Source organism: Camelina sativa, chromosome 8, assembly GCF_000633955.1.
Source record: "Camelina sativa cultivar DH55 chromosome 8, Cs, whole genome shotgun sequence".
Lineage (NCBI taxonomy): Eukaryota > Viridiplantae > Streptophyta > Magnoliopsida > Brassicales > Brassicaceae > Camelina > Camelina sativa.
The window spans coordinates 16,337,188-16,404,606 of NC_025692.1; the positions used below are offsets into that span (position 1 = coordinate 16,337,188).

The 67,419-nt window shown below is 35.7% G+C and overlaps 10 protein-coding genes and 1 long non-coding RNA gene across 18 annotated transcripts in view; 5 read left to right on the top strand and 6 right to left on the bottom strand.

The window, feature by feature from the left end:
• Positions 3,224-5,097, top strand: LOC109126014. The gene is made up of 2 exons (XR_002033078.1): positions 3,224-3,310; positions 4,611-5,097. It is a non-coding gene; the product is annotated as an uncharacterized LOC109126014 (long non-coding RNA).
• Positions 11,050-12,339, bottom strand: LOC104707287 (glucuronoxylan 4-O-methyltransferase 2). Of its 2 annotated transcripts, none has more exons than XM_010423609.2 (2): positions 11,768-12,339; positions 11,050-11,672 (listed from the first exon to the last, which is right to left on the bottom strand). In XM_010423609.2, the coding sequence occupies exons 1-2, from the start codon at positions 12,132-12,134 to the stop codon at positions 11,182-11,184; spliced, it is 858 nt and encodes a 285-aa protein (XP_010421911.1). In that variant the 5' UTR covers positions 12,135-12,339; the 3' UTR covers positions 11,050-11,181. The 2 variants fall into 2 exon arrangements, with proteins under 2 accessions (XP_010421911.1, XP_010421910.1); XM_010423608.2 differs by having other exon boundaries at positions 11,050-11,687.
• LOC104707288 lies at positions 12,426-16,801 on the bottom strand. Of its 4 annotated transcripts, none has more exons than XM_019228501.1 (11): positions 16,016-16,801; positions 15,785-15,823; positions 14,505-14,631; positions 14,359-14,420; positions 14,217-14,284; positions 14,057-14,106; positions 13,902-13,971; positions 13,609-13,732; positions 12,995-13,111; positions 12,771-12,888; positions 12,426-12,667 (listed from the first exon to the last, which is right to left on the bottom strand). In XM_019228501.1, exons 1-10 carry the CDS (start codon positions 16,247-16,249, stop codon positions 12,796-12,798), a joined length of 984 nt encoding a protein of 327 aa, XP_019084046.1. In that variant the 5' UTR covers positions 16,250-16,801; the 3' UTR covers positions 12,426-12,667; positions 12,771-12,795. The 4 variants fall into 4 exon arrangements, with proteins under 4 accessions (XP_019084046.1, XP_019084045.1, XP_010421913.1 ...); XM_019228500.1 differs by having other exon boundaries at positions 12,426-12,670; XM_010423611.2 differs by lacking the exon at positions 12,426-12,667 and having other exon boundaries at positions 12,683-12,888; positions 16,016-16,408; positions 16,479-16,800.
• On the bottom strand, positions 17,083-20,378 carry LOC104707291 (probable serine/threonine-protein kinase At1g09600). Its single transcript, XM_010423617.1, has 7 exons — positions 19,353-20,378; positions 18,949-19,233; positions 18,550-18,867; positions 18,233-18,460; positions 18,046-18,146; positions 17,574-17,949; positions 17,083-17,484 (listed from the first exon to the last, which is right to left on the bottom strand). The coding sequence occupies exons 1-7, from the start codon at positions 19,839-19,841 to the stop codon at positions 17,311-17,313; spliced, it is 1,971 nt and encodes a 656-aa protein (XP_010421919.1). The 5' UTR covers positions 19,842-20,378; the 3' UTR covers positions 17,083-17,310.
• On the top strand, positions 23,905-24,616 carry LOC109125948 (11-beta-hydroxysteroid dehydrogenase-like 5). Its single transcript, XM_019228763.1, has 2 exons — positions 23,905-24,222; positions 24,452-24,616. Exons 1-2 carry the CDS (start codon positions 24,034-24,036, stop codon positions 24,614-24,616), a joined length of 354 nt encoding a protein of 117 aa, XP_019084308.1. The 5' UTR covers positions 23,905-24,033.
• On the top strand, positions 26,543-28,637 carry LOC104707290 (11-beta-hydroxysteroid dehydrogenase-like 5). The gene is made up of 7 exons (XM_010423616.2): positions 26,543-26,860; positions 27,090-27,282; positions 27,406-27,491; positions 27,575-27,706; positions 27,786-27,950; positions 28,024-28,216; positions 28,301-28,637. Exons 1-7 carry the CDS (start codon positions 26,672-26,674, stop codon positions 28,474-28,476), a joined length of 1,134 nt encoding a protein of 377 aa, XP_010421918.1. The 5' UTR covers positions 26,543-26,671; the 3' UTR covers positions 28,477-28,637.
• LOC104707289 (putative esterase/lipase HI_0193) lies at positions 28,609-31,803 on the bottom strand. The gene is made up of 13 exons (XM_010423614.2): positions 31,405-31,803; positions 31,173-31,307; positions 31,054-31,080; positions 30,760-30,850; positions 30,553-30,596; positions 30,345-30,443; positions 30,196-30,253; positions 30,053-30,105; positions 29,868-29,969; positions 29,426-29,491; positions 29,228-29,340; positions 28,951-29,122; positions 28,609-28,841 (listed from the first exon to the last, which is right to left on the bottom strand). Exons 1-13 carry the CDS (start codon positions 31,516-31,518, stop codon positions 28,773-28,775), a joined length of 1,143 nt encoding a protein of 380 aa, XP_010421916.1. The 5' UTR covers positions 31,519-31,803; the 3' UTR covers positions 28,609-28,772.
• On the top strand, positions 40,346-41,971 carry LOC104707292 (cytochrome c-2). Its single transcript, XM_010423618.2, has 3 exons — positions 40,346-40,632; positions 40,857-40,990; positions 41,618-41,971. Exons 1-3 carry the CDS (start codon positions 40,521-40,523, stop codon positions 41,708-41,710), a joined length of 339 nt encoding a protein of 112 aa, XP_010421920.1. The 5' UTR covers positions 40,346-40,520; the 3' UTR covers positions 41,711-41,971.
• LOC104707293 (probable protein phosphatase methylesterase 1) lies at positions 54,248-57,272 on the bottom strand. 2 transcript variants are annotated; one of them, XR_754609.2, is made up of 13 exons: positions 57,038-57,272; positions 56,877-56,961; positions 56,708-56,778; positions 56,469-56,583; positions 56,287-56,366; positions 55,845-55,929; positions 55,677-55,757; positions 55,295-55,389; positions 55,157-55,207; positions 54,874-54,965; positions 54,698-54,770; positions 54,546-54,623; positions 54,248-54,453 (listed from the first exon to the last, which is right to left on the bottom strand). XR_754609.2 is itself a non-coding variant. In XM_010423619.2 (13 exons), exons 1-13 carry the CDS (start codon positions 57,160-57,162, stop codon positions 54,412-54,414), a joined length of 1,062 nt encoding a protein of 353 aa, XP_010421921.1. In that variant the 5' UTR covers positions 57,163-57,272; the 3' UTR covers positions 54,248-54,411. The 2 variants fall into 2 exon arrangements, 1 of the variants encoding a protein (XP_010421921.1); XM_010423619.2 differs by having other exon boundaries at positions 54,874-54,954.
• LOC104707295 (non-lysosomal glucosylceramidase) lies at positions 59,117-66,620 on the top strand. Of its 3 annotated transcripts, none has more exons than XM_010423620.2 (21): positions 59,117-59,213; positions 59,565-59,620; positions 61,141-61,245; positions 61,359-61,415; positions 61,498-61,568; positions 61,645-61,744; positions 61,822-61,892; positions 61,975-62,078; positions 62,187-62,287; positions 62,379-62,432; positions 62,518-62,573; positions 62,668-62,706; positions 62,816-62,963; positions 63,049-63,224; positions 63,311-63,378; positions 63,467-63,539; positions 63,606-63,667; positions 63,743-64,114; positions 65,187-65,664; positions 65,751-66,041; positions 66,140-66,620. In XM_010423620.2, exons 2-21 carry the CDS (start codon positions 59,579-59,581, stop codon positions 66,432-66,434), a joined length of 2,763 nt encoding a protein of 920 aa, XP_010421922.1. In that variant the 5' UTR covers positions 59,117-59,213; positions 59,565-59,578; the 3' UTR covers positions 66,435-66,620. The 3 variants fall into 3 exon arrangements, with proteins under 3 accessions (XP_010421922.1, XP_019084047.1, XP_019084048.1); XM_019228502.1 differs by having other exon boundaries at positions 63,743-63,926; positions 64,999-65,664; XM_019228503.1 differs by lacking the exons at positions 59,117-59,213; positions 59,565-59,620 and adding an exon at positions 60,953-61,056 and having other exon boundaries at positions 63,743-63,926; positions 64,999-65,664.
• The window catches only part of LOC104709593 (far upstream element-binding protein 2), a 5,921-nt gene continuing 5,135 nt past the window's right edge, over positions 66,634-67,419 (bottom strand). Inside the window, exon 8 of the mRNA XM_010426176.2 lies at positions 66,634-67,417. Within this exon, the coding sequence (XP_010424478.1) occupies positions 66,831-67,417 (587 nt within the window). The 3' untranslated portion in view covers positions 66,634-66,830. The remainder of the gene's footprint in view (positions 67,418-67,419) is intronic.

The following is a 67,419-nucleotide window of genomic DNA, read 5'->3' on the forward strand; positions in this document are numbered from 1 at the left end:
CTCCAACGAGAGTTGGGTAGGGGAGTGATCAAGGTTGATTGTTTCTATCACGAGAGTGTTTTAACAAGATTTTAGAGATTCATTGTCTAGGGAATATTTGCTTGAGGCATGTAGGACATCCATACTGGTCAGGAAAACTTAGGAGTCGATTACCCCATCATTAAGAGCTTCACATCTTGATTGTTTATGTTTTTATTCATAACTCGACCCTATACCCGAACTGGTACTCGATCACCAGCTTCGTGTACACCTTTGAGCTGTTCATACTCTTCTTGTTTACCCGATCACTCCACCCGATCCTGTACTCGAATGCTTGCATCGAGTACTTAGGTCGTGTGGTTCTTGTTTATTTATTTTCTTTTAATTATTTTAGGATTGTTAGATCAAACCCATTTATTGCTTGGCTTGACTTGCATAGTTCTGATCATATCTCATCTGCTAGCATAACAACCATTTGGATTGATAACCCTTTGTACTACAACTGCATAGGGAATTGATACCCTGGGTGAAAATCCTTTTATCAAGGAGGTAGTTTGATGAATTGGTTTCATACTTTCATCTCGAGACGAAGAGAAATTTGAACTGCAACTGATTCAATCTATTGGTTTATGGAATTTGAGATGTCTCTTTCCTCTTCTAAAGACACTAGTTTGAATTTTATTCAACCTATGAGTTTTGTGAATGATGTAACTTTTTTTTTCTTACAAGTTGATATCTCCTATAACAGTTGAAAAGAAATTGCTGACAATTGTAACACCTTTAGCAGAATCTATTAAACGGTGTTGGTTAACCTGGTTTTAAGTCTTGCTATTTTTTGCTTTTATGCCTTCAATGATGTGTGGATTCTTTTGTTTGTGTAGTATACAGAGGCTGAATGTAACACCCATGAACCCAAAATCCCGGTTTGGGATGTGTATCGATCGATGCAGGTTTTGAATCGGTCGATGCAACCGATGTTTTTGCAGGACGACATAAGTGAAACGCTCGTTTGGTTGCGTTTTGGGTTTAAGAAACCCTAGGAGTCTAGTATAAAAGAATACTTTGATGTCCTTGGCCGAGTTTTGGTCATTCGTTCTTCTGTAGAGAGAGAAAAACTTCTAAAAATTCATGAAAGTGTTCTTGGTGAGCCATTTTTGGAGAGATCTATCCCGGTGAGTGGAGATATGAGGCTGAGGACGTGAGAGGAGCTTGATAGGAGGCTAATTTCGTTTGTTTATGGGTGTTGTTTGCTTATTTTCTCGTAGGTGAATGTTTGTTGTGAGTTTTATGGTCTTTGGATTCGGCTTTTGGCATCATGGAGCCGAGGAGAGTCGAAGGAAATTTTGTTTGGTGTTGTGTTGCGCGACTGCATCGATCGATGCAAGGAGTGCATTGGTCAATGATGTTAGGGATTTGACGGTGATGCAAGTGGCGTTGCATTGGTCGATGCAAGGAGAGTATCGGTCGATGCATCTATGGATTTGGAGGAATTGCAACGGTCGATGCAAGGAGTGCATCAATCAATGCAAGGATGTTACATCGGTCGTAGCAAAGATGTTGCATCGATCAACGCAAGTGCGTAGAGTCGACACACGTGTTCAGAGTTGTCTTGTTTGCTTGTTTATTTGTGTACTGCTTCTGTTTGTCTTTTCGCTTGTCTGTAGAGCCCATTAGATGGGAGGATCGCCTCACAGAGTATTTATGATAATACTCACGCATCTTATTTGTGTTTGTGATGCAAGTAAAGGCAAAGTGTGATCGTGGAATCAATGCGATGAAGAGGGGGATGTTCTAGCGGCTTGTTGATGTGTTGTCTGGCTTATGTTAGGTTGCTAGAGTCGAGTTGTTATCATGTTGCTAGAGTGTTGGTTTAATGATTTATGACTCTCTTGGATGATTTATTACTGTTTGTGAAGAATTTCGAAGTGCGATGTCTGCCAGCTAGTGAAGGCTAAGCATCAGGTTCCGGGCAGTTTGTTGCAGAGTTTGCCCATTCCAGAGTGGACTTCGTGGTAGGATTGCTAGTGTCTCGGAACTTTGATATGATTTGGGTTATTGTGGACCAGTTGACTAAGTTGGAACATTTTCTGGCCATTAAGAAGATCGATGGAGTAGGGGTTTTGGCTACAAAACATGTGAAGGAGATAGTCAGATTGCACGTGTAACGCCCCGACCGCCACCTCTCTGTGGGCCCCATGTCCACTCCCTGTCCATAGGCCCACCTTCCTTAATGGGCCACATGTCCTCTGACTAGGCCCGTGATCCTATCAATATCCAACAGCCGGTTTGCTACATCGGGGAGGTTTTAAAGACTTATTACCATCCCTACAAATCACCACATGATCTTTTCCTTTATTTTGTCCTCACTCGCACAGTTCCGACAATCACTTCCCAGAAGGTCACCCATCCTGAGACTACTTCAGCTTAAGCACGCTTAACTGTGGAGTTCTCTCAGAACCCTTGACCGAAGAGAAAAGTGCATTTTGGTGGCATAGTTGGCCAAATAGATAGGAGGATCGCCTTATAGAGTATTTATGATAATACTCATGTATCTCATGCAGGTAAAAGCAAAGTGTGATCTTGGAATCAAGGCTATAAAGAGGAGGATGTTCTAGTGGCTCAGTTGTTTGCTATGTGTCTTTGATATGGTGTTAAAGTGAAATTTAGTTGTCTAGAACGGATGTTAGGATTGCTGGTTCTATGACTTGTTATGTTTTGGATTGTTGTTGGAATTAGTTTAAGTAATTTATTATTCATTATTGGTTTATTGAATTGGTTATGTATTATCTGCTATTTGTTATTGACTGGGGTAGGTTGCTAGTAAGTATGACATTAATAGATATTAGATCATATAAAAAAACAGATCGAATTGTTTCAGCTTCTAATTAAGGCTCACGCATATTGGAAGATCAAAAAACTAGAACCAATGAAAAACCATATCTTTAGGCCATAATACTTGCTATGTATCAAAAATAGACACATGTAACTTAATTCGCCATCCATATCTTTAGGCTTGTTTTGGATTCACTCTTTGTTTCCTTTTTTTCATAATTCTCTTGGTTGATTCACCGTTGAAAAACAATTGTGTGGTGTAGTTAATTGCAATAGTTGTGTGGTTGTAATTAATACTCACACATATTCGTAGATCAAAAAACTAGAACCAATGGAAAACCATATCTTTAGGCCCAAAGTTTTCTCTATATATACTTGTAAACTTTTTTTTATTTTTAATTACTTGTAAAGTTAATCAATTCATTCGTAGCATATGAGATGAGTAAACCCAATAAAGTCTCGGCCACCACACTAACAATCTTCACCCTTCTTGCTATAGGTTTGTATTTACATATTACTACTATTTAAGTAATTTATATATTACCATACAAAAATAACTTAATTGGCAAGAAATGTTACTTCTTTTCGACAAAATAAATTCAACTATTTTACCAAAATAAATACAACTATCTGATTACAAACAATAATAGCTTTCGATATGTACCAACAAGCTAACAACTTTTTTATAGTATTTTTGAAGTTTGTACATGAGTTCGAGCATTTTTATTTTTTCACTAGATTATTAGTCGCTTATTCCTAATTCTCATAATTTATTTTAGAGTGAGTCCAAATATTATGTTTCTTACTTAACAGTAGGTCATTTGTAATTCAATTTCAGTAAAGAACGACAATTATTTCATTATTAAAAATAAATATTAATTATATTATTGTTATTAATTATATATCTATATATGGTCATGTTCATATAGTTTATTTTATTTCATTTTATTTTGCTTATTAGAGTAGCCAATCGCTTAATCTTGTTTCTTAAAAATCAAGTTTACAGTAAAAAAAATACTACTTTGAAGGATATAGCTTATTTTATTTATTCAATTTTAATAAGTTTCCAGAAAGTTATTATACTATTGAGTCCGACAAGTTTTTTTCTCTCTAGAATATATATATACTAGGTATTATCTTGCGGAAAACAACGGGCTGAATTTTTTTGATGAAAATTTGTAATAATTTATGTTGTTATTATGTTATTTATAATAGTATGTGATTAAAAATTTGTTGCTTATATTATAATTTTTATATTTTAAAAATATTTATTGATAACCTGTCAATAAAACATTGGCATTTAATGAATAAAAATGTTTAAACTTTTGTCAATTAAATGAAATCCTTGTTATAGTTGTGAAGTAACTAAAACGATATAACTAACATTTAAAAAAGATCAACAATTCTTATCTGTTTATTTTTTTAGTACGAATTATTTTTGATTCTACAATATCCCGTGCTTAAAGCAAGGGTCAACATTAGTTTTGATCCGCAGAATAGTAGGATATATATTTTCTACAATGTTTTACTCTCTTCATTAAGTAAAATAGATGTTTAAAAACTATATTTCTATTTGTTTCACAAATAATTATATTTTATACTTTTATATTTGCATTTATATCATAGTTATAGAATATATGACTATTTTATATTATTGTTGCACAATCAACTATATCATATAATTTATTAATATGTGAAAATTTGTTAATTATTAGTATTCTAGAAACATGGAATTAATATATGTATATATATATATTTTTTAAGAACTGATTTTTATGTCTTAATATTTTCTATACTAGGGGTGATGGTAAAAGAAACACACGGAAAAAACTTGTGTCTTGATGTTATAAAAGGTAATATACATTGTGTACCACAAGATTGTGACTTAAGAAAAAAAAAATGAAAAAATTGACAATTGTAGTTGCGAATCCTCCTCATCATGCATCATTGAAGGGTGTAAAACTCAATGTAAGAGGAAACATTCCAGTGGCGTTGGTACTTGCAAGAAAATACCGAATCATTTATACAGACGCGAAGAATGCCACTGCGTTTATTATTGTTGATAAAACCATATTAGATGGATCGAATCTTCATATTTATCAGATCATCAGATAACCAAGTTTAAATTTTTGGTACGGAAGTCAAAGAAATTTTTTATTTTCTTTAATAACAAGTTGTAGACCATGACATAGTCATAAGAGCTTTTATTTGGGCATGGTTTGTACTTTTTTGTTAATTAAACTAGCACAATGTAGATTTAAAATAAAAGTAAATAAGTTTTTTATTGATCACAATAAATATTTTAGGTATTTCCTATAAAATTAAATTAATTTCCTATTAAAATGATAAACATTTATTTTAATATTTTACACTGAAACAATCTATCTGTCTTTTTAATAATAATAATTAAATATTTCATAATATTTAATTAAATCCAGACAATAAATCAGCAACAAACCATCATGCATCTCCGAAAAAATACCAAACCAACTCTAAATTATTATAAATACAATAACCATTATAACCAATAAAAACCATACTCTTCCTCATTGCCGTGAATAAGTATTACAAGAATTACTCAGTGAGATCATTCCATCTATGGCTATATTGTACCACCCCGACCATCAACTCTCTAAGTAAGCCTTATGTCCACACGGTAGCCCTGAGACGGAGCCGGATATCCGGCGTTTTTGAGGGTATCCGGATCCAGATCCGTCTCCGGCGGATTTGCAATTTTAACATCCAAATCCGGATCCAGTCAGTCCAGATATCCGCAAAAATACTCGGACATCCGTGGATATCCGGATCCGGTCAATTTTTTTTCAATTCTTAGTTTTCTCATTCTCTTCATAGATCTAAATAATTGAGACACCAAATATGGGCGAACATTAATTTGAACCGTTGTGAAAAGGCATGTCGAAGATCAATAAAGATGAGAAACCACCACGAAGGGAGATAATGATTTTGGTAAAGCAAGAAAATGATGTAGGTCAAGGATGAGGATGATTTAATGGTGGAGATAGTCGTTTTTAGTTGCAAAAGAGAAGACTATGGTGGAAAACAAGGATGATTTGGTGCTTTGGTGATGGAGAAGGTCGCTTAGGTGGCGGCTGGAGATGTGAAAGGCGAAGTTTACGGCAAGGTGAAGAGAAGCAAATAATGAAGTGTTGAAAGATATTAGGGTTATTAGATATTAGGTTTGGTTAGTGGGCTTATTTTATATTCAAGCCCAAAAAAGATGCAAACTTTTTCAGAAAAAAAAATGAAATAAACATATGTGGGCTTGGATTGGCGTTGTATAGACCGGATCCGGATATCCTGCACAAAAAATTTAGGTATCCGGATCTGGATTCGTATCCGGCCCGATCTATCATTTCACTCTCCGAATCCAGATCCGCCCAGACTGGATATCCGATTTTCTGATCGGATAACGGATTCAGATCCGGGTTTTCGGAAGATCCGGATTTTTAGTCCGAGGGCTACCACACGGGCCCATGGGTCCACCTGTTAATGAGTTTTACATCCACTCTTGGCCTGTGGGCCCACCCATATCCGACGATCAGGTTGCTATGTCCCAAAAGCTTTAAAAACTTGTTTATCTACCCTACTAATCACCACATCCTGGAAAGTCACCCATCTTGAAACTATTCCAGCATAAGCACGCTTAACTGTAGCATTCTCTCAGTATATTTGATCGAAAAGTAAGTGCATGTTGGTGAAAGTGGTCAAATCAATTGTTTTAAACCTGTTTGAATGCACCACCATATTTTCTTAAACCGAGGTGTCAAATATACATACAAGAAATCGAGATAACAACCACAAATAAAAATAACAACCTAGCCACTAAGCAGAACATCCAATAACACATTCATCACCCCTACACATCATCACGAAAACCAGTCATACATAAGCTCACGGTCACAGACTCACCTCAAACAAGGTAATTTAGAACAACAAACACAACCAGGACACTGTCCACCTTCAACAACTCAACCACGCCCTACAACAAGCCACCAAACCAAAAACAACTTTGAAACAAGCTGAACATAAACAACCGAAAAGTATAGCCTCAAAGACGTAGCCCTAAATCGGAAACTAACATTTAACTTTCCATCTCCACCGATGAAAAGCAATCCCTAGGCGTCATATATCTTCCCACAAAACTTTATGTCGATCAGGTAACAACCGACGAACACACTTCCAAACTCCGTTGGTCCCAGTTTCGTCTGGAGAAAAATGTCCCACAAAGCTGCAGATATCTCCCAAAATGGAGAATCACGACATAAGAGTTAGGTAAAACACTACCAAATGTCATTACCTTTTGGTATGTTTTGATACGTTGACACTCTTTTCATCCAAACTCTGTCGATTCTGCTTCCTCCTTATTCTCCTTCACACCAACGCCTAGCTTCTTTCATTCTCTCTTTCTCTCAACACTAGTAATGAGGAACATCAACGACAATAGAGAGAAGAGGCGTTGAAAGCTAAATACATACTAATAATGTAGGATCCAAATATCCAATTTTTTACTAGAGAATCTGAAATTTCTAATTTTTATTCGAAATTCTGGGTATTTATCCAAAAATTCGGGTATTTAACCAAAAACCCGAAAAACTTTGGGTATTCAATAAAATTTTGGGGTTTTATGTACTCGAAAATAATTGGATTTTTAGCGGTTCTGAAAATTACTAGAACCACTGTATCAAAGCTAACCACTTTATTCGAGTCGACCCAAACCTGAAAGGACCCGAACCAAAACCGAACATAATTTTTACATTTACCCTATTGGATCCTAAACTCCTCTACCCAAAAGATCCGAACTCGAACGGTTCCTATCCAAACCCGACCCAAGTATCTGAATGCCCAGGCCTACTTCGTGGCATTGGTTTAGGTCTATGGTTCTTAAAGACTCAAAACACATCTTTTGGTTTTATCAAGGGATATATGTTAGAGGCTCGCCGCAAATTTCGGGTTTGGAGGCATGGTGAGAGGTCTCTTGACTGTCAGACGGAGGTTGGTTGGGAGCGGGCGGTACAGGTCTAGGCCTTGGCTGGCTTCTCCTCAGGCATAAAAATTATTTGGCTCGCGCGTCGGTTTAGGTTTATTCAATTTCGAGGCGAATCTTGTCTCATATAATTTTCCATCTATATATACATTTTTTATGTACATTTTGGATTCTACCCTTTTATTTGTACTTATTTACAAAGTTAATCCCTAAAAAATTTCCAAAAATAGCATTACTTCAGATTTTGTTTCCTAAATATTTTACATACCATTCCAACTAAAAAAAAAATATAGCAGAATCAATATGGAAATAGAAACCATGATATATTTAACAACACCTTCTATTGTGTATTGAAGATATTATATCTATGAATCCTTTGCAAACAAAGAAAACAACAATTTGATTCCTATTTTGTTTTCCAAAACCAGTAAGCTTTGAATTTGATTCTTAACGTAAGAAGAACTTCGATTCATATTTATTTAAATATTATAATTAATATATATAAACTTAATTAAATTTTAAAATATTATGAATATGTAAAATTAAAAAAATTAAAATAGTATATAATATGGTTACATAGTAGATATGTTATAAAGAGGACATGTTGGAATTAATAAAATCCCCTATATAATAAAACGGAAGTACACAACATTGTTTTGCAGACTATATAATTTTAATAAGTTGGTTACAAATAAGTTATACATTAATGATAGATTAATTAGTTACAAATAGGTTATACATTAATGATAGATTAATGATAGAATATTCTAAAGAATCATATCATCTAACTTACCATATTAATTTCCTTTATTAAATTATTCATCGAATAAATTTTTTTGATATCTAACTTAACATATTAATTTGTTAACTATCATTATACTTCATCTTTTATTTTTATATATGAGTCTATTTTGTGAAACAAATAAATTATCATATTATTTCTTTATTTATTATTTTTTTTTGTGCAAAATTATCATATTATTTATAATAATTAAAAATAGTTTTATTTCCGGATATATCATAAGTTAAATTTTAAAAACAAATATAAATTCTTCAATCTATAAAATATTCAAGCTTTAGTAATATTATTCTTTAAATAGAAAATCAATTGAATTAAAAATTCTACTGAGTAACGGGTCAAAATTTGAATATTTAAATTCAAATTTACAAAATTATGGTTTATAATGACATTCAAGTCATGATGTAGAATATACATTGTTGAAATAACTTCACATATATAACCTAGTACAACATATTAAATTTTTATTTTAAAATATAAAATATACAAAATTTCGTAGAAAATAAAATTTAACCAGTATTATAGCACGAGTAATTATCTAAAATCATTAACAATATAAAACTTACAAAATAAGTGTCTTTTTTCACGCCATCATATTTAGCATATGATTTTATTGCATAATGTTTTATCCAAAAAAACTTTTAAAAACAATCACATAAATTATATTTTATATAAAAATTATAATATAAATAAAATGAATTTCAACCCATGCTCTAGCACGGGTCTTAATCTAGTATCATTAAATTAGTGTTAACATGGATTAAATCTTCATTTTATTATTTGTCAACACTATTAATATTAGAATATTTGACATATAAAAATTAAGTTGATTTTCCTAAGATTGTGTAAAATAATTAAATCATTAGGAACAATGTGACTTAATCATAGCGTATAAATGACTTATTATGTATTTAGATCCCTTATTTTTTGTTATAATAATTAAAAATCAAAATAGATTCTCAAAAATAAACAAAACAAACTAAATAGAGCAAACAAATGGTCATGAGGTATATTACGGGTTAAAAAATTAATATAAACATTTAGCCGCACAAACGGTCAGGAAATTTAGTTATCCCTCTATCTGGAAAGCATCCAATATTTAACAAACAAATACAATATAAAATATAAATAATAATAAAAATTATATACATGCGGTATACCGCGGATTAAAATCTAGTACAGTTTAATAATGCTTCATTTGGCGCTCGGGAATATCTTGGGTGCGAGGCTAAAATGCCACAAACTGATAAAAATTAATCTGGCATGCCAGTTTTTAATCTGAATGTCATAAAAATTGTGAGATTACAAAATTACCTTTAATGAAATTAAAGACGAATAGTACAACTAAAAGAGAATAATACAACTAGAACAACTGAGAGAAAAATTGACAACTGGTACAATAGAACAACTAAGACAATTGGTACAACTGAGATATAATATTATAACGAGTACAACTGATAATGAATACGACAATTAGTACAACTAGTACAAATGATATATACAACAGGTACAACTGATAAAGAATACGAAAACTAGTACAACTAATATATAAAATTACAACTAGTACAAATGATATATACAACGGGTACAACTGTCACTAAACCCACTTATAATTCTAAACCCTAGCGCCGTCGTCGCCGATTCTGCACCATCAACCTTCCATTACTTCTCTCCATCGCTTCTCTGCCGTCGACCCCAGATTTTAACCTCTCCACGGTTTCCTATGGCATTGTTTTACGTTTCCGATGGCAAAAAAACAACATGTAAGCCCGATCTTCATCGGATTTGAAACAAACACAGATACATCGGTTCCATTTGCGCAGATTCAACACAATCAACGACTAAGATCTCAAAAGTTTTCTTCACTCTTTTGTCTGATTCTAGATCCATCTCTTTCTCTCAATTTCGTCTGTTTTTTTTTTCTAGATCTGAAATTTTGTTTCACGTTAATAACGAAAGGATAGAATATTAGGTATAATGTTAGATGGGTTTTTGGTCTTTTCAATAAATTTTAATTAAAAGAACATAGAAAATAACTAAAAAATATTACTAGAATATGGCATAAAATGCATTCTAGCATTTTTCTCTCGAGAATATGGCATTCTGGACATTGTTCCTCGACAATATGGCATTTCTGGACATTGTTCCGAATATCTCCAACTGATATGTCAAACTTCTAATGGCACGAAACTGGCTTGAATACTTATTTTCATTCCTTTTTGTTCTTTATTTCCTAAACGCGCATTCATTAAGTTTTTTTTTTTTTTTTTTTTTTTTTTTGTAGCATTCATTATGTTGTTACGTAACTTTCTCAAAGAAGCATGTCATTCAGGATTTGCGTTGTTTGGTATAGAAGAACTTTTTGGTGTTGAGTATAAAGTAATTAGAATTATCAAGTGATATGGAGGATGCACAATATTATGCAAAACCTCAATAGAGAATGGACCAGTATATATATATATTTATCAATTTATATGGTATTGAATTATCTCATAGCTCATTTCATATCCTCGAATTCTCTCATTTCTTGTTAATGTTCTTTGCACTTTTCTCTCATCGGACAATATCAAAAGCGGCGACTGATATCCACCGGACAAAACGGTGTACCTACGCGAGCTCGATGGTTAGGGATGGTAAAATGCCTAAGCCTCCCTTGCTGCTCCTTCATGTACCCTCGACACAAGAAGGCCACTGAGAACTCGTCCTCCACCAGCCGGTTAACATCGTGAACGAAAACATCAGTCTCGTCGCTGTCATAACGGTTACGAGCCAACAAACCCGCCGTGTAAATAGCGCTCATCCTCCCCGGAGCTTCCTCGTGGTAACCCGTGGGAGCATCGACCATTATCACATCCCATTGCGTCTCATACACGTCAGCTGGAAACCCCTTCAGCGACAGAGCACATTTCGAATCTCGCGGATCAGACACGGCTTTGCAACCCTCTGTTCTCTCTAGCTCCATAAGCTTGTTCGAATCTTTCACTTTCGTGTCGTATACGACATGGTATGATTCCAAGTTAGGGAATTTCTTAGTCACTGTCTCGATCCAAGCTTTATCTTCCTCGAGGAACACTAGCAATGTAAGAAATAACTTTATAAAGAAACCAGAGATTTGATTAAACTTTAAAGATATGTTGTTATGAGAAGCTTACAAGTCCGTCCACCATGATTAAGAGATGCCCACATCAAGCTGTCGTGTCCTAAGCGAAAGACGAGGAAGTTACAAGGAGAATTCTTGTCCAAGACTCTCTTTGAGACTGAGATTTCATCAAACGTTTGTTGTGGTGTGATCTCCGTGGTGACGTAATGAACCAACGCATCCGATAGAGAAATGGGCAGTTTGGTGCATTGTTGTTTGGTTGATGGGCATTTAGGTTTCTGGTGATATTCCTCTCGTGTGTTCGAGTTTGAAGAGGAAGAGATGCTTTCTCTTTTTAAGAAGAGAATGAACAAGACCAAGACTGAGCAACAAATGAATATGAGCTTTGAGCTGATGAAAGATTGGGTTTTATTCCTCATCTCTCTCGGTGATAATGGGTTTCAAAGTATGGAGAGCTAGAGAGAGAGAGAGAGAGAGAGAGATGTGTTGACGATGGTGAAAAATGTGAAAGATAGAGAGCTATGTGGTTGAATTGATGTAACCTTAAAGAGAGAATGATTGGGGAAGTTGAGGATGACATGATGGCTACTAAGGTTGCTATTGAACCAGAAGTTTGGTGGGGATCTGTTGAATATTATTATTATGTTCTGTATAATGTGATTGGAAAGATGTGAAACGTAGTGGGGGGAAGGCTTGTGTTATCAAACTGATGCTTGAAAAACAAGAATTGGATGCCAAAACACAAGACAATACAGGTGTTTAGTCTAATTATATATACATCAAAAGTTTTTAAGTTACTTAAAATAAGAAAAGGGCCTCTTTGTGTAAAACTATGCATCCTGATCCTGCAAACTATGCATCCTGATCCGGCATTGTGTAAAGTCTAATTTACAAAACTTCTATCTAAAGATCCACGAACATGCCACTAATTTGAGTGACTTTGAGATACCACCTACTGATCATTAGATATTCAAAAGCTCGGAGTAATTGATGTACTTTCATGTAAAATAGTGTTCTCAGTATTTGTTAAAACATGTGGAGTCAAAAGCTTATACCTTGTGAATAGGTCAGACTAAACACTTATGCTGAAGAATAAGTCTTGAAGAGGTAAGCCAGAATCTTTTGGTAATCACCTAATTGGACACCAGTGTTTGGATCAACCAAGAATGGAACCTGTAAATTGTATTAAGCAACAACAGTTACAGCCGTTTCTTATAAGTTATTGGTAAGAGTGTAAGTAGATTCTTGTATAGACAGAGAGAGGTAAAAAAAAATAGACCTTATTTGATCCTGAAGCATTTACAAGTGATTTCATCCGTGTGGACCCTTCTCCAATGTTGTGTAATACGTAGGGGAGCTCCAGCTCACACAGTGCTTCACGCACCAACCGTGAATACTTGGAGGGGAAAAAAAATGAGGAATCAAAACCCTTGGTCACCAACGTTTTCTCCAGCATATGAAAGATGATATGAGCACTAAGACTGAATTATTACACCATAATAATATACTGCATAGACTTAAAATTCTTGATGAGAAGGTTTCTATATCATAGATAGGATTTAAGCTCTAAATTATGAAGAAATCCTATTTATTATATTTGAATCAAGGACTACATTCTATATTTGAATCAAGGACTACATTCTAGAACCCTTAGTATCTAGGAGATTTGTAGTAGAGACCTATTAACTTTCCCAAAGCCAAAAGGATCTCAAACAACCAACTGGTCAAAGACCCTTCATCTGTTTCCCACCTTACTGATTTATACAATTCTGGTGCCTATCGTATTAACAGGAAATATTGGCGAAAATCTATTAGAGCAATGTGCGGATCTAACGACCAATCATGAGAAGAGTCTTCTTGCATACAAGAAAGGAAAAGGCAAAAGCATAGTACCGGGTTGTTCTCGTAAGAGAAGAGCTCGAGCATTTTAGGTGGCAGATCTGTTGAAGCCTTTTCCCACAATGACATTCCTCTACCTGCCCGGAGAAGTGTTGGCATCCATCCAGTGAACAAGGTGCTGGAAAATTCTAAAGAACTCAGCTATACTATTAAAAGTTATAGTTACAGGAAAGAGAAACTAGCCTACATGAATACTCCAATTTATTCACGCTAAGATGGAGCTAGAGACTACAGAACACAAACCAGATAGTTTGACCCCAAGTATTGCAGATTTTGAAGATGCTCACCTTTCCAGAAGTCCTGTGGAAGGGTCTCTTCCATTTCCATATTGTTTAAATAGGTACTTCACGATGTCACCTAAAGTAGAAAGGAGATGAGAACCAATGTAAACATATCTAAAGAACACGAAAATAGGCTATTAATGTTGGAACTTGTGACTCACCACTCTCATACATTAAAGTTTCAGTATTCGGGTCGACGAGGAATGGAAACCTGCAAAATTTCATACAGAATTTTAACGAAACACCATTAGAAGGGAAAACAAAAACTGCTATGGAATGATGAAAACAAAACAAATTGACAGAACAAGAACGTAAAATTACATCTCTTTTCCGCCAGATCTTCTAACCAGTTCTCTGTGTCTCACAGATCCTTTAGGACAAGGATAAACCTGAACTAACAAAATATTATCAGGATAAACTTTGGTTTATTGCTTAATGAGCCATCTTTGGTTTCAGTTCTTACTTCTACAGAGAGGTCTAGCTCAGTCAAGGCTTCCCGCACCCTCCGACAAAAGGGACATGCCTCTATTATCCCAAAAAAAATCTCAAAAATGTAAAAATGGTTTTCCATTAATGCACTTTGTTATATTGAAATTAACAAGAACATACCAAATTCAAAAAGCTGCAAACGCAAAGGAGGATGAAAAGAAACAACATCTTGGTTATCTATGCCCTCAGATGATACTCGAGATCCCCATGGAAGTCTGGCAACAGATGCTAATGAAGAAGTTGCAACCTGTATTCATGCCAACCATAAGGAAAGAAGACAAAATACTCAGTGGTTTGTCGTGACATAATCAATGCTAAAATCTCAGCAAAACACAGTTCCTTATTTCCTTGTAACAAACCAGAAAAAACAGGACTCTCTTACCCCTCTGTAAGAAATTTCAGAAACCTACATCCTCCCTCACAAATTGATAAGATCATAACCGAACCAAACCAGAGAAGATGCTTAGTGGTTTCCTTAGTTTTAGGATATCAAGTCCACGATTCCATATTCCCATTTTATTAATCATGTTCCTTGTTTGTAGGGTTGGTTATCAATCTGTTTTGTTTCGTTTGTGTATTTAAAGACTTCAATGTCACATTAATGGAATAGACTTGAAATTTGACAAAACAGAGTTTATCTCTTTGGTTACTTGTTCATGTGTTAGACATAACACATCTCTTTGGCTTTGAAGAGGGACCATTCTATCAGTGGTATCAGAGCAGTTACTCTTGGCTTTGAAGAGGGACCATTCTATCAGTGGTATCAGAGCAGTTACTCTTGCTTTGAAGAGGGACCAAAATTAGCATTACTGCTAACATTTGGTATCAAAGCATTTCTATCCATCTTGTTGACGGCATTCTCCCAGAATCAACGTTCAACAAAACCCCTTCGAATTTCTATTTCACTATCCAAAAAAAAAAAAGAAAGAATCCATGGAGCTTTACAATGAGATCTATGGAGCCCCTATCTTCGATGTTTATGACGATGAAGAGAAAATTGCAGTAACTTGTTCTAAAGTCTTTGAGAACCAAAGTGTTCTTCTCCTTTGTTCTTGATAACATTGATTGTCCTAAATTGGGACCTATCATTTGGTATCAGAGCAGTTACTCTTGGCTTTGAAGAGGGACCATTCTATCACAAACCCTTCTGCTAAAGTCAAAGGGACCATGAAATGGTTTACAGTGCGTGATATTAATATAGTTCTTAGATCTAAAAAGGCTATAATAGTATCAGTAAACTGAAACCTAAACACTTGCACAACACCAAACTTAATCAGGCTCAAATGTCAGATCTAATTCATTGGTTTTGAGAGGCTACGGACTTAAAAACAGAAGTGTTGCAAAACATAAAACATTATTATTTGACTAAAAAAACTCCATAAATTAAAAACATGACTAACCTCCAGAGCATGATTCCGCTGTTGAGAAGGATCACCTCCCTAGAAACAAGAGCTGAGAAATATTAGATTGAACCAATCACTCTCAGTAAGCAATTTCGAGACATAACACTAACACCCAACAACCTAGAAAACAAACACACTTGAGACTTGCGATGACAACAAAACAGCAGAGAAAGTGTCAAGTCACTCACAAGAGCCAGATTAGAGTGAGTAAAAGAGAGAAAGACTCACAGAGAAAACTTTAAGCAATGGACATAGAAAAGACAAGAAGCTCGATGACTTGCTGCTCGTAGTCGACGCTTCATCCGTTTTCGCCTCTGATTTCACATAAAGTCTTCCCCTTTCACAAACCCATTTCCCGTTTCTTGAAATTCTCTTCGAGAATCGTTGAGAATGAAACGTGGATGATGGAAACGACGCAATCGGAAAACAGAGAGTGCTGTTAGCCACCGATGATGTTAGCATTGGATTACGCAGAAAACCTAATTCGATAGTGAAGAAAGGAGAACGATCGATTCACAGAGACACAAAAGTTTGGCGCTTAGTTTTGACTGGTAACAACAACACTGTCGACGACGACGACGACGACGACGATGACTCTTGGGGAAAATGTTAACCTTGGTTCTGAAATTTACATATTTACCCTCAGATATTATAAAAGTGCCTTGAACTTAAAGGGCAAACAAGTAAATACCACTTTCATCTTCTCTCTCACACAGAGTCACAGTCACAGAGCACATCGGTTTGTTTCACATACATACACTGTCGAACAAGGCGACGGCGACCCGAGAAATCGAGTTTCCTGGGAACAAGGGCAGTCATCTCAGGCACAAATTTGGGGTCACCTTGTTCTATTGAAGAAGAGATGCAGCTTTAGTGGTTAAAAAAAAACCTTTGATGGATTGGGGTTGCATCTCGTATGTATGTGTGAGAGGTGTTGCTTTTGGTTGATCACTTAGCAATTGAGGAATAAAGCAAGACGATTTATCAAAATTGGACCCAAGTGGCTCTTAAAAATTGAGTCTTTATTGTGTGTTTTTCTTGTCATGAGAATCTGATTTTTATAGGTCAATTGTTTAAAGCTATGGTGGTACAGTTTTGAATTAATGTATACCATAAGCTATATAGCTTACGTAGTTGGCTTGTTTGTATATGACAACAATGATGCACCATCTCTTTGCATTTTGACTGGACAAAGCTTCTATCTTCATATTAACTTGCACAACTAAACACGATTGCTAAATATGCACACTTGTTTGCATCCACAAACCACAAATAATGTGTGTGTGAGACAGAGAAAACAGGACTTGTCATGTACAAGGACCACACTACATATAGTAACAGATCATACTACCATAAGCATAGCTGTGGCATTGCCTTGCTAATATATCTGTAAGAGTATTGTCTATTGCAGCGCTGAATTGAATAGTAGAGCCGATGATTATCATGGTCGATCTTCGTTCTTCCAGTTCAGGTAATGCTCTTTTCTTGTTTTGGTGTTAGCAAAGTTGCATCCATGTCTTCTTCTACTTTGCACCTGTTCTGTTGTTATTTTTCTTTGTTGCTGATTTCTCAAGTCGTGATTTCCTTACAGCTTCTTGGATTTGCCTCTCATGGTCTTTCAGAATGTCCTCAATGTTTCCACCGGGAGGCATTAGTGGACCTGAACAGTGCATTCTGTTCTTCTTGCGTACGTATGTCTGAAACCACAGGTGAAAACATCTTAGGGTTCGTAATCTAATACTATAACCAATATGTTGAAACTATCATGTTCCAAGTGATTTGTTACCGTTGTGGGTTCTAAGGATACATCCTCTTTATGTGAAGGAGACAAGTATCTCCCAGCCATGGGCACGTTGCTAGATCGGGTAGCCTTCAGCTCAACAACGTTGTGCCTAGAGCTATCATTTTTACTCCATGTTGCTGCTATGTTTGGATGAATCATTGAATTGGTATGAGAAAAGCCTTTGTCTCTGTCGCCTCTTCCCATCTCTCCCCTCAAGCCGGTTCTACTGTCTTCCTGAGGATTATACCTCCGGTTGGTGATTGTATCTTTTGCCTGCCCTGAAGCAACGAACTCCGGTGTTGTAGCGGTACTCTTGAAGTCTCTCGAACCTCGTCTCACAGATTCAGGTCCACGACCCTTCACAGTTTCAGCCTTTTTCCTGAATTTATATAGAGAGTATGTTTAGGAATTCACATGAATCATTTTGTGGTTATCTAGTGCAAGAATACTTATTTAAGGAGCCTTTCTCACACACCTTCTTGCTTCTTCATCACGGACCTTTGCATCAAGTTCCTTGCTTGGAGGATACTTGGGCAAACTTGATACATCACAAGGGAGTGGTTCCGTTGTGAAGAACTAGAGAAAAAAAAAACGAAGAAAGAATTCAGTTTGCATTGAGGAGGCAAATGAAGAACTGCTAGATAAAGGAAATACAAAGCTACCTTGCTACTTAGTGTCGAAGAAGCTGTGCCCCGCATCTCTGGTTCCAAGGATAGAAGCTTGTCAACAAGAGCTAAAGCTGACGGTGGTAAATTCTTGAAAGTCTCTAGAAGGACACGCTTATAAGGTTGTTGTGGCTTGAAACTTGTGGCAAGTGGTAGCTTTGTCTTTTGCCAGTAATCATTGCATGGTGAACCACACAACTTGAAGATCTTATGCATTTGCTCCACCTAAGAGACATTGTCAAAGATATATTGCTTGAATCAATAAAGTATGCTGAATGGTCATGGATTCAAAGAACTGTACAGAGGTAATTTACCTCTGTTCTTCCCGGCATGATAGGTTTCCCTAAAAACAGTTCTGTAAGAATGCAACCAACACTCCACAGATCTATCCCGGGTCCATATTCTGTAGCTCCCAGTAGAAGCTCAGGGGCCCTGTACCACAAGGTTACTACACGGCTCGTTAAGGGTTGATCTTGTTCTGGATGATAGAAGTTCGCCAGACCTAAATCTCCAATCTTGAGAACTCCATCATTGTTTACCAAGAGATTTGAACCTTTAATGTCGCGGTGGAGGATTCCACGGCTGTGGCAGTGTTCAAGCCCACTAAGCAGTTGTTTCATGTAACATTTGATCTGCAAGAAGTAACAAGAAATAAGTTTTGTCTCCATGATTCTTTGGTTACCTTTTTGTTATAATCAAATCCTTGAACGTACTTGGGATTCAGTGAATTTTACACCGGGTCTAAGAGCGAGTCCCGAGAGGTCATGCTCCATGTACTCAAACACAAGGTACAAGCTACCAGAAAGTTTTGAGGTCACAAGACACTCAAGCTTCATAACGTTTGGATGGTCAAGTTTGCGCAAGATGTGGATTTCTCTGGCCATGAATCTCACGCTTTCCGGATCCATATTAACGAACCTGACCTTCTTCATGGCTACCATTTTACCAGTCTCAAGGTCCCGGGCTCTGTACACACTGCTGTAAGTCCCTTGTCCAATCTGCAAAAAGACAGTGTTCACATAATGATCAGCCCAAGGAGCCAACACAACAGAAACATACATATATCAATCAAGAAACTGCAAATTATATGGAAACAGAGAGAGAAAAGGGAACTAACTTTGTCCAGCTTCTCAAAAGACTCTGCACCTCGTGGAACCCAACCCTTGATGGCTTCACCTGCAACAGAGGTTAACCAAGAAGGCCATCCAGCTGCAATGAGCTCTGCCTCGGGGCTCTGTGGAACAACTGTGGAGATACTAAACGGTTGAAACATATTGAATCCTCCTCCTCCTCCTCCTCTTCCAATATCTGCAGTTGAAGATCTCCTGTGACACCTCGTAGGTCTCTCAACAATTACAGTTTTACCATCACTGTCGTCTACAGGAACAATCAATCCGCTGGCTCTACCGGATGGTTTATGCGCCAACCCTTCATTTTTGCGTCTACCAGAGCTTTCGTCCCCCGATTTAAGTGAAAACTCATCTTTGTTGGAAGTTACAGGTGCGGTCAACTGAACTGAGGACGTTTTGTCCCAATTCTCTTTAGGTTTCTCATATTGGTCATTAACTTCTTCTTCTGCAGTTCCTTTAGAGCAAATGCATCCCATAATACTTCAGGCTGATTCTTCACCTATCCGCATCAAGAACAAATATATCATGAATGGTCCCCAAGCCCCAAAATCCCAGGAACCTCAGGTTTTATCAAAATGAAGATGATCGATGATCAAAATGTTTAGTAGCCTAAATTATGCAATTGTACATCTCTTCAACCCACCAGAGATCTTTTGATCTTATATGATCCCAAATGAATGAGAAGGATCTTATACAAAACCTTTAAAGTATGTAAATTCAGAAAAGAAAATCACAGAAAAGAAGTCTTGTGAATCAAGAAACAAGAGAGATTGATGATGTTTTGGTTTATTTTTTTTCCGTTATCTCCACTGCAAGATGAACAAAACGTTGTTAATTTGTTTTCTTGCAGCAAACTGTTCGTCGATAACGGAAAATACGGGGAGAGAATGAGAGAGAGAGAGAGAGAAATAACGAACAGAGTGTTTGTTAATTCTGATTTGGAAATTTTTAGGAATGAGGAGAGAGATGGATTTGGTTTTTGTATCACCGGAAAATATGGAGAAGCCCTAGATTCTCTAGACAAAGACAACAACTCACAATATATATCTCTTTTTCTATTTTTGGATCTGTGTATTTTCGTTAGGAAACAGACTAACGAAATTTGCATGAAGTGATGAAAATTTGATCCCAACGGTTTAAAAAAAGAAAGACATGAAGTAGTTTGTGTTATGTTGTTGTTACGACAATGACCCACGTAGGATGTTTTCTGTCGGAGATCGTGGGTCCCACTTGTTCTATCTTTCCATATCTATCTAGAGAAGAAGAACATTATCCCAAAGACTCTTCTAATTAAAGTTCAAGTCTCCCACAAAGTATTTTTAGCTAGCATATGAAAAGCTCTGCATTGACCACGACGTCGTAGACTAAAATATTAGAAATTAAATAAATGCATGTTGCATAATGATAAGAGATTGCATAAAGATATCGATATCAACTAAATTTTATGTTTCTTTAACATTAAGGTAGTTGTTCTTTTTTAAACTTCAACTCGATAAACAAGTATGTATACGTGGTTAACTAATTTAAAAATGTAAAGATTATAAAATTCGTTGGGTCTTGAAGCTCATGCTTTATATTTTGTATACTGTATACATTTAGGCACAGCCTTGCCGCCTTAGGCGCGTCTCTCGTTTGCTTCATCTACAAAGATTTCAAGAGAACTATAAGCTATGATTTATATGATCAAGTTTCTTGTTGCACGAAAGATTAACTATGTAGCTCGTTTAAATGCTATACTTCTCCATTAACTATATATTAGCTAAGTTAACATCTTTTGTTTCTCCGAATAGGGAAAGGCAACTTGGCCAGGGTCCAAGTCCAAGTCCACGTCCAACACACGTCTTCACCTCCTATGCTGGAAGCCCATCAATCCACAAGATCGCTTAGTTAAAGACAAATTAGAATTGGCCGAGAACCATAGCAACCTCTAGTTAATCACTTTGGTTTTGGATATTGGTTTCTTGGTCTTGTAATTAACCAAACCACCCACTAAAATGAAAGTGACGTTCAAATGGAGGTGTGCATGTGCTATACGTACCAAGAACCAATATCAGAATCTATATTCCAAATGGAGATGTGCACGTTCCACGAACTTATTGAACCAGGATATAGAAAACATCCAAACCGGATTAAATCGGAACTGGAGCTTCACGGTTTTATCTTTATGTAAAAGTCTAGACAATATAATAAACTCAAAGACGTCAAATGAACAAGCACGTGGCTTTGTACCTCTATCTGCATGCAGCCATGTTGTTCACCATCCATCACTATGCGTCAAAATCCGCCCCACAAATTTAATTTCTCTCTTTTCTCATAATACANGGGGCTCTGTGGAACAACTGTGGAGATACTAAACGGTTGAAACATATTGAATCCTCCTCCTCCTCCTCCTCTTCCAATATCTGCAGTTGAAGATCTCCTGTGACACCTCGTAGGTCTCTCAACAATTACAGTTTTACCATCACTGTCGTCTACAGGAACAATCAATCCGCTGGCTCTACCGGATGGTTTATGCGCCAACCCTTCATTTTTGCGTCTACCAGAGCTTTCGTCCCCCGATTTAAGTGAAAACTCATCTTTGTTGGAAGTTACAGGTGCGGTCAACTGAACTGAGGACGTTTTGTCCCAATTCTCTTTAGGTTTCTCATATTGGTCATTAACTTCTTCTTCTGCAGTTCCTTTAGAGCAAATGCATCCCATAATACTTCAGGCTGATTCTTCACCTATCCGCATCAAGAACAAATATATCATGAATGGTCCCCAAGCCCCAAAATCCCAGGAACCTCAGGTTTTATCAAAATGAAGATGATCGATGATCAAAATGTTTAGTAGCCTAAATTATGCAATTGTACATCTCTTCAACCCACCAGAGATCTTTTGATCTTATATGATCCCAAATGAATGAGAAGGATCTTATACAAAACCTTTAAAGTATGTAAATTCAGAAAAGAAAATCACAGAAAAGAAGTCTTGTGAATCAAGAAACAAGAGAGATTGATGATGTTTTGGTTTATTTTTTTTCCGTTATCTCCACTGCAAGATGAACAAAACGTTGTTAATTTGTTTTCTTGCAGCAAACTGTTCGTCGATAACGGAAAATACGGGGAGAGAATGAGAGAGAGAGAGAGAGAAATAACGAACAGAGTGTTTGTTAATTCTGATTTGGAAATTTTTAGGAATGAGGAGAGAGATGGATTTGGTTTTTGTATCACCGGAAAATATGGAGAAGCCCTAGATTCTCTAGACAAAGACAACAACTCACAATATATATCTCTTTTTCTATTTTTGGATCTGTGTATTTTCGTTAGGAAACAGACTAACGAAATTTGCATGAAGTGATGAAAATTTGATCCCAACGGTTTAAAAAAAGAAAGACATGAAGTAGTTTGTGTTATGTTGTTGTTACGACAATGACCCACGTAGGATGTTTTCTGTCGGAGATCGTGGGTCCCACTTGTTCTATCTTTCCATATCTATCTAGAGAAGAAGAACATTATCCCAAAGACTCTTCTAATTAAAGTTCAAGTCTCCCACAAAGTATTTTTAGCTAGCATATGAAAAGCTCTGCATTGACCACGACGTCGTAGACTAAAATATTAGAAATTAAATAAATGCATGTTGCATAATGATAAGAGATTGCATAAAGATATCGATATCAACTAAATTTTATGTTTCTTTAACATTAAGGTAGTTGTTCTTTTTTAAACTTCAACTCGATAAACAAGTATGTATACGTGGTTAACTAATTTAAAAATGTAAAGATTATAAAATTCGTTGGGTCTTGAAGCTCATGCTTTATATTTTGTATACTGTATACATTTAGGCACAGCCTTGCCGCCTTAGGCGCGTCTCTCGTTTGCTTCATCTACAAAGATTTCAAGAGAACTATAAGCTATGATTTATATGATCAAGTTTCTTGTTGCACGAAAGATTAACTATGTAGCTCGTTTAAATGCTATACTTCTCCATTAACTATATATTAGCTAAGTTAACATCTTTTGTTTCTCCGAATAGGGAAAGGCAACTTGGCCAGGGTCCAAGTCCAAGTCCACGTCCAACACACGTCTTCACCTCCTATGCTGGAAGCCCATCAATCCACAAGATCGCTTAGTTAAAGACAAATTAGAATTGGCCGAGAACCATAGCAACCTCTAGTTAATCACTTTGGTTTTGGATATTGGTTTCTTGGTCTTGTAATTAACCAAACCACCCACTAAAATGAAAGTGACGTTCAAATGGAGGTGTGCATGTGCTATACGTACCAAGAACCAATATCAGAATCTATATTCCAAATGGAGATGTGCACGTTCCACGAACTTATTGAACCAGGATATAGAAAACATCCAAACCGGATTAAATCGGAACTGGAGCTTCACGGTTTTATCTTTATGTAAAAGTCTAGACAATATAATAAACTCAAAGACGTCAAATGAACAAGCACGTGGCTTTGTACCTCTATCTGCATGCAGCCATGTTGTTCACCATCCATCACTATGCGTCAAAATCCGCCCCACAAATTTAATTTCTCTCTTTTCTCATAATACAAAAAGCAAAACAAAACATTACCATTTTGCTCTTCCTCTTTATCTTTCTTCTTCGTTTCGATAGCCTGATCCTATACATCTCTTTGTTTTTGGAATAAAGACGAAAAAGAACAAAAAATTGAAAATGGTGGATCTATTGAACTCGGTGATGAACCTGGTGGCGCCTCCGGCGACGATGGTGGTGATGGCCTTCGCATGGCCATTACTGTCTTTCATTAGCTTCTCCGAACGGGTTTACAACTCTTATTTCGCCACTGAAAACATGGAAGATAAAGTCGTAGTCATCACCGGAGCTTCCTCCGCTATTGGAGAGGTACTTTTGCGTTTGCATTTCTGATATTACTTAATTTTGCATGGATGCTGAAGATCTTTTTTTCTATGAATATATTAATTATTTTCTTCTAATTATCAAACACAAATATTAAACCAAGATCTGCTTTCTTTAGTTAATGTAATCTTCATTACAATGATAGAAAAAGGTATTATGAGTTTCTTGATTTTTGCATGGATGCTAATGATCTTGGTAATGAGATGGAACGCAGCAAATAGCGTATGAATATGCAAAGAGAGGAGCGAATTTGGTGTTGGTGGCTAGGAGAGAGCAGAGACTAAGAGTTGTGAGCGATAAGGCCAAGCAAATTGGAGCCAACCACGTCATCATCATCGCTGCTGANGTTGGAAGTTACAGGTGCGGTCAACTGAACTGAGGACGTTTTGTCCCAATTCTCTTTAGGTTTCTCATATTGGTCATTAACTTCTTCTTCTGCAGTTCCTTTAGAGCAAATGCATCCCATAATACTTCAGGCTGATTCTTCACCTATCCGCATCAAGAACAAATATATCATGAATGGTCCCCAAGCCCCAAAATCCCAGGAACCTCAGGTTTTATCAAAATGAAGATGATCGATGATCAAAATGTTTAGTAGCCTAAATTATGCAATTGTACATCTCTTCAACCCACCAGAGATCTTTTGATCTTATATGATCCCAAATGAATGAGAAGGATCTTATACAAAACCTTTAAAGTATGTAAATTCAGAAAAGAAAATCACAGAAAAGAAGTCTTGTGAATCAAGAAACAAGAGAGATTGATGATGTTTTGGTTTATTTTTTTTCCGTTATCTCCACTGCAAGATGAACAAAACGTTGTTAATTTGTTTTCTTGCAGCAAACTGTTCGTCGATAACGGAAAATACGGGGAGAGAATGAGAGAGAGAGAGAGAGAAATAACGAACAGAGTGTTTGTTAATTCTGATTTGGAAATTTTTAGGAATGAGGAGAGAGATGGATTTGGTTTTTGTATCACCGGAAAATATGGAGAAGCCCTAGATTCTCTAGACAAAGACAACAACTCACAATATATATCTCTTTTTCTATTTTTGGATCTGTGTATTTTCGTTAGGAAACAGACTAACGAAATTTGCATGAAGTGATGAAAATTTGATCCCAACGGTTTAAAAAAAGAAAGACATGAAGTAGTTTGTGTTATGTTGTTGTTACGACAATGACCCACGTAGGATGTTTTCTGTCGGAGATCGTGGGTCCCACTTGTTCTATCTTTCCATATCTATCTAGAGAAGAAGAACATTATCCCAAAGACTCTTCTAATTAAAGTTCAAGTCTCCCACAAAGTATTTTTAGCTAGCATATGAAAAGCTCTGCATTGACCACGACGTCGTAGACTAAAATATTAGAAATTAAATAAATGCATGTTGCATAATGATAAGAGATTGCATAAAGATATCGATATCAACTAAATTTTATGTTTCTTTAACATTAAGGTAGTTGTTCTTTTTTAAACTTCAACTCGATAAACAAGTATGTATACGTGGTTAACTAATTTAAAAATGTAAAGATTATAAAATTCGTTGGGTCTTGAAGCTCATGCTTTATATTTTGTATACTGTATACATTTAGGCACAGCCTTGCCGCCTTAGGCGCGTCTCTCGTTTGCTTCATCTACAAAGATTTCAAGAGAACTATAAGCTATGATTTATATGATCAAGTTTCTTGTTGCACGAAAGATTAACTATGTAGCTCGTTTAAATGCTATACTTCTCCATTAACTATATATTAGCTAAGTTAACATCTTTTGTTTCTCCGAATAGGGAAAGGCAACTTGGCCAGGGTCCAAGTCCAAGTCCACGTCCAACACACGTCTTCACCTCCTATGCTGGAAGCCCATCAATCCACAAGATCGCTTAGTTAAAGACAAATTAGAATTGGCCGAGAACCATAGCAACCTCTAGTTAATCACTTTGGTTTTGGATATTGGTTTCTTGGTCTTGTAATTAACCAAACCACCCACTAAAATGAAAGTGACGTTCAAATGGAGGTGTGCATGTGCTATACGTACCAAGAACCAATATCAGAATCTATATTCCAAATGGAGATGTGCACGTTCCACGAACTTATTGAACCAGGATATAGAAAACATCCAAACCGGATTAAATCGGAACTGGAGCTTCACGGTTTTATCTTTATGTAAAAGTCTAGACAATATAATAAACTCAAAGACGTCAAATGAACAAGCACGTGGCTTTGTACCTCTATCTGCATGCAGCCATGTTGTTCACCATCCATCACTATGCGTCAAAATCCGCCCCACAAATTTAATTTCTCTCTTTTCTCATAATACAAAAAGCAAAACAAAACATTACCATTTTGCTCTTCCTCTTTATCTTTCTTCTTCGTTTCGATAGCCTGATCCTATACATCTCTTTGTTTTTGGAATAAAGACGAAAAAGAACAAAAAATTGAAAATGGTGGATCTATTGAACTCGGTGATGAACCTGGTGGCGCCTCCGGCGACGATGGTGGTGATGGCCTTCGCATGGCCATTACTGTCTTTCATTAGCTTCTCCGAACGGGTTTACAACTCTTATTTCGCCACTGAAAACATGGAAGATAAAGTCGTAGTCATCACCGGAGCTTCCTCCGCTATTGGAGAGGTACTTTTGCGTTTGCATTTCTGATATTACTTAATTTTGCATGGATGCTGAAGATCTTTTTTTCTATGAATATATTAATTATTTTCTTCTAATTATCAAACACAAATATTAAACCAAGATCTGCTTTCTTTAGTTAATGTAATCTTCATTACAATGATAGAAAAAGGTATTATGAGTTTCTTGATTTTTGCATGGATGCTAATGATCTTGGTAATGAGATGGAACGCAGCAAATAGCGTATGAATATGCAAAGAGAGGAGCGAATTTGGTGTTGGTGGCTAGGAGAGAGCAGAGACTAAGAGTTGTGAGCGATAAGGCCAAGCAAATTGGAGCCAACCACGTCATCATCATCGCTGCTGATGTTATCAAAGAAGATGATTGCCGCCGTTTTATCACCCAAGCCGTCAACTATTACGGCCGCGGTACACTACTTCTCGTCATTTCCTTATAAATTGCTAGGGATAGGTTAACTTGTAGGTCAAGCAAAAGTTTTGGTTTTAACGAAAATATTGTTTGCATCTCTGATGACGAATTCAACACACTAGTGGATCACCTAGTGAATACAGCGAGTCTTGGACACACGTTTTACTTTGAGGAAGTGAGTGACACGACTGTCTTTCCGCATTTGATGGTATGCGTATCTTCTTTTGGTTTGTATTGTGCATCGATCTCATTTCAATAGTATAGATATCAAAGGTTGAGATTCTTGAGCAGGACATAAACTTCTGGGGGAATGTTTATCCGACATATGTAGCTTTGCCATACCTTCAACAGACGAATGGCCGGATAGTCGTGAATGCATCGGTTGAGAACTGGTTGCCTCTACCACGGATGAGTCTTTATTCAGTTAGTACCTATACTATAAACATTTACTTTTACTTCCAATCTCGTTAGAGATTACATAAGTTAATTTATCATTGTGTAGGCAGCAAAAGCAGCATTAGTCAACTTCTATGAGACGCTAAGATTCGAGCTAAATGAAGACGTTGGAATAACTATCGCCACTCACGGATGGATCGGGAGTGAGATGACTAGAGGAAAGTTCATGCTAGAAGAAGGTGCTGAGATGCAATGGAAGGAAGAAAGAGAAGTAAAAGTTTTTTAACCAAACATTTCACTGTATGAACTAAAAAGACCCAAAGACTTACTTACACGATCTGCAGGTACCTGCAAACGGTGGACCGCTAGAGGAATTTGCAAAGATGATTGTGGCGGGAGCTTGTAGGGGAGACCCATACGTAAAGTTCCCAAACTGGTACGACGTGTTTCTCCTCTATAGAGTCTTCACGCCAAATGTGCTGAGATGGACATTCAAGTTGTTACTATCTACTGAGGGTTCACGTAGGGTAGGGGCGGGTTTNATTTAAAAATGTAAAGATTATAAAATTCGTTGGGTCTTGAAGCTCATGCTTTATATTTTGTATACTGNGGTAGGGGCGGGTTTGCCTGTGGATGAATCCTCTTCACAAATGAAACTTATGCTTGAAGGAGGACCACCTCGTTTTCCCGCAAGCCCACCACACTATGCCGCAAGCCCACCACGGTATCCTGCAAGCCCACCTCGGTATCCTGCGAGTCCTCCTCGGTTTGCGCAGTTTAACATCCAAGAGTTGTAATAAAAGCTGGATTGAGAAACAAGAGTTGCGGTCGGTTTGGTGTGTAGAGTGTAGAGTGAACTTGAGCTTTAGGACTTTCTCCGACTAAGTAAACAAAGAAAAAGCAATGTATAATGGACATAGAGTCGAGAATAATGCCAGATATGATAGTACTTCTTACTTATGTCAACCAAAAACATTACACGGACACAAGGTTGATGTATATGATATTGTATCTGTCGAATGTGATTTAGACATAACTTCACAAGTATTGTACAGACAAAAAAAAAAAGCAGAACCAAGACTGTTCCGCACCTCTAGGTTCTGAGAACTTGGAAAGAAGATGACAAGATCCTGAAGAGACCATCTGGATTATCCGTGTGAACCTAAAAGGGCACAACCCGGTACTAGTTTACGGGTTCGGTAATAGAATAACAAAAGAGGAAACAAAGATGAAGCAATGTAAAAGCAGAGGTATAGGTTAGCTTAATTTACCCAATGACCAGCATCTTCCAGGACATGCATTTCTACTCCGGCTCCTTCTTCAGAGGCGAGCTCTTCAGCAGCGTGGATTCGTTGAAGGTCTTTGAGGGCCCAACGGTGCAAGCTTCTTTCAGCTTTCAAAAAATTCACATGTACTCCTCTTGGAAGATTTTCAACAAAGTTCCTTTTATTTGTAGAAGCAACATTGCCAAGAAGTTTGAGTTCAGTTAGGTAAGATCTTATACAAGTTTCCTCCAGTTAACACACGGAGTTGACAGAAATAGATTACCATAGATTTGTGTCTTCGTAGGACTGATAAAGTTGGGAGATCCCATCTAGGTCAAATGTCCACGAGAAGCTGGAGCACGATGGTCCAGTAGGTCTAAGATTGGTAACAACCCACTGCACAAGACACATCAAGCGGGAATCAACCAATGGTCTGAAAGTTAACAACTGATAGAATCTGTTGAAGAAAATTATTATATACCTGTGCAACATCATTGGAAAACCCTTCTTTGAGAAGAGCATTTAAAATCTCACGCTTTGACGATACCTTAAACCAAACACAAATGATGTTAATAAGCAATATTTTCATCTGCCTTCTAAGACTTTGTAACTGGTTCAAACGGTGAAGGAAAGACAATAATTTTCTCCTTGAATCATTTTGTACCCACATGTTCTGTTTACTTGATAGAATTTTATAGTTCTCTCAGCCGAACATGAATCTAAACTATTCTTCATAATGAAGTTCTTTAAAATCACAAAACTGAACTTGAAAATTGACACAATAAATTCCTTGTGAACAACAATCTGCGCAAAGGTTGAAAGTTGAGACTGACAGAATTTAAGGGAACGAAATTACAATCTTCAATGAAAAAGAACTGAATATTGTGAAAGAGGACAAAAGATCGGTAGCCCTCATTACTTACCACTTTTGGCAACGTACGTAGAAATGATATAAGTTCTCGTGGATGATCTTCTCCATCTCCTCCTGCACGAACTTTTCCAGGAGTAGCATCCAGTACCCAAGCCTAAAATGGATACAAATTAGGGAGATTAACATAAATCCTACCAATGGTCATGGGATATAGACATTAAAAAAAAGAACACTTACTCGGACTGGTCGTGGAAGAGGCTTAGCTGCTTGCTCCACCATGCTTAAAACAACTACATGATCATAGAAAAGACTCATCAGAAATGTTATCACGTCAGAGTAAATAATCTGGATGAAGCAATTTCATAAATAAGTTAAGTTACCTTTCCCACCAAAGCTATGACCAACAAGGACCCGTGGTGTTAACCTCAACTGACCAACCTTAAGAATGACAGAATAGAGGAAGACGAATGTCAGAGAAGGTCTATTTCATGAATAACCGAATAAAAAGTGGGCTGAGAAAGAAACTTACTAGTTTTAGAACATCAGAAGCAGTTGTAGCAACAGAATGTGGACCTCTCTTCTTGAGAGATGCTGAATCCCCATGGCAACGAAGATCTACCAAGAGAAACTGTGAAGATTGAACAAAGAGAAGCATATTATTTATTCGCAAGCCAATAAGTTTGTATGAGCACAGTACAGTTCACTAGTTCAGTGCATTTGGTGGTGAAAACAGATACCTGCCAAGTTGGGAACTCATGAGCCAATCTTCGGGCGAAAGTGCCTAGACTAACAGGAATTAAGGTTTGGTTAGCGAGAAATTTTATGCACACCATACAACTAAACAACAAAGTTTGAAGAAACAAGAAACAAAACTAAAAAGGCTGAGAAGGCATTAAGTACAGCCAAACTTGAAACCATTTCACAATGAATCCCACAGTACTGACCCCAGTTTTTCCCGCTCCCTAGAATTCCATGTACGAGAACAGCAGTGGGTGTATCTGGAACAGACTTGTCCTCCTTCCATCTCCATTTCACCTGCGTGTAAATCATCAATCTCAGTCCACAATCAATCTGAAACAGAGAGAATCTCTCAAACGTATGTTAGCTTTTTTATTAGCTAAGTGGCCAGCATCATCAAACTTAATACTTTTTTCCTTGGAAAACAAGCTTTAAACACTAAGATCATACACTCCAATAAACGAAATATATATAAACAGACTAGCTCTCAGATAACTTACAAGTGCTCCTTGAACAAGATCATATGCCTACAAAACAATGACACAAGATAAATCAATGATCAAGTATCAAACTTTTTTTTGTAACGGAACAAGATAAAACTAATCACAACTTCAAATACCAAGATCCGAGGAGGCTCAGCAACATCTTTGCTAGTTGATTGTCTCTCATCAACTAATGCCATACGTATAGATGTTCCTCTCGCTTTACGAGTTCCAATTACCAATCCCAAACGATGCATACAGAATCTGTCACTCTTAAGTAGCCAAAAAAAAAACAGAGTAAAGAGTTATTAAAGTTTGAAACTTTAAAACTGATTGACAGAGAGAGATGGAGGAATGGGACTAAGGAACCTGAGAATTTGTTCCGATTCTGATGAAACTAGGAGAATGGATTGATGTTTTGGCTTGAAATATGAATCTACATCCGCCGTTAGAGCTCGCCGTGGAGCAAGAGACCGACGACATTACGAACAGATTCAAAATTTGGGGAAAACGCCGGAATTCGCAATTTTACCGGAAACAGAGAAAGGAAGGAGATTGATGAAGAAGTTAAAAAGAGGCGGAGAAATCGAATGCAATGCGATTTGTGAGTCGTCTCCTCCTCTCTTCTTCCTTGGTCTCTCCGTCGTCTCCCTTTGGTTTTTTCCTCCGCCGAGAATCCTCTCAGGTTGGAAATAGAGTGGAACTGACAAATATACCCCTTATGTCGGCTTTGACACGGACGTAGAGTGGTCGGTCGGTCCGGTCCAGCCTCCCACCTAACTAACAACCTCTCTTTTTTCCTGGTAAATGTTGTAAATATACCAAAAATCTAACCAAACCGAGTAAACAAATTAGTTTGATTTGGTTTAAATTATTTTAAAAATTCTACAGTATGATCTCAAGAGAAGTCGGAAAATCTCCAAGAAATTACTTTATTAACTTCTCCAATTATTCAATAAACTCAAACTGATAAAATATCACATTAATAATTTTACTTATCTTGTTGTTATCATTATGGTCTCTATTAGTGATGTTAAACTGGGCCTTAAGCCTGCGGGTCTTAACGGATTATGTATATTATTTTTAGACTCGAATTCGTTTAAAAAACCAATAATTTTAATTAGGTGCACCCTTTTAAGCCCTTTTATTAACGGGTTTTATTTAATTTTAAATGGATAGTCCAATATTTTTTTTTTTAATTCTTGATGTAAACGACAGCATTTAGAGTACGAACTTAGGGCTAATGTCACAACTCGACTCGTGAAGCAGAAACGTTCACCTCCGTTATCTTTTGCTCTCTGATCCGACTCGCGAATCTTTCGCCACCGTCACGTCACATCCGACTCGGAGGCTCCGCCATCTTCACGCTACCTGCATTGGTTGTCTGAAAAATCACATCTCTTAGAGTCGTTGATGAGCTATATAAGTGAGATTTGCTTGGTGTTTAATCATTAAACCATTGATATATCACCACAAATGTTGCTTTTTGTTTCCTACATATATATATATATATATATATATTACTTTTACTTTCATGTGGAATTGAGTTATGTTTTGGTTTTCCATAATAAGGTGCAATCGTATCAGAGCAAGTGAGGTTGTGGCACCTTGTATTGTGTTTTTATAGTCTTTGAGCTTTGACACTATTATATTGAGAACCTTTGACCTTTTTAACAGTTTTATATTGTGTTTTGTGTGTGTGTTTGCAGGTTTTTGTAGAACAATGGGGATGAATAAGGAAGAAACGGAAATTGAACAATAGTCAAAAGACTAAAGATCCAATGAACTTGAAACGGAAATGTGTAAAGACTTGTGTTGTGTGTATGTTTGGCAAACAAATTACTTCTCAAGTCTTTGTTGATGCATTGCTTCTCAAGTCGACAAGTCTTTGTTGCAAGTTTTCTCAAGTCTTTGTTACAGGTTTGTGGAAAACCCGTTTGTCAAAAGAATATTTGTTTGATAAAAAGAAAAAATTTAAAAGGGTCCATGTATATTTTTTTTGACAATCGGTTCATGTATATTTAAATGGGTCCATGTATAACTTAAATGGGCTGATGGGTCCATGTATATTTAAACGGGTTTATACAAACGGGTTTTAAATTTAAAAGGGTTTAAGTGGGCAGTTAGTTAAATGGGCAGGGTATAAACGGGTAATGTTTAAACGGGTCCGGGCTACCTGTTTTAACATCACTAGTCTCTATACCATAAAACCCATAAATGAAAAAATATATATATATATTATGAACTATATAGTTGATATTATGTTAACTTGACTGCTCTAAACAAAATTAGTGGGAGTTATCGTGAAACAACCCGACCTTTTTATATATATATATATAATAAATACAATATATAATTAAGTATCTCATACTACTTAATTAAACCAACCCAAACCACAACTTAACACTAAACCAGTTATAACCATTAAGCACAGCGGAAACATACCAATAATACAAAACAATATATCATCAATACAATAAACATTCATAACCATTCTATCCAGCAACCTAGCATACGTCTAACCAAGGTTCCAACATAAACAATATATCCAACAACACACAAACGAGACCCTAGATCATCCTCCTCCTCATCTCTTTAATTCCACGATCACACTTTGCCTTTACCTGCACCGCAAATACAAATTGAGATGCATGAGTATTTAATAAACATTCAGTGAGGCAATCCTCCTATCTATTGGGCTACACACACAAACAACTGAGATTCCAATGTTTAACAAACAACAAACAAACACAACAAACCAGGAACCACACAACAGACAAGTTGGTGTCGACCGACACCGAAGTGGTGTCGATCGACACTAGCCCCAACATGGTGTCGATCAACACCGACCCCGCAGACACGTTCTGCTCGAAGCCGATCATCGAATCTCCGTTTCCAATCCGTCCCAAACTCACCCAAAAGCTCTATGAACCTATAAGAACCATAACACAACCACACCACAAGCAAGAACAACACCACAAAAAAACAACAGTCAAGCCAAGAACACCTCTTCTCTCAAAAACAAAGGGGAAACGACGACAAAAGCACTTGCCAAAACCCTTCTCATCGACTTTTCCCTTATATATCTCGGTTCTATGGTTTTCCTTAAATCAAACCGACCCAAAAAGATAATTCAAATCAACTTGGTCGAACCAAAATTGATGGTGTCGATCGACACTCCTCTTAATGTTGATGGACACCCACTCCCCAAATCTCCAATTTGGTTCGCGGATATTACAATTCTCCTCCACCAACATGGATTCGTCCTCAAATCCCGCAACCTCAACCCTCTACCAAGTATCTATGTGCAACCGTCACCACGGCCTACACATCCTCCGACCAAAATGAACACCGTCAGCCAAGGTTCTCTGTGCAATTGTCGCAACAACCAGCACATCTACGTGACCCAATGGCCCACATAACCCCAACCCCACTAGTCAGCAAAACCCAAAACACGAGATCACTCNCTAACATCCGAGGTCTACATCTAGTCACTATGCTCATACCCACGTTCTAGACATTGTTTGCTCTCTCACTCATACATTCTCATGTCGCAACCCTCGAACTGCACCGCCTGCACGCTTAGACTGTCGTTTTCGAGCCATACTGTCTCACTCTCGGATCGTCACCCTCGAGATCTCGGTACCAAGGAAACTACTCATCCCCTCTGGGGAACTAATCATCCCCTAGGAGAACTAATCATCTCCTCTGCCACTCTCAAGCCCGCGGTGCATCAGGGGAACTAATCATCCCCTCAAGAGAACTAATCATCCCCCCAGGAGAACTAATCATCTCCCCAGGAGAACTAATCATCTCCTCATGAGCAAACAAGTCATATCGTCTATAAGTATCTCCCGACCAGATCTACCTCCGTGGTTCGTGTAAAACTTCGCAATGTCCTACCAACCACCATATTCCCTCACTGGAATATCCACACCATCATGACCACTAATCAGGCCAACTCTAAACGTCTCAACCATTCGGGTGTTTACACACGCCCTTCCAAAAAATAGACAAGTTATAACTATTCATCGAGCTTTCTATTTGTTTGCAAACGCACTTTCATAAATAGGCAAGCTTTAACAATTCATAAAACTTCCTATTTTTAGAACTCGCATATCTCGTAGCACCGTGACATCACCAATCAAAAATCCATGAGAACTGATCATCTCATCTGTGACCACTCTTCATGTCAACCACTAAACATTCCCACCACTCCAGGCATTTCACATCCCCTTTCCAAAAATAGACAAGTCCTAACTATTCATAGAACTTTCTATTTAAGGAAACTTTCTTTTTCTAGAACTTTCTATTTCTGGAAACTTTCCCTTTTCAAGAAACACATAATCCCTTAATCCATTCCACATCAAGATTTAATAAGAACTAATCATCTTATTAAATCATCTCCAACAACATTGTCAGTAAATCCACAACACGGTCAGTAAATCCACAACACGGTCATCTCGGTCTGAGCCAAAACCTGTTGCCACACTCACAACACCTGCTGGACCTCCAACAACACCAGTAAGCACACCGTCCACACCCTCAGATCCCCACCTGACCAGCATAAACCTGACCCTCACGGTCAACACACATAAACTCTTCCCCGAGATTGAACCCCCATTAACCCCGAGATCCGTATCCGGTCTCAACCGAAAACCTGAGATTGGATCCCCATCAATCTCCTAAATCCACATTCGGTTACACTAAGAAATCCGAGATTGAAACCCCATCAATCTCCTTAATCTACATCCAGTTACAATGCTTATCCCCACGTCCTTGACCCTTTTACCCCAACTCATCCACTCTTAGGTTGCAACCTTCAAGCTATACTGATCTCACTCTCAGACCCCTCGTCTTCGAGCAGTACCGTCTCACCCTCAGGTCTCACCCTCAGGATCTCGGTACCAGGAGAACCCCCATCTCCTTTGATACCCTCAGGACCGCAGTCCTTCGAACTATCGATATCTAGGGAACCCCCCGTCCCCTCGGAAGAACCCCCATCTCCGCATGAGTTGTTCAGGACCCCCCGTCCCTATAGCAAATGGTCATAACATCTATAAGCATTTTCTCCAACCGGCGCCACCCTCCTGATCTGCGTAGAACATCTCAATGTCCTACCAATACCATAATCTCTCCCATCATATCACCACTGTCATGGCCACCCCCAGGCCTCACTCCAAACATCTCAAACACTTTGGATGTCCTCCCGCACCCTTTCCAAAAATGGAAAAATTTCTACCTCTCGAAAAACTTTCCATTTTTAGAAACTTTCCAATTTTAGAAATCCCGCACAAATTTCCTTTTTCACATGACACAAAAGTCAAAAAAATCCAAGAGAACTCCATTTGCAAAACATTCACTCCCACAAATCACCGCCAACGGTATTTCCTGATACCGACGTAATCCACCACTTTACAACAACTTTTCAATAGCCAACTGCACCTCCCGTACAGAAGCTGAAAACACTACACAACTAACAACACATAAAATAACTATAACTTACCGTAAAATCTCATTGAAAGCTCGAAGAGGATGATATTAGGACACCATACCACAAACAAATTGACTAACTACTCTCCCAGCAATAGGAAAATAATTCAACCAGTTAAATTCCTAAACCGTTCTAAACCATCCACTTAACGATCTTAGAATCGTAAGGGCTCTGATACCAAACTGAAACAACCCGACCCGTTTTTTTATATATATAATTAAACATCCCATACTACTTAATTAAACCAACCCAAACCACAACTCAACATTAAACCAGCAATAACCATTAAGCACAGCGGAAACATACCAATAATACAAAACCAATATATCATCAATACAATAAACATTCCTAACCATTCTATCCAGCAACCTAGCATAACTCTAACCAAGGTTCCAACATAAACAATATATCTAACAACACACAAACGAGACCCTAGATCATCCTCCTCCACATCGCCTTGATTCCACGATCACACTTTGCCTTTACCTGCACCGCAAACACAAATTGAGATGCATAAGTATTTAATAAACACTCAATGAGGCAATCCTCCCATCTACTGGGCTATACACACAAACAACTGAGATTCCACTGTTTAACAAACAACAAACAAACACAACAAACCAGGAACCACGCAACAGACAAGTTAGTGTCGACCGACACCGAAGTGGTGTCGATCGACACTAGCCCCAACATGGTGTCGATCAACACCAACTTGGTGTCGATCGACCCAAACCTCGTAGACACGTTATGCTCGAAGCCGATCATCGAATCTCCGTTTTCAATCATCTCCAATCCGTCCCAAACTCACCCAAAAGCTCCAGGAACCTATAAGAACCATAACACAACCACCACAAGCAAGAAAAACACCACAAAAACACAACAATCAAGCAAACAAAGGATTCTCAGACTTAGATGAGCCATGGTCATGCACTCACCTCTTTTGCAGAAAGTTCTGACCCAACAATGACGAATCCAGCACCCTAGGAAGATTCTCCTTTGTTTCCAGCACTAGATCTTCACTCCACAGCAGCAGATCTCTCAAACCAAACCAAGAATCTCCCCAAAAACCTCTAAAACCTCAAGAACACCTCTTCTCTCAAAAATAAAGGGGAAACGGCGACAAAAGCACTTGCCAAAACCCTTCTCATCGAATTTTCCCTTATATATCCCAGTTCCATGGTTTTCTTTAAACCAAACCGACCCAAAACGACAATTCAAATCAACTTGGTCGAACCAAAATTGATGGTGTCGATCGACACTCACTCCCCAAATCCCCAATTTGGTTCGCGGATGTTACATATTGGTTTGAGATTTGAATAGAGTTTTAAAGATTTTAAATGTTATGTAGAATTTGTTGTTATTAGATCAAGATTTTGTTAAACTCTATTAAAGTTTAGTGTTATTAGTTTGTGATTTGTAAAAAGTCATTTAAAATTTTAACAAATTTGGGTTATTAGATTCATACTTTTATTAAGTCATTAAAAGTTTTGTGTTATTCAATTAAAACAAAAAAATCTATAATTGTTAATTAATTCAATTATTATGTTATTGGTTCATGACTTTAGACACTTTCTTTATAAAATAAAATCATGGAAAGTATCACAAAAATACATGGATTGTTTGGAGGATTTTACAAGATTTTAGAAAACTAATCAACAAAACTCTCTATCAATTTTTAACATTCTTTTACTTATTCACTTTTAATGATTTTATTGAAATTTTCAAAAATTTTCATAAACTAGAATCCAATACCATCATTTTAGTAAATAAGAGTGAGAATTGCAAACACCCAAGACGCTAAAATGACACCAAATGATGCTACTCCCATCAAACCGCTGTTTAAGCACAACAAAACCTTAGCAGTGTTGTCTCGTTTATCTAGAGAAGCAGATTATTTTGGATTTGGCCAATGTGATCTAGACTGTTTGATAATTTTTTCAGTATGAATTTTTACACATAAAATAAAATAAATACCAATAACATAAAATATTAAACAAAATGATATACTATAAAATAGTACTTTAAGGATCTTTAACCAAAAAAAAAAGTACTTTAAGGCTACAAAATAAAGTAACATAAGCAAGTAAAGTTACATAGACACATAAATATTACAAAAATTAAAATACTACAAAAATATTAATAATGTTGTAAAATTATTCTCGGAAAGTAACCAGAAAATGTCCATATAGATTTGGTGTAATTAAAAGTTGTTCTTGTTTTTGAGTTTTTTTTTTTTTATGATTCTTACTTGTTCAAATCGAGTAATGGTATTTACTGTCGACGATTATGTCCAAATTTGTTAACAAACTTTTATTTTCTTCCTTCATTCTATTCAATACTTTTTTTGTTCGAGTTTGCATATATAATTGAGCACTCTCATAACTATTTCCCCAGTTGATGCATTGTCTAAAAAAAAATGATTTTATGAAACTAAAAGTTTAACATGTGAATTATTTTGCCTTCAACAATATCCGTTTTGAGTTATTGATTTTTTGATCCCATGAGACGATGTGATAAATTTGATTCACATCATCACTACTTGATTGAAAATGGAAACATTCCTAGAGATTATAATGTTGTAGAGTACGTACGTTGGACACGTTTATTAGTGTTCTTCATAATTTATTTGTAAGTTGTGTCTTAACTAGTGTGTTTATTATAATTTATAGGTAATTTTATATTGTGATATAATGTTTAATTAACTAATATCGATTGTAATATAATGTTTTATTATTATTTATATGTTTTATAGTTCTTATGTAAAATGTTCTATAATCTTAATTAATTATGAACAATATGAGAACTATAATGTAAAATACAAATTTTAAAAGTTGAATTTGATGTTTTAGCATTGAAGAGATCACCTTCAATTTTCAAAAATTTAAAGATGCCATATCTTTTGGAAATATGATATAATTGCCAAATCTTGATATACCGGTTGATATAAAACTTACAAAAAAAAAACGAGTTATCCAAACAAAATGAATATATAGATGAAAAGGAAAAAGCATCCAATTTTAGAGTTGAATTGGGATCATTGTACTTTGTCTTCCACGGTAAGAAAATTTTGATTTTTGATCATTGTTACTTGGAAAAAATACTTTTGAATAGATGATTTTTCAAAAGTCGATCAACTCTATAAATAATTTTATATTTACTTTTGAAACATATAATGTTGGGATATAAAAAACAGCAGTTTATGGTGATCACTTTGTATTTAAAATTTTTGGAATTGAGGAAAAGTTTATTGTCACAGCCACTGATGTTGGCATCCACTCAAATAATGCGAAACAATCTATATCTCAGAACCAGTTAAAAGAAAGCAACATAGAGTTTATGCCAAATAGCTCTCTTTTAGTGTTGGCATCTCATGTCCTAGTATTATGCTACAAAAACATGAATTAAAAAATCTTCAAACATATCCCTATTTTTATTTCTAAATTTTACCTTAGAGTAAAATCTACTCTAAATCAACTTCTAATTTTACTTCTAAAATATAAATTATTATTTTCTGCTTTATATATAAAACATTTTTATTATTATTTTTTATATAATATAGAGTTAAATTTTGTTACTTGCAAAGTAGTCATTCAACTTTCACTTTTTTTTTTTAAAATTTATTTTATAACTAAAATTAATATTTAAAGTTCTTAATAAGTGCACTTCCAGAAAAAACCAAGTTCTTAACAAAATAATGAAAAGAAAAAAGAATTAAATAGTCAGCCGACTCAAAAATATCAAACCACTACAAAAACGCCACGTATAGTCCAATAAAAACGTATGGCCTGTGTCTCTCTCACGCCACCTCTTTATTCTCCTTCTCTTCCTCCTCGAACCTTCCTTCCTTCCTTCGTTTCTAACAATTCCACTTTTTCTCGAACAAACCAAATTAACAAAAAGTCTTTTGAAAAAAAAAAAGCTCAGAAGAAAGAAAGAAACCGTCAAAAGCCACCGTTGAGATTTTTTTTCTCCATTTGTCTCTCTCTAAAAAATGGCGTCGTTCAATGAAGCACCTCCCGGAAACCCCAAAGCCGGTGAAAAGATCTTCAGAACCAAGTGCGCTCAGTGTCATACCGTCGAGAAAGGCGCCGGTCACAAACAAGGTCCGTTCTCTTAGATCTAAAATTTCTATGTATCATCATCGTTTGATTTTGATCTCATCGTTATGAATCTGGATCTACCTCATCGATTAGGGAGTTTATTGAATTAACTTGAGCTATTTTGAATCTTTGTGTTCTTGTATTGATCTAGACGTATATGTTCTTCGTGTTTGTGTTTTGGATTCGTATGTGTATTGATTTGGGGTTTGTTTTTCGTATGAGCACAGGTCCTAATTTGAATGGATTGTTTGGAAGACAATCAGGAACAACACCAGGGTATTCATACTCTGCTGCTAACAAAAGCATGGCTGTGAATTGGGAGGAGAAGACTCTTTACGATTACTTGTTGAATCCCAAGAAGGTGATTTAGCTCTTCTTTAATCTTTCTTGTGTTTCAGATAAGAGTAAGGCTATATTATTGGTTCTTGATTGTTCATAAGCTTACAGTGAAAGTATTTTGTGTTAAGTTTAATCCAGAAACCCCAATGCGTTTCTTCTTTTTGGTTTGTGCAAAATTTACATATTTGTGCATAATAGGAGTCTGAGGTTTTTGATTGTTCATAAGCTACTTTGTGTGGATATTTTTTTTTCTTTTTTTTTTTTTGTTTCTTTTAGTTTTAGAGATTGTTTTGTTGCAAGATCAGTCAAGACTCAAGAGTCTTGTACCATCTACAGTATTGTTTAAGTTAATCCACAAATTCAATTTGTTTGTTGTCTATATTTGTGAAATTTGTCTTCCATTTTGGTGTATGAAAACATCTCTATATATGCCCCCATTTGTTTTCTATTCGATGAGATATTAGCAAAATTGGTTTTTTAGTTATATCTATATATAGTCTGCATCATAAGATTGTGCACCACCAATTGTTGTTTGATTTCATACCTGAGTCCTCTCTTCTCTATGTGGGTTGTATATTTCTCATTGAGCTGATAAGAAGAGATTGATTCTCATTTTTGATTGGGGTTTTCTTTGCTTGTTATTTAACAGTACATTCCTGGAACGAAAATGGTGTTCCCTGGACTGAAAAAGCCGCAAGATCGTGCCGATCTCATTGCTTACTTGAAGGAAGGTACCGCATAAGGCAGGCTCGTCTGGGATATATGAAGCATCAGCTTATTCCTCCAGTGCATTTTTTTTTCTCACAGATAAATAAATCAGACCAAAAAAATTTGTGGTCTTGAACTGGGTTTTTGTGTATGGTCTCTTTTTTTGTTTGTTTTCTTTTTACTTTGTTGATGAGGCGAGCTGTGCCTTTTATAAAGTTGAAATATTCTTCGTTATGATGTGAAGAACCAACCAATTCCCACCACGAAAATTTATGAGATTCTTTTTTCATTCACATTTCTTACTGTTTGTTAAGGTAAGTAGAATCTATAAGACAAATTTTTTTTGTTACAAGACTCATATTGAGTGATATATATATATAAGTAATACGAGCAATGTTTACAAAACCCGTTCGGGATGCTAACTGGAGTATCTTTGACATCAGATTTCGTTGCGGAAATTATTACAAAAATGACAATCAAAAATATTTATATCAGGAAGTCACTGATAAAAATGACAACCAAGATAACTATAAGAGATTTTTTATCATTTGGATATGTAAGTTGTGTTCCATCTGTCCATCCATAAATCTTTTCCATCGAAAGAAGAACACTGATGGACTAGACCATATCATCAAACTGATCAAAGAAAAGAATAAACACATATACACCATAAAATTGAAGATCCAGTAGTTTTCATGACCATCGAGAAATAAGAAAATCATTTCTGAGAATGAAACGATACATCCATATTACCTCAAAAATGGTAGATCTCCTTACATCGTTTATCATCTAAATTACATATAGGAAGTAGTAAATGCTTAGTGGTTGTTTATCATCTATGCGGTTCAATAATTGATACCTATTATTGTACTTCTTACCTCACAACTATCATTGTCAAACTTGATACGTTTCTCCTGAAATCTAATATTGGTACCTACGAAATAATTAGAATACTAGTCACATTTTCAATAACATGAATCTGCAAAATTCTCAATAACAACTAAGATCGAAGAATTCTTGTTAACAACTAGTGTTATTACATATACTTGATCATTGTTTATAGTTGAAGTAGGAAAAAAGTAATATAGAATCAGAATAAAATTTCTAAGTTATTTGATGTAGTTAATATTTTAAATAGTTAATATGTGAATAATAATTTGTATGTACCATAATAAACATGTGTTTTGTTCATATAACTTCATACAAATTTTATTTTGGAGATGCAAATATAATTTTTCTTTTCTTTTTGTTTACTCTTAAAATTATTTGTATTATTGGCTCACACTACCGTTTAGTACTCTCTCTCTCTTTTACAAAAATTGTCATTTGAATATATTTCACACATATTAAAAAAACATTGAGTTATACAAATATGCTCATATTTAATAAGTGGGTTAATGATTTAATTAGCTTTCAACTAAAGTAAAATTAGAGAATTTAATATATAAATGCATTGGAAATGTAAAATGATATTCTTTGTTAAACAACAAAAAAAAATCTAGAATTACATTCTTTGTAAAACAGAAATAGTACTAAACGATAGTACGAGCCAATAATACTAACCTTAGTCTAAAGATGATCCAAATGAATCTACTTAGTCTAAAGATCATAAATGATACATATATGCCCCTATCCGACTAAGATGATCCAAATTCAAAATCTTAGGTTAGTTTAGATAATAATTCAACTAAATTATAAGGACGACATTCTTAATAAATATTATTAAAACTTTAGAAAAAAATCATTTGTGCTCTTATTTTAATAATATAAAGATATAGTACTTGTAAGAATTATTAAAACTAAATTCTGCATTCGTGAATCATGACGGATCGATAAAATACATTATTAAATTGGACCAATGACTCTACATGAAATCAATCGTACATATATTAACTACATGACTAATATTAATACTTGGATGAGAGATTTTGTACAAACACTAAACCAATATAACTAAAGCTAAGATGCAAAGTCCGGATGCATATGTTCTACATATAATGATGTGTTATATGTTTAGCATTAAGTTCTTCTTTAAGATAAGTGAGACTAACTACAATATATAAATTAGTAGTATCGAGGTTGTGAAAATGTATTAATTTATTAAAAATATTAATTTATTGATAAATTCTTCTTAATTTATTGAAAAAATTTTCTACTTTGAAATTATTTAATCATTATTATCAATATTTTTTCTAGAATCAATTACAAAAAATCAACAATTATCTGATCTTTTTTTTCTTTTTATAGGAAAAAATGCTGAAAGGATGCTTTGTCTGGCATTACTTATATCATGATAAGCGTGTTAAGCTATTGGAGGCAAGATTAGTCAAAATCTTTACATTTTGCAAGTCTTTGAAGTTTTGAGAATTAACTTTTCTTTTGTGTGATTGTAATCAGTGGAAAAAAATACGCAAGAGACAACGGTATAGGTTTGTGGGCTTCACCAGACCCAGGAAACCATGGGAGTGGAGACTAAAAAATAAGCGTGTGTAGACGCAAATTTTTTTGATATAAACGCAAGTTTTTTTACTAGTCCTCCACCGATATATATGTAGAAATAGACCTCAATTCATACATCCAAGAGAGTAAGAGACTCTTGGTCTCTCCACCTATATTATTAAATCTACACTAGACCGTTTGTAAATTTCAAAAGCGAATGAAATTTCAACAAAAAGGAAAACAAATGTGATCATAATAATGAACACATATTTAGATAACTTCTTAATGTGTTGACGTTTTTGGCGTTGATGGCCGGGTTTAATAAAAGTCGAGCCTGGTGTCAGTCAACAAACAAATCTGATCATAATAATGAATACATATCTAGATAACTTCTTTATGATACATGAAAACAGAGTATCTCAGTAAATTGCAACAGAAGCTCTCCACATTATCGTTGATTGGATCGGCGAATTCTCTTTACATCGTTTATCATCTAAATTACATATAGGAAGTAGTAAATGCTTAGTGGTTTGTTTATCATCTATGCGGTCCAATAATTGAACTTCTTATCTCACAACTATCATTGCTGATATATCATGGTTTTTACGGTTTTTAACCATGATATAAGTGTGTTTTTTGAGTTTTTTGAATTGTTTTGTAGAATGTTTTTGAATCTTTTTAGGTTTTCTAGGATTTTGGCACGGATGGAGCGGAATGAAGCAAATCAAATCATTTTGGAGCATTATACAGAAGGAAACCAACTTGCAAACAATTCAGAGTGATGGTGTCGATCGACACCACCTTTGTGTCGGTCGACACCCCTGTTTAGCCGAGAAAAACCAAGTTTTGGAAGTTTTACAAACTTTGCCCGAAGTTTTCCACCATTGCAACACAAGTCCCTGACGTGTTCTAGGATATAAATATATTGTTTTTGAGTTTTAGAAACCCCTAAGTTATTTTCTAAGCAGCTTTTTGAGAGAGAGATATTGAGAGCTTTTGGGAGAGACGAATCTGAATTCTTTTGTAGAGAGAAGATTTCTAAACTCCCTATTTTTATCTATGATATATGTTGCATGTTATTCAGAATTATGACTTGTTCTTCATTAAACATGTCTGAGTAATTTGCTTGTTAGGTTGAAGGTTTTTTATAGGGTTTTTATGATTTATTAGATCTATAATTTTTAGGATTCATTATCTTTCATGATCTTCTTCTTTGGTTGTTCTTCACATTAATTCTTGATTGATCACCTAGAATTAATAACTTAGGAAAATAAATTGATATGAGAATATAATTGATTTTCCTGATTAAAACCATTGATGAGCAAAATTACTTTTTACAAAGAGATTTGATTTAGTAATTTTGTGAACAGATATAAACCTGAATTTAAAACTGGTTTTTAACCTAGAATTTTACAAAGAGATTTGGATTTTCTGGTTTTAAATTTAGATAATATTTGCAGTGAGAACTGATTTATTTTACAAATTGTGTTTAGAGCTCTAGATCTGATTTTAATTGCTTGAACCTTAATTAATTTACTGATTTAATATTTCATAATTTCCTGAGAAATTCTCTAAGCGTAACCTTTTTGATTTTCTGAATTCACAACTTTTTATTTAATATATTGCATTGCTTTTATTAATTCAAATCATCTAGTTTAGCGTAATAATAAAACTCCATAATCCATTGTGTTTGATCTTAAGTCTCTGAGGATTCGACCCCTAAGTACTACAGTGATCTCTTGTTTGAGAGAGTAGCTCCAAGGATTAATTTGAGCTTATCAAACTTTGGCGCCGTTGCCGGGGACTCTTTAATCTACCATTAGATTTGAGTTTTTAATTTCGTCTAAATTTTTCTTTTTATTTTCTACTTACACGTTTTTCTTTTTCTTCTCTTTGGTGTTTCAGGTACAAGCCTAATAAGCCTAACACAAGGAGCAACAAGACTGGTCCTATTGTGAAGCTTTCAAACCAAGAGTTGGGAAAAATTGAGCGTGAGAACAGATAAGCAGCCAAATCCTTAAAGATGGTTAACACAATCATTTTGATTCGTGATGAGGACGGTGCTTTGAGGGATCAAGAGGGTCACTTGAGCAATGAGCAGGGCCAAAAGCTTGATGCAGAAGGCAATGTGGTTGCTGAAGCTGTTGTTGTCAACGAGCAAGCTGTTGTTGACGGGCAGGTCGATGGTGTCGACCGACGCCAACAGGGTGTCGATCGATACCCACCTGCAGCAGACGTATGTGGAGCTGTCAACCACGTCCAGAATCCGGTTCGAAGACAGGATCAAAAGCTTGATCTCCTTCTCTTTCTCCTTTACACCAAATAACCAAGAGTTATCTCTCTTTCTCTCCCTCTCTCCGAGCAACCATCAGCGACAAACTCTACAACTAAAGAGGAATTAGGGCCTCTTTGGTTTACTTTAATTAAACCAGAAAAATAGCTAAACCAATAATTAATTAAACCATCCTTTTGGTTAATCAATAAATCGAACAGGTTAATAAACCAACAGTGATTAAACCAAATCCACTTCAATTCCCGATATAAAAATCCAATATTCATATTTTTTGGGACACGGGCGTTACAAACCTGATGATGATGACAATAACCCTGATGACCATCCTCAACCACCAGATCATGGTCCACAACAGTTTCAAGCAAGTAACTATCAAGCGATAGCATCCACATCCGGTGTACCACCAGGTGATGAAATTCCAGGCCTACAACCCTATAAGCAAAACCGGGAGTTCATCATCACTGACTCATCATCTGAGTCATCTCTCCCAAGTGTTTTTGAAGACACAATGCTAACTGCAGAAAGGGTTCGGTACTTGTACACAAAATACATTAATGGTAAGAAAGAAATATCTTCCCCGCCTATGCAGGATACAATTGTTGTGGTCACAAAAGGGAAGCGATGATTACTAAGAGGAAGCGAAACTCACTGGAAACCTACTACCAACATCATGAGGAGGAAGAGGATCTGATGGCCATGTTTCAGACCCGAAAGAAAGAGAAAGTGGAATCTGCAGGATCATGCTCTGCTACTGAGATCGACGGAGGTGCGGGGGGCCGGGTACCCCCACCACCACCATGAGAGTCGTCCCCTGGAACTGTCAGGGCGTTGGCACTCAACTGACTCAATCTCGTTTAAAATGTTAATGTCGTAGTTTAAAACTGCAGTTGTTGTTTTTATGTGAAACACTAAATAAGTGTGATGTTGTGTGTGAATTAGCTTATGTTTTAGGATTTGATAATGTAATAACAGAGCCCCTTCATAGTAGGAGTGGTGGCCTAGCTATTATGTGAAAGTAATATGTATCGTTGTCCATCCTTTCGAAGAACAAACGTATGATTGACGTCCACATTAACTTTAATAATATGAAGTTCTATTTGTCTTGTTTATATGGACATCCTGTCCAAAGTGAAAGGCATGTGTTATGGGATCGCTTGGGGTTAATAGGTTCACAGAGGACAGATCCTTGGATGCTTTTGGGGGATTTTATTGAAATCCTTAATAATTTTGAGAAGGTTGGAGGACCAATGAGAGAGGAGTGGACATTCAAAGATTTTAGGAAGATGATATCAGTTTGTAATCTGAGAGATTTGTGATATAAAGGGGATAAATTTACTTGGGTTGGCGAAAGACACAAACACACGGTCAAGTGTTGTCTAGACCGAGTCATGGTCAACAAATCCATGGAGGGTGCATTCCCAAATGCTGAAGCGGAGTTTCTGGAATTTGGTGGCTCAGACCACAAACAGGTTTTAGTTGCTGTTCGAAATACATCAACATTGTCTTACAAACCATTCCATTTTGATAAACGACTTCTACACATCACATATTTTGATAAAATAGTTGCGAAGGGATGGAACCACTGCAAAAACAAAACTTTATACTCCATCGGAGACCAAATCAATAACTGCAGACAGGCGATGTTCAGAGGGAAACATCAATCCAATATCAATGCAGCTAAGCAGATTGAATTTTATCAAGCGGCACTTAATGGAGCAATGGCAAGTACTGATCGGGAGTTAAGAAGCCAGATACCACAGCTTCATAGAGATCTTTCAAAAGCATATAGAGATGAAGAAACATACTGGTACACAAAGAGCAGAAACAGATGGTTAAATGTGAGAGATCACAATACCGATATTCAAAAACTTTATATCAGCGATAGCTGACGAGCATCAAAATGTTCTTCTTGGTGATACAGAAGTTGGTGAACATGCTCAGAAATACTTCACCAAGGTCCACTCATCAGACGGCATTCCCGTTTCACCTATTGGCTTTGGTGACTTTGTTCCAAGAGTAACACCTATAATGAACGAAGAACTGACACGAGAATTTACAAACTGTGAAATTTATGAAGCTCTCAGTGTTATAGTAGAGGATAGGGCTCCAGGACCGGATGGTTTAACAGCTCGCTTTTACAAAGAGTTTTGGCACATAGTTGGAGATGACATTATGGCGGAAGTTAAAGATTTCTTTGAAACTTCATATATGAAACCAGGTATCAATCATACCAACATCTGCATGATCCTTAAAATAGAAAATCATGTAACTCTATCAGGCTACCGACCTATAGTTCTTTGTAATGTCTTATACAAAATAATCTCCAAGTGTTTAGTAAACAAAATATCAGCTTGACTCCATTGTCTCTGATACACAAGCTGCATTTATACCTGGTAGAGTGGTTACGGATAATATAATGATAGCACATGAAGTCATGCATTCATTAAAATCTTGAAAAAGGGTTTCAAAGAACTATATGGCAGTAAAAACAGATGTTAGTAAGGCCTACGATATAGTCGAATGGGATTTTCTTGAGGTGACGTTGAAGCTCTTTGGCTTTTCGAAAACATGGATTGGATGGATAATGGCTTCGGTGAAATATGTTAGATATTCGGTACTCATAAATGGTTCACCTCATGATTTGATCATGCCTGAACGTGGCATTCATCAAGGAGACCCTCTTTCTCCATACCTCTTTATCTTGTGCGCTGATATAATGGATCATCTCATAAAGTCTAAGGTGTCTTCAAGAGACATTCGAGGCGTTCGAGTGGGCAATGGTGTGCCTGCAATTACACATTTACAGTTTGCAGATGACTCTTTCTTCTTCATTCAGGCAAACACGCGAAATTGTCGAGCATTAAAAGATGTGTTTGAAGTATATGAGTATTACTCGGGACAACAGATAAACACAACCAAATCACTTATAACCTTTGGTTCCCGAGTCAATGGACAGCTACAAAATAAACTGAAGGACATTCTTGACATTCCAAATCATGGAGGAGGTGGGAAATACTTAAGATTACTTGAGCAGTTTGGAAAAAAGAAGAAAGAGATGTTTGAATATGTTATTGATCGGGTGCAACAAAGGACCTCCTCTTGGAATGCAAACCATTTATCATAAGCGGGGAAGGAAATTTTACTCAAGTCTGTAGCCATATCAATGCCGGTTACTCAATGTCTTGTTTAAGCTTCCTACATGTATAATCAATGAATTATAATCCATTCTAATGCAATTCTGGTGGAAGAAAGGTAATCATGAAAGAGGTATCCCTTGGATCTCTTGGAAAAGACTGCAACATACAAAAGAAGATGATGGTTTAGGATTTAAAAACTTGGCTAAATTTAATGATGCACTACTAGCAAAACAAGCCTGGAGGATCATTAAACATCCGGAGTGTTTCTTTGCAAATATGATGAAGGCTAGATATTTCCGGGATGAATCAATCTTGGATGCAAAAAAAAAAAGAGTCAATCAGTCATATGGTTGGGAATCAATTCTAGCTAGCCTAGTGGTAATCAAAAAAGGAAGTCGCTACATACCTGGTGATGGGGAGACCGTACGAATCAATATAGATAATATCACTGCAACACACCCACCAAAACCAATCAGTGGCATCAACCCAGATACAACCATCAAGCTAAAAGAACTAATAATGCATCAAGGAGAAGTTAGAAAATGGGATAAAAGGAAAATACAACAAAATATTGCTCCACAAGACTACAGTGTCCTGCATAACACTTACCTACCGCAAATTGAACTCCCAGATAGATTAGTTTGGCATTATAATAAAACACGTGAATATTCAGTCCGATTTGGTTACTGGCTTGCTACACATGATCCTGAATCGGAGGAAGTCCAACCACCAATACCTCATGGTTCCCCTGCAATGATTTTTTTTTTTTGGAGATTACCTATTTTACCAAAGATCAAACACTTCCTATGGAGAATGTTATCAAAACCTCTGCCAGTCATTACACGATTAAACACCTGAGGGGTGAACATTGATCTCGTGTGTCCCGATGCTTTAAATTGGATGAAACTCGATCCCGTGTGTCCCTGATGCTTTAAATTGGACGAAACTATTAACCATATTTTCTTTCTCTGCCCGTACGCTAAAGATGTCTAGAATTTAGTAGATATCCCATTACAATCAGTACAACATCCATCTGATCTTCTAGATGTAAACATATCAAGGATACTCGAATTCCAGTGTGATAGAAGTGTAGAGTTAAAGAAAAAACTATTATCCATATGGTTACTTTGGTACCTATGGAAATCGAGAAATAACTTTATCTTTAAGTCTATTGATGAGAGACCTCTTTCCATCATACTAAGAGTCCAAGGTGAGATTGACGAATGGATCATGCACACTAATCCAGAAAATGCACACCAAGATTCCTTTGCAGGAAAAAGTCTCCAACAAAATTGGAAAAGACCAGCTCCACCGTTCATTAAATGCAATTATGATGCAAGATTCAATCTTATAACTCAAGAGATAAAAGCTGGATGGGTATTCAGGAATAATACAGGGGCAACTTTAGGATAGGGATCATCTATACTACCTACATCAATTACTGCGTTAGAGGCTGAGAGTAAAGCTCTCCTTGTGGCAATTCAGCAGGCTTGGACAAAAGGATTTACATCAGTTTGTTTTGAAGGAGATTGTGAACAACTTACCAAGATAGTCAATGGCAAGACCTATGATATATCGATAGAGGGTATTTATTATGATATCATCCTTTGGGCAAGCAAACTCCAACATGTTGATTTTGTTTTTGTTAAACGTCATTGTAATAAAGTAGCTCATCTTCTAGCTAAGTATGGATGTACAACTTCAAGTTTTTATTTTGAATGTTTCTCGCCACCTGTTTGGCTGACAGAACAATTGTATCATGATTTTTGAAATTCTTAATATAATTACCATTTAGACGAAAAAAGGTTGATAATTTTATATAATTATTAATTTATACAATTAATGAGATTGTATATTTACATAAAATTCTCAAAAAATATTATTTTATTATATTATTGAACTGTGTCCAAAATTACGTTGTCCCAATTTAAGACCATAAAAAATTATTAATTTATAGTGATTGTTAATTTATAAAGATTTGACTGTAAATTTTAATCATAACAATTATGAATAAGTTAATAATCTTTTTTTTTTGTCAAACCAAACATTAATCTAGAAAATTATTCCAAGGTTGGTTGCCCAAAAAAAGTAAATATAGTTAGGATTTAGGACTAAATTTTGACCCGATCCTCTATGGGTAAAGTAAGAATTTGTTAAATCATATACATAAAAATAAGGTTTGGTTGATTTTCATTTAATGCTTTCGAATTTTTTTATTTTATTTTTTATTTGCTTTCAAATTGTTTAATTGCTTTAAACAATATTTAAGACCCCATTAACACAATACATTTAACTCATACATTAAAATAAATCTATAACTGAAAATAAAATAAATTATGCATTAATCATATTTCACCACTCAATTTTATTCAAACACAATAAATAATATTTGTAAGTCCAATAATTCTAAATGTAACTTCCATCAATTCTTATCTTATAAATAAGCATTCTTTCATTCTCTCATACTGGTATTTTTTTACTTTCTCATTTTCACATTCTCTCATACATAAAAGTAAGGTTTTACTCTCTCCTTATTGGTCCATTTGACATTTAATTTTTAAAAATTTAATATTTATTTTTAATTAAACAACACATTTAATCATATACATTAATGCATACTTTAAATTCATTATTTACTACTAAATTGTAACTGAAATTCCGTAAATTATGAATTGAATTTTTCTCCTCCATTCATTTTCATTTAAACACAATATTAATTATAATTGTAACTCTTCTAATTTAATTATTTTATCATTTTAATTTTCATCACTTGTTATCCTATAAATAACCATTCTCACATCCTCCCCCACCATATCCCAAATCCTAAATATTTTCTTTATTTTTTTATAATGTTCTTGCATGGGTTGAAAACCCAATTAAGAGTTTGATTATATTTTTTGTTTACTATATATTTTACATTGTTTTGAATTTTATTTCTTTTTTGCTTTATGCACTTCTTCTTTTCTTCTTTGTTTTCTTATATTATTTTGATTTAAAAAACATATGTATTCTAATATGTATAATAAAATTTTGATGACCATAATAATATTTTGGTTATAACCATCTCATAATAAAGGAATCAAGATTTGGCTAAAACAAAAAAAAGGGAATCAAGCTAAAGAAAACATCTTAATTCTTTACTTTAGATGTTTGATTAGTTTTTACAAATTCATGTATATTTATTTTATTCTTAAAGAAATGTTCTCATGAAATAAATTTTTGTAATATAATTATCAAATAATTTTTTCTTACCTCTCTCTTACCTCCAACAAAATTGTAATAAATATATTTTAGAATACTCATCATTATATTTAGTTTGTGATTCAACATATAATTATATTAAAATCATTATTTTAAAATTTATTTCAAATATGTACTTTAAGGATTTTGCTATATAAAAAACCAGTTTGATATTTATTTTCTTTCTAGCTTTTACTACAAGGATGAAAAATTAAAACTAAGCCTAGCAATATAACTTAAATTGAGGGGGATATAAAAAAAATTGTAATATAATATCAAATCAATTTTTCTTAACTCTCACTTACATCCAACAAAATTGTAATACATTTATTTTAGAATAATAATCATTATATTCAGCTTTTGAATCAACATATAATTATATTCTTAATTTAATTCAAATATGTACTTTAAATATTTTTCTATACAAAAAATAAATTGATTTTTTATTTTCTATCTAGATTTTATTAAAAGGATTAAAAATTATAACTAAACCTAGCAATATATCTTAAACTAAGGGGAATATAAAAAAAATATTTTTTTAGAAAAAATATCTTTGGGAATCGTATTTTAAAATTTTGATTGCACTTCATATGATTTTATAGGAAATATGTTTTTTTACTTTCAAAATAGTTTAGTTTTTAATTATTAAATAATTTAGGTTATGTGTTAGTGTATATGAAAAACTTAAATTATATATTTAAATCACATAGTAAATTTTTTTTTTTATTATTAATAATATTTTATTACCTCAAATGCTCAAAAATACTAATGAAAATTATTATCAAAGTTAAACAATAAAAAACAAATAACTTTAAGAGATATGTATAATGTATGTAAAATTATATTTAAATAAGTTATATATTTTGCTATTGTATGATTTTGAATATATAAAAGTGTAAAAAATGTTAATGACATTTAAATTAATTTGTTAATTATTTATTATTATTATCAAATAAATTTAAATTGATTAATATATTCTATTATACAACAATCTGCGCGAGATATTACCTAGTTTAACTTTAATGAGTTTTGATTATTTGCCTAAAACAGAATGTGTAAATAACTATTAACAAATGTCAGTTTACACAAATGTATTTTAAAAATATAATACAGATATACTATTTTGTTGAAATATAAAATAATATCAAAAACTTAATATAATAAAATTTAATAAATTTAATGGATTGATTTGTTAACCAACTCGAAAATGAAGTGGTGAATTGGAGAACGCTAGAGAAGACTTTACTCCAAAATGAAGTTTGGAAATGGATACGGAGTAGGAATGGAAAAAACAACCTCGTGCATATTTGGCCACTATCTTTTATAAGTCTCGTTTCATTTCCGATCGAATTCACACAGTCCTATGAGGATTAATGAGTTTCAAGTTGTTAGATTGGATCACTTCAGTGCCGATCAAATCTAAAAACTTCAGATTTTTTAAAGATTTGAGTTGGCACAAGGCTGAGAGATTGAAAAATATTGAAGGTGATTTTCATCTTTTTACTCTGGTCTTCAAAGTCCTAAACACGACCTAGAGTTTTGTTTTTGTTATTCATAAGCTGCCACAGCGGAACAAGCGAAAAAATCACACGATGGCTTTGACATGGTCTGGTGGTGATGGCTGATTCAAGTCTTAGGCTGTTGTGAAGGTTTCCACATTCCTGGTATCTGTTTAAAAAAAGGCGGAATATATAATCAGACTTTGAAGACTAAAGTTGCAAAAAGCGAGTAATACTGATACACAAACACTAGACACAAACCTCAACACCATGAGGTCCAATTCTGTTGCGTGATATGAAATTCAGAACAAGATTCGCGAACTCCTCCGGTACATCTTCCTGCATCCACGTAGATCATCATTGCACAAAAAGACTCAAATGTAAGAATCATTAGGCAATCGCATTTTTTTTACCTGTATGGCATGTCCAGTGTGTTTAACCACGATCATCTGGAACTTTCCTTGCATTTGACCAATTGTGAGGGTCCTAATCCAATTTAACAACACCATTATTACGACAGGCTAAAGATTTCAATCCAACTGAAGTTGAGACCTTAGCCAGAGTTCCAGAGGGACAAAAACAGATTTACCTGTCCAACCTATCAGTTCCAGCTAATAACAAGAGTTTTGGAACAGGAGATGACAAAAACTTCTCTGAGAGACCATCATACCTGCAAGGCAACTAACATCGAATCATAAACTGTCAAAGAGAGGTATATGTTTACACTCGGATTCACACAACTAGCTGTTGTAACTAATAACTCTTATTATTCGACCGTATCAACAAGCTGCCTTAGACCAAATATGGTCAAGATTCTCTGTGTTGTGCTCAGTGATTTACCGAACTAAAACAAGAGGTAGTGAAGGTCATACCAGCCTTTCCAATATTGCTCCGTTTCCTCTAGACGCGTCCGGTATACATAGCTAGATAAAAGGTTCATATTTCCAGTCATTAGGAAGCACACGTGTGAATACCTCAAAATGGTTACTATAAGTAACAGAGATACGCACCACTGCTTTGAATCATCATATTTGAGAGTTGTGGGGATGGAGACACGAGCAGAATCAATGTTTCTTAACGACCCTCCTCTAACGCTGTATTCAATCTGCAGAAATTATACATTACTTCAAAGATGGCAAATCCAACAAAATTTTACTTTTAAAAAATCAATAGTTGTTTACAGCTTTAGCTCAATCTAAAGAAATCAAGGCAATGAGGGGAGCCTTGAAAGCTGAAAGGCCAAAGTTTTCATCAACAAGGATTCAACAAAAGAAAATATCACACAGCTGACAGACCAGAAGTAAAATACTATATATTAATGCCATAACACGACACATAAAATTCCTAGATGTCTTGTTTGTATATTCAACCAAGTGTTTAAAAGTTGCTTACTGCTTTTTGGATGCTAGGAAAATGCTGCATTCTGTTTGAGAGAATTTTCTGCATGTGAATCAACGAGGCAATAGCAGTACCCTGCAATGAAAGTGCTTTGATCAATTCATCTCACAAGAGTGCCGACCAAGTGAAAAACATATGAGACTTTTCTATCAGAAAGCAAACCTCAACAACATCCACAACGACAAGCCCAGCCAAACTACTCAATGTTTTATTTGCGGCAACTTCCACAGCGACCGAACCTCCCATGCTATATGTTAATAACATGAAACCAATTTATGAAAACTGTATTACACGACTTCTACATTCTACAGATTTATGCATGCGTCTATCACTACAATCATGTACCAAAGGGAGCCCATATTTATTCCTTACTAAAGAATTGAAGTCATAATCATAGGTTCAGTATACGAAACATTGTACCAAGTATATCATAAACAACTAAAAATTTAAACTTTATCACATATGTTATAGATATATTCAATGGCACACTTGATAAAAATCGATTTCCTCGCTATTCACCAGCCGTCTTACACTTTATGAAAGAGATCATAAACGGCATACAGATATGACAAACAAAATGGGAAAAAAAAAAAAGAAAAAAAACCTGTGACCAACTAGGACAATAGCTGGAGGAGAGTCTCCATACAATTCCTTAATCACAGCCAAAACATCATTGCTCATTGTCTGCATTTCCCACCTTACTACATCAGACTCAATTCTCAAATACCAACCAGCTAATGTCTATAATCAAATGAGCAAATCCAGACTCTAGTAAAAACGTTATACCTCGAGCGATAAGTCCAATTCATTCTCTGAAACCGATTTACCATGTCCTCTCAAGTCCATGGCAACCACTCTTGCTTTCTCCTTGATTTTACTTGCCACTATAGAAAACGAAAGCCTAGCAAGATAGAACAGATGGAAACTATTATATTTGTACATGCCTCTTTTAAGTTCCATATTCAGCGAGTTCTCATCAGTGAAGTTTAAACTGAAGAGCCAAGGATCAAAAAAAAAACACTCACCCAGAGTAGCCACCACCATGGAGACAAAATACAACAGGTCCTTCAGTTCCAGCCATATATACGTGAAACACCTAAACAAAGATACACACTCCATTAGAGAGAGCAAAGAGAGAACAAAACTAAAACGTTCTGGAGAAACTTGAGAGAGAGCAATTCGTTAAAGCGTTACATCGTCAGATCCAGTGATTGATACATCATCTTCTTTATCGAAATAGCTTGTCCACTCTACAGGCGAATACTTCTCCGACGAACTCCTGAATCCCAGAAAAATTACAGTTGATGATAGAGATGAGAATTGGAGAAACGAAATCAGAATTGAATTTGACTGACGTGGAAGGAGGACGAAGAGGACGAGCGGCGAAGACAGACGCCGGAGCTTCATCTATTGGTTCTACTACATGATCCTCCTCTGAGGTATCTTCACGAAGAGGATTTAAATTTGAAGAAGAATCCATTTGTTGAATTCAGAACAGATCAAATGGGGAATATAGAAAGTAACCTCACAGATCTTTACAGTTCTTCTTCTTTCTTCTACAACTCGCTTTTCTCCATTTTTCGTGTTTTTTTCAGTCGTTTCAATAGGAAGGTGACACCTCGACGAATGGCAAATTGGACTGGGCTTATATATTTTTGGGCCATTTTAGGCCTATAAGCCCAAAACTGGTCAATATGACTCACACAAAGCGTCAATAATTATGGGAAAAGAGTACAGTTTCAAAAGTAAATTGTCTACCTGTAGTACAAACATCAAGTGTGAATTTCTATCCAAAATTCAAATTTTATACTCAATTAGTATAAACAGTACCAATTTCAAAATGGATATTGATTCACATGACACGTGTCAGAGTGAGGTAGTATCATCGTGTTTACTCAGATGACACACGTGAGAGTAAATTGTCATCGTTTACATAAAACGACGTCGTTTTTGAAACGGCAATTTAAAAAACAAAAAAACTATAACAACCAAGATTCAAACTCGAGTGCATTAACATTTAAAATATATATATATTTATATTTATATTTATATTTATAAGATATTAAATACATAATATTTTTAAATACCAAACTTGGTTATATTGAAATTATTATTGTAAGAACATGGGAAATATATTGAATTATAGTTTATATAATCTATAAATTATATAATGGAATATATATATATTATATAATTTTAATTATAATATAATATTATTTCAATAAATATCATATTATTAATATCCTATAAATATTATATCATTAACATCTTAAATATATTAAATTAGTTAATAAATAAAAAGATTATATTATTTATATCTTAAAATGTTGAGCTATTGGGTATTTAAAATGTTATATTACTAACATCACTATGATGCCACCTCACTCTCCCACATGTCATTTGAGTCTACATTCATTTTGAAATTGACACCGTTTGTACTAATTGGGTATGAAATTTAAATTTTAACTAAGTTTGGGTAGAAATTGGTACTACATATTTGCACAGGTAAAAATTGATACTTTTAAAATTGTACGGGTATAAAATGACTATTTTTCCAGTTTAGTTTGGATCCGAATTTTGTTTTAAGAAAAATATAAGAAAGTATATAAATTTTTGAAATAGCTAGGGTTAAATTAACTCTCCAGGATCCTAATAAGATCACTGTGTGGACTATTCTCGATCGCGAGATTTTGTTATAGGATGAACTGAACAAAGACGTTGTTTTCGGCATAAGGCACAAGTAGGTTAAACTGACAAAGATTGATATCGCCATATGTTAAAGTAGAAATGATAAAGATTTTGCGGCTGCGGTTTTGGTCTTGTCGGGTTTATTCACCTAATCATCAAGCTAAAAATATTGTCGACATATGTGATGCGACGCAACCGGTTTAGGGCCGTCGTCTGGCTATATACGTGCACTAGCCATGTTTTAAGTTAGCACTTGTAACTTTTTAGTATCACCCACAACTAATATGTATGGCCCATGAGATATCAATCTACAACAAAATGAACAAATACACTGATGTTTCTATATATAGCCGACGAAGTAAAACTTTAATGATAAAATTTAACAATTTTTAAAAGTATGATTATACGAATATATATTTTTTTAAAATTCTGAGATTGGAAATCTCAAAATCTTATGTGAAATGCTCTGGCATCTTTTTTTATTTAATGTGAATAATTGAGCATAAAATCTTCTTCTTCTTTTTTTTTTTTTTTATTGATGTGAATGATAGAGCATCGTATATTACAAAGTGAAAAAAAAAAAAAAAAATCACGTTTATGTTCTGTGACTTTGAAAATATAGTTTCTTGTTAGGAAGATAATTAATATCATCAGTACTGGTATATCGTATTCGTATATGTTTTGGATTTTACAATTTGCCAAACATCACCAACCGAGGGCCTACCGTACCCTATCTTTCCATCAAAGAAAAATTCCATATCTTGCTTCAAAGCATGCTTATCTTCGTTATATAAACCCCTTCTTTCTCTCAGAGACTCGGACTGATCAACTCCGACTCCTTTGGTAAAAAAAAATTACTTTTAATTTTAAATACTATTGTGATCGTGGTCATGCATATATTTTATGTCAATCATCAGTTTCAAGCGTTTCCTAGTTTTTTTTTTACAGTAACCATATTGTTTGATAGCCACTGATAGAGTTGTTTTTCTCTCAATAACTGATATCATCTTCTTCGTTCTTCCAAAACCATTGATAGTTGATCTCAATCTCACATCCAAAAGTTTCAAATTTTAAACCCTTCATGCTAATTTTCAACCTTTTGCAAGTTCATGTATTTTTTTGTTGTTGTTTGTTGTTCCATGTGTTATATAAACTCTTTGCATAACCAGTGAATCCTTTAATTTCCTTATATAGGTAACTTATTAAAGATGAAGAACGGTCACTCGGAAAGCGAACTCCAAACTCAAATGGTAATTTTATACTTTCTCTCATGTTACATATTGTTCATTTGTTCTGAACATGAAAAACTTTTGTTTTGTTCACTTATCCATAATCAAGTACGTATGGTTGGTTTTCAATCACACTTCAGTTTGTAAAAGATCTATATAAATTGTCAGTCTTTTCTTGTTTTTTTTTTCTTCTTACTAAAAGACGAAGAAGAAAAAATAAAAATAAAATATCAGTCAGTTTGCAACGTCAAAGTGACAATCAAATTACGTGTTTAATATTAGTAGCTTTGGACCACTCGTTTCCTAAATAGTAATGAAGAATGTGAACTCTCTTGCGAACTTTTTACTCTTTAGATATACATGTCACTGTCATCTATTTTTATTTTTTTTCCTTTGTCAACATCTGTCGGTTACAATTTTACTATATATTGCACGTTATATTTGAAGTTTTCTTTCTTGTAGTTTTTTAACCTCTTGTCTTGGTTTATATGAAGTTTACTACCATTAGAATCAATTCCAATACTAAACATAATAATCGAATAAGATTGAAAATGCTTTAACACAGAATATTAAAGCAAAAGATGAAAAGCATACTGTATATATTAGTATCAGCTGTCGTCTACCCCGAATAATAATATTGTAACTATCTCGAATAAAATGGAAGGTAATCTTGGGAATATTTATATATTAAACTAATGATACTAATACTATACATCCACCAAGTGAATTTTCAGTAGTAACTTTTTTAAAACATATTTATTAACATATTAGTAAAATTAATGAGATATATATAGATATATATATATATATATACATATTTATTAACATATATACATTGTAGTAAAATAAGGTGGTAAAAAGTTGATGATACAAAATAGAATGACTGATAGTACAAAATTTTAGACTACCACTTGGTATTAATTTTGAGACTGTATATAGGCGGAAATAGTATACTATAACATTTCTTAAAAATGTATGGGATTTTATAACTTTTTCCCTAATTTTCAAATTTTGTTTGATATTTATAATTTTTAAAAAAAATTATTGTACCACCATCTATTAAAATCAAATGTATATTTGTCTCGTCATTTTTTGTACCGTCCTCCTTTTTAAATTGTTTTTTTACCACCAAATCATTTTTGTAATCTTGTCTTAGAGGGTTTCAAGATTAATTATTTTGGTATTTTCAAATAGTAAATTTTTCAATTCTACGTCCTAAAGAACATAAGAGTGAATGATTCCTAGATTAGGAAAAGTGACAGCTATCCACGAAGTGGCAACAACTCGTGTCACCACCACCGCCTCGTGGCGGCTGGCGTCTAAGCGCATCATCTTGCTATATATTCCTTCTTTTGCTTCTGTTATCTTCGCCACCAAAAAAAAAAAGAAACTAATTATCAAAACATCTTTTTTTAAAAAATTCTTAATAGTTAGTTATAAAGAACATGAAACATTTGGTACTAAAAGGCTACAACTTTTTTTAGCTAGCTTATTGATTTAGTCATACATGTTAATCAAATTTTGATTTACAATTTTTGTAGATTGGAAATGAGAGACTTCCTCAAGTAACGTGGCAAAGGAAGTTGAACAGCAATGTAAAGAACCCTTCTGAGTTCCAGATGAGTATAAGAGATCTTCTTCATCTGGTACATTTTTTTTTTATAGTTATAAGCTAAATCAATGACTTAAGTTTATTCAGATGATTGTAGATATTAAAACTTGTTTCTCTCTTTCTCTCCTTGTGTGGCTTTTCTGGAAGTTTCCAATAGGCTACAGATTGTGGCGTTACACTAAAGAACAAGCTGTTAAAGGAAAAGTGAGTTGCTTTATAATGTATTCACAAAAAAAAAACATTTGTTCTTTAACACCACATTCTGAAACTACGATTTCTTGATTAGGTTTCGATGTACGATATGTTCAAAAAGCGTCATGTAACAGGCAACCACGGCGTTCCATTAGGTGGAATTGGGTAAGATCTTAAGTTTAATATAAGCAACATGTTGTTCTTTCTATTAGAAATGTTTTCAATACACAAAATGTTTTAGTGGAGGAAGCATCGGAAGGAGTTACAAAGGTGAGTTTCAGCAGTTTAAGCTCTTTCCTAAAGTTTGTGAAGAAGCTCCAATCCCCACAAACCAATTCTCAGTAAGTAGACATCTCTTGCTCTAACACTTACTATCACAAAGATGCATGCTTCTTGATTACGTTTTGTTGATGATTAGGTTTTTGTTTCGAGACCCGGTGGTGTGAATTACTCAACTGTACTATGCCCAACAAAGCCAGAATCTGTGAAGTAAGGCTATTTAATAGCTTTCCATGGATCATTTGAAGGAAGAAACTTTGTTCCTTATTATAACTTAACGTTATCAATGCAGTGGTAAAACAGAGGGTTTAGGAATAGAATCATGGGATTGGAACATGAAAGGGGATAAGTCTATGTATCATGCTCTGTATCCAAGGTCTTGGACCGTTTACAACGGTATAAAAAAAATGAATCTAACCATGGTTCGTTGTAGATCAAAATGTTTTCATCAGATTCATGATTGCTAAAGGTTTATAATAAAATGTATTTGGCTTTGGGGAACAGAGCCTGACCCTGAACTAAGAATAGTTTCTCGTCAAGTTTCTCCCTTTATACCTCAAAATTACAAAGAAAGCAGTCTTCCAGTATCGGTTTTCGAGTTTACGGTAAGAATATCCCGAGAAGATGTTCTTTTTACGACTTTATTATCTCAGATGATCATAAAAAAGTTGTACCTTTTTGGCTAATGTTTCACAGGTGAGTAACCTTGGGAAAGAAGAAGCAACGGTTACTTTGCTCTTTACTTGGGAGGTACACTAATCTCAAACAAAAATGATATCTATCTGTTTCATGTATTTGAATGTTCAAGACCATTTATGTATGTGTGCTTACTTAGAACTCAGTGGGAGGAGCTTCTGGGTTAAGTGGAGAACACTACAACTCAACAACAATGTAAGTATCTATATTTCAAAGTCTATTGTCACAGCTTTTGATCTTTGTTTTTAACAAAAGAAACCCATTTTAATTTAATGGTGTGATATATCAGGGAAAGAGATGGAGTTCATGCAATAGCTTTACATCACAAGTTAATTTCTTTTACTTGAGCCTTAAGTTACTGAAAATTCCTCTGTTTTAGGGCTTTATTGCCGGTGATGAAATTAAGTTTTTTTAAAAGACTTACTGATAACTTGTAGGACGGCCAATGGACACCCGCCAGTTACTTACGCTATTGCAGCGCAAGAAACAGAGGATGTCCATGTCTCTGAGTGTCCATGCTTCTTAGTTTCTGGTCGTTCTCCTAAAGAAATCACAGCAAAAGAGATGTGGGGTGAGATTAAAAAGGTGTAATCTTTTTGTTCTCTTTTCTTGCAATGTTCTTCCAAATCTATTCAAAAAAAGGTCTGAATGTTTTTGAACTCTCTTTTAGAACAAATCGTTCGACGGGTTAAATAACGAGCCAGGCTCACCTTCGAGACCTGGAACATCCATTGGAGCAGCCGTAGCTGCTAATGTGAATGTTCCTCCAGGTTGTGACCGTACCGTCACGTTTTCACTCTCATGGGACTGTCCTGAGGTGCGGTTCAATGAAAAGACTTACCACAGGTACAACCTATTGATTCAAAAATCTTGCATGAATATATATACTTCTAGTTTAATATTCACCTAATGTGAATCCTTATACTTTACAGACGATACACAAAATTCTATGGCAACTTAGGCGACGCAGCAGTAAAAATGGCTCGAGACGCTCTTCTAAGTACGTACTGGAATTTGCTATTGTTTTCGATTTCTTCTTTGCAACAAAAGTCTCATATGATGTTTTCTTTCTTCTTGAAACACAAAAGATTATGTTGATTGGGAGTCTCAGATTGAAGCATGGCAAAGCCCTATTCTTTCTGACACTACACTTCCTGACTGGTAAACTCTATTTATACCTTGAAACTTCTCTTCTACTTCGCAATCGATAACCGATGAATGTTTCAGGTACCGAGTTACTCTATTCAACGAACTATACTATTTCAACTCCGGAGGAACTATCTGGACAGGTAATTCAGTTATAATGTACAGACAAACAACTCTAGATTTTTTCTTGACTATATTTGTTTTTTCACCAACCATAGATGGCTTGCCTCCCAAGAAGAACAATGAAAGAAGCAAGATTATGAATACAGAACAGAACGACATTGTTATAGACCTCTTCAAGAAAATCAATGCGGTTTGTGAGCAGATTCATTCTCCTCAGGCCTCGAATGCTGAAGAGAACATTGGGCAGTTCATTTACCTTGAAGGAATTGAGTATCTAATGTACAACACTTACGACGTTCACTTCTACTCTTCATTTGCACTTCTTAGTCTCTTCCCTAAGCTCGCACTCAGCATCCAAAGAGACTTTGCAGCAACAGTTTTGTTTCAAGATCCAACCAAGAAAAAGATCATGAGCTCTGGCGAGTGGGTTCCAAGAAAACTTCTTGGATCTGTTCCTCACGATATAGGTCTAAACGATCCGTGGATCGAACTAAACGAATATAACTTCTTTAACACGGATCGTTGGAAAGACTTGAACGCCAAGTTTGTTCTTCAAGTCTACAGAGACGTGGTTGCCACCGGCGATCAGGGTTTTGCGAAAGCGGTTTGGCCGTCTGTTTACACAGCAGTTGCTTACTAAGATCAGTTTGATAAGGACGAGGACGGGATGATTGAAAAGGAAGGGTTTCCGGATCAGACATACGATGCTTGGAGTGTTACAGGGGTTAGTGCTTATTGTGGCGGTCTCTGGGTCGCTGCTCTTCAAGCTGCGTCTGCGTTTGCTAGTATTGTTGGGGAAAACGCTGTTGCCATTTACTTCAATGCAAAGTATGAGAAGGCGAAAAGCGTTTACGAGAAGCTATGGAACGGTTCCTACTTCAATTACGACGAGAGTGGTAAGGGGTCTAGCTCCTCAATTCTTGCTGATCAGTTGGCTGGACAATGGTAAGAGTAAGACTCAACCACTCCGATTAGATTTCTCAGTTCTCTTTCCAACGCTATTGATGTAGCGGTCTTCTGTGTTTTTGTAGGTATGCGAGAGCATGTGGATTGAAGCCGATAACGAAAGAGGAATGGATAAGGAAAGCACTCGAGACGATCTATGAGTTCAATGTGATGAAAGTGAGAGGAGGGACACGTGGAGCAGTGAACGGGATGTCTCCGGATGGACAAGTGGATACGAACTCGTTGGTTTCAAAGGAGGTTTGGGCTGGGACTACTTACTCTGTTGCAGCTTGTATGATTCAAGAAGGAGAAAGAGACAAAGGGTTTCAGACAGCAAGTGGAATCTACGAGGCTGTTTGGTCTGATCGTGGTCTCAGGTATATACATAATAAANTGAGTATCTAATGTACAACACTTACGACGTTCACTTCTACTCTTCATTTGCACTTCTTAGTCTCTTCCCTAAGCTCGCACTCAGCATCCAAAGAGACTTTGCAGCAACAGTTTTGTTTCAAGATCCCACCAAGAAACAGATCATGAGCTCTGGCGAGTGGGTTCCAAGAAAACTTCTTGGATCTGTTCCTCATGATATAGGTCTAAACGATCCGTGGCTCGAACTAAACGAATATAACTTCTTCAACACGGATCGTTGGAAAGACTTGAACGCCAAGTTTGTTCTTCAAGTCTACAGAGACGTGGTTGCCACCGGCGATCAGGGTTTTGCGAAAGCGGTTTGGCCGTCTGTTTACACAGCAGTTGCTTACTTAGACCAGTTTGATAAGGACGAGGACGGGATGATTGAAAACGAAGGGTTTCCGGATCAGACATACGATGCTTGGAGTGTTACAGGGGTTAGTGCTTATTGTGGCGGTCTCTGGGTCGCTGCTCTTCAAGCTGCGTCTGCGTTTGCTAGTATTGTTGGGGAAAACGCTGTTGCCATTTACTTCAATGCAAAGTATGAGAAGGCGAAAAGCGTTTACGAGAAGCTATGGAACGGTTCCTACTTCAATTACGACGAGAGTGGTAAGGGGTCTAGCTCCTCAATTCTTGCTGATCAGTTGGCTGGACAATGGTAAGAGTAAGACTCAACCACTCCGATTAGATTTCTCAGTTCTCTTTCCAACGCTATTGATGTAGCGGTCTTCTGTGTTTTTGTAGGTATGCGAGAGCATGTGGATTGAAGCCGATAACGAAAGAGGAATGGATAAGGAAAGCACTCGAGACGATCTATGAGTTCAATGTGATGAAAGTGAGAGGAGGGACACGTGGAGCAGTGAACGGGATGTCTCCGGATGGACAAGTGGATACGAACTCGTTGGTTTCAAAGGAGGTTTGGGCTGGGACTACTTACTCTGTTGCAGCTTGTATGATTCAAGAAGGAGAAAGAGACAAAGGGTTTCAGACAGCAAGTGGAATCTACGAGGCTGTTTGGTCTGATCGTGGTCTCAGGTATATACATAATAAACAAGCTCACTTTCTGTTTCACTAGACAACAAAAGTTACAAAATCTTTCTTTTTCTGTGGTGGATTTGCGTGTGTCGGTTCAGTTGCTCGTTTCAGACACCAGAAGCGTGGAACATGAATGATGAATACAGATCTCTGTGTTACATGAGACCTCTTGCTATATGGTCTATACAATGGGCATTGACACGAACTGGATCGTTTGAAGAGAAGCAAAAGTTAGTGGAAGGAAAAGAAGAAAGTGATTTGTTGTTAAGGCAACACAAAGGGTTCCAAGATGTGGCTCGTTTTGTGAAGATAGTACCGACGAGCAATGAACATAGAACTAGAAGCCTCCTCCAGGACACGTATGAGGCCATCCTCAATACACTCCGCTTATAGCCTAGAGACCTCGAACTTATTTCTAAGTCCCGGATGCAACATTTTTGCATCACATGTTTATTTATCTTGTATATATACGTTTCTTGTTAAACGAAGAACAAAATCTAAAAGACTGTTCCTGGTTTTGGGAACTAGTCACATAAATTGTCACTGGTTTCGAGAAATATAAAATCTTCTTTCGAAGCATGACCAACGAAAATAAATATAAGAGCTTAAACTATCAGCAACAGTTCAACAACAGTTCAACAACTAAAGGTTAATTGAGAGATTACAATAAAGCATTCAAGGTGAAGGAGTCAGAGACGAATCAGATCCACCTTTTCATAAGAAACTGTCTTAGACTCCAGCTGCGTTAGTGCAGCAGGTCTAGCAACTTTGCAACATTGGTTGATTCTTTTAACGTGGAGCTGCGTAAACCTGGCTTGCATCGTACTGATTCACTTGTGTGCTCCCTGGAGCAGTCACATACCCAGCAGGTTGAGTTGCAGGCTGTTGCTCATATCCTGCTTGAGTAGTTGCTGCTTGTGAATAAGCTGTTTGGCTTCCCGGTGCTGCACCATATCCGTAGTTAGGATCTTGAGAGCTTGTGTTGTAACCATAGTTTCCACTGTTTTGGGCCTGAGCAGTACCATAAGCAGGCTGTGAGGATGGATATGAACTGTACCCACTGGTTGGAGCTACTTGCCCACCATATCCAGCTGCTCCAGCCTGCTGTGCACCAGGCTGGTCATGAGTGGAAGAAGTTGGCTGAACACTTTGTTGCTGGTAAGCTGGACCAGTTGCAGGTGTTTGTGTACCATTGTTGTAACCGTCAGATGGAGCCGAGCTATAGGAAGGGTATGCTTGCTGTTGCACTGGCCCACCACTTGACGTGTAACCATATTGTTGTTGTGGAGCCATGTTGGTAGTGGTACTGCCATATAACGGTGCTGCTGCTGCTGGAGTTGCACCTTGGTAAGGAACATCACCGGAAGGAGTTGCCGCT

Excerpts from the sequence above, each read along its gene's own strand:
- LOC104707287 (XM_010423608.2), bottom strand. The coding sequence starts at position 12,134 with ATGAGGAATAAAACCCAATCTTTCATCAGCTCAAAGCTCATATTCATT. Across the intron at positions 11,688-11,767 it reads TAATCATGGTGGACGGACTT|TGTTCCTCGAGGAAGATAAA; the intron begins GTAAGCTTCTCA and ends TTACATTGCTAG.
- LOC104707288 (XM_019228501.1), bottom strand. The coding sequence starts at position 16,249 with ATGCTAACATCATCGGTGGCTAACAGCACTCTCTGTTTTCCGATTGCG. Across the intron at positions 14,632-15,784 it reads AGCGGAATCATGCTCTGGAG|GTTGCAACTTCTTCATTAGC; the intron begins GTTAGTCATGTT and ends GCATGAATACAG. Across the intron at positions 14,107-14,216 it reads AGATCTGGCGGAAAAGAGAT|GTTTCCATTCCTCGTCGACC; the intron begins GTAATTTTACGT and ends GAAATTTTGCAG.
- LOC104707291 (XM_010423617.1), bottom strand. The coding sequence starts at position 19,841 with ATGGGATGCATTTGCTCTAAAGGAACTGCAGAAGAAGAAGTTAATGAC. Across the intron at positions 18,461-18,549 it reads TCATGCCGGGAAGAACAGAG|GTGGAGCAAATGCATAAGAT; the intron begins GTAAATTACCTC and ends AATGTCTCTTAG. Across the intron at positions 18,147-18,232 it reads CTTCGACACTAAGTAGCAAG|TTCTTCACAACGGAACCACT; the intron begins GTAGCTTTGTAT and ends TTTTTTCTCTAG.
- LOC104707290 (XM_010423616.2), top strand. The coding sequence starts at position 26,672 with ATGGTGGATCTATTGAACTCGGTGATGAACCTGGTGGCGCCTCCGGCG. Across the intron at positions 26,861-27,089 it reads CTTCCTCCGCTATTGGAGAG|CAAATAGCGTATGAATATGC; the intron begins GTACTTTTGCGT and ends GATGGAACGCAG. Across the intron at positions 27,283-27,405 it reads CGTCAACTATTACGGCCGCG|TGGATCACCTAGTGAATACA; the intron begins GTACACTACTTC and ends TCAACACACTAG.
- LOC104707289 (XM_010423614.2), bottom strand. The coding sequence starts at position 31,518 with ATGTCGTCGGTCTCTTGCTCCACGGCGAGCTCTAACGGCGGATGTAGA. Across the intron at positions 30,851-31,053 it reads ATCTTGTTCAAGGAGCACTT|GTGAAATGGAGATGGAAGGA; the intron begins GTAAGTTATCTG and ends ATTTACACGCAG. Across the intron at positions 29,970-30,052 it reads CTCTTCCACGACCAGTCCGA|GCTTGGGTACTGGATGCTAC; the intron begins GTAAGTGTTCTT and ends TATCCATTTTAG.
- LOC104707292 (XM_010423618.2), top strand. The coding sequence starts at position 40,521 with ATGGCGTCGTTCAATGAAGCACCTCCCGGAAACCCCAAAGCCGGTGAA. Across the intron at positions 40,633-40,856 it reads AGGCGCCGGTCACAAACAAG|GTCCTAATTTGAATGGATTG; the intron begins GTCCGTTCTCTT and ends GTATGAGCACAG. Across the intron at positions 40,991-41,617 it reads ACTTGTTGAATCCCAAGAAG|TACATTCCTGGAACGAAAAT; the intron begins GTGATTTAGCTC and ends GTTATTTAACAG.
- LOC104707293 (XM_010423619.2), bottom strand. The coding sequence starts at position 57,162 with ATGGATTCTTCTTCAAATTTAAATCCTCTTCGTGAAGATACCTCAGAG. Across the intron at positions 55,758-55,844 it reads TCGTTGTGGATGTTGTTGAG|GGTACTGCTATTGCCTCGTT; the intron begins GTTTGCTTTCTG and ends CTTTCATTGCAG. Across the intron at positions 54,955-55,156 it reads GAGCAATATTGGAAAGGCTG|GTATGATGGTCTCTCAGAGA; the intron begins GTATGACCTTCA and ends GTTGCCTTGCAG.
- LOC104707295 (XM_010423620.2), top strand. The coding sequence starts at position 59,579 with ATGAAGAACGGTCACTCGGAAAGCGAACTCCAAACTCAAATG. Across the intron at positions 61,893-61,974 it reads ACAAAGCCAGAATCTGTGAA|TGGTAAAACAGAGGGTTTAG; the intron begins GTAAGGCTATTT and ends TTATCAATGCAG. Across the intron at positions 63,225-63,310 it reads AATGAAAAGACTTACCACAG|ACGATACACAAAATTCTATG; the intron begins GTACAACCTATT and ends TATACTTTACAG.